At 41.7% G+C, this 51,426-nt stretch overlaps 1 protein-coding gene across 1 annotated transcript; it reads right to left on the reverse strand.

Annotated features, from left to right (window-relative positions):
• Positions 1 to 3,232: 3,232 nt before the first annotated feature.
• On the reverse strand, positions 3,233 to 41,111 carry PSMA8 (proteasome 20S subunit alpha 8; the record flags this gene model as incomplete). The annotated part of the gene is made up of 7 exons (XM_080714760.1): positions 3,233 to 3,325; positions 8,651 to 8,713; positions 8,910 to 9,029; positions 16,591 to 16,713; positions 21,385 to 21,509; positions 34,707 to 34,833; positions 41,010 to 41,111. 7 exons carry the CDS (start codon positions 41,109 to 41,111, stop codon positions 3,233 to 3,235), a joined length of 753 nt encoding a protein of 250 aa, XP_080570886.1.
• Positions 41,112 to 51,426: the final 10,315 nt, after the last annotated feature.

Here is a 51,426-nt window from a genome sequence, read left to right on the forward strand (position 1 = left end):
GTGCATTAAGTTTATAAGTCATAGTCATAGTCATAGTCATAACCATAGGCATTAAGTCATAGTCATAACCATAGGCAAGTTGTGGAATCAAAGATGAAAAGACATGGATCCACCGGGCGTGGTGGCGCACGCTTGTAATCCCCGCGCTTGGGAGGCAGAGACAGGAGGATCGCGCAGGTTCGAAGCCAGCCCCGCGCTGGCTTAGGAGACCCTGTTTCCAAATAAAATGTAAAAATAGGTCTGGGAGTGTAGCCCAGAGGTAGAAGGGCTTCCAGGAACCCCAGTGCCACCAAAAAAAAGAGACATGGATTCCCCCCTGCTGATCCTAAACAGTTCCCTTTTAGAAGGGAAGACAGACACAAAAAGCTTCATAACATAATCCTGATTATAACGAAATACTTGGGTTAAACATCTTGTTTTCCTACTATAATAGTAATGAAGACAAAAATGGGGTCTATTTTTTTTAGCACTATCTCCTTGGCATCTGCAACATCTAAGTGTCACTGGAAGTAAGATATAATTAGTGATAAGAAAGAAGCGTAAGTACAAGACGCTAAGCCCCGTGTCCAGCACGCCAAGGCTTCACGATGGGCTCCTTGCATTTCAGGACAGTGAAAGTCCAGCCTTCTGCACGTACATGAGGAGACAGGTCTACGGTAGCAGCTGATTATTTACCTTTTTCTTTTCTCAAAGTGTTAAATTTTGCTTCGTAACACCATTGCTTCTGGAAAGTGAAGCAGTACAGGAAGGAATTAGAATACTGGTTCTAAGCTTTTAAGATGAGGAGTAGGGACTCAAAAACTTTCGTGGAGTCAATGAAACCAGAAAGGCAGCCAGGGCATAAACAAGAGTTAGGAATAGAAACTGCCCTATAATCTTTACATCTGAGGAACAGAGTCCAGTAACAGAAAGTGACAAGAATTTGGCCCGAGACCAACACCAGGGAGGCAGCCCTCACTGGTGAGGAAGGGCCTTATACCTTTAAAGATTCTGACTCTAGCCTTGGTTTTGCTCAGGATCCTGAGCCCTACAGCCAACAATGGCTGTTATGATTTGAATATAGAACGTGCTCTGGAAAGGCACGTGTATTGGCAATGAAAAATGTTCAAAGATGAAACAGTTAAGTCATGAGGGTTTTAACCTTATCAGGGAATTCAGCCATTGGTGGATTACTTCAAATGGATTTACTGGTGTAACTAAGCAAGTAGCTAGACCCCCAGTGGCTGGAGGAGGTAGGTCATGGAGGGAGGGTGGCCTTTGGGACTCTCTCTGTCCTTGGACCTTTTACTCACTGCTTCCGGGATGCCCCCAGCAGCTTTTCTTGTACACCCTGCCACCATGTTTCTGCCTCGGAGCCAGCTGACCATGGACTGAACCTCTGAAACTTGAGCCAAATAAACCTTTTCTACTCTGAATTATTTAGCCAGGTATTTTGGTGATGTAACAGAAAAACGAACTAACATGATGGCTTAGATCATCAGCTATCCCAGGCTGATTCTTGTCTTTCCCATCTCTACTGAACTTTTCACTCCCCTGCAAAAAACTGTCTTGTTTTCAAAAATAACACTAAAATACCTCACCAAGCTGGGCATGGTGGTTCGTGCTTGTAATCCCAGAAGTTGGGAGGCTGAGAGAGGAGGATCACAGGTTTGAGGACAGCCTCAGAAAGTAGTGAGATTCTCATCAACCTAGTAAGGCTCTGTTTCAAAATAAAAATAAAATGGGACTGAGATTGTAGCTTAGAGGTTGAATGCCCCTGGGTTCAATCCCCAGTACATACAAACACACACACACACACACACACACACACACACACACACACACACAAATACCACACAAACACACACAAAAATACCCCTAAGCCAAGTGCAGTAGTACACACCTATAATTCCAGTACTTGGAAGGCTGAGTCAGGAGGATCACAGGTTCAAAGCCAGCCTCAGCAATTTAGCAGTATCTTGTTTCCAAATTAAAAATAAAATAGGGTTGGGGTTTAGCTCAGAGGTGGAATGCCTCTGGGTTCAATCCCAAGGACTGAACACATACACACACACACACAACCACCAAAAACTCAAAAATAATAAGGCACATGGGCTTTTGTTTTTACGCTTGCTAGTATCTTTTCTCCCCAAAACATAAAATAAATCCTAACAGCCACTAGGCACTGCATTTTCAGGCCATTCAGACTTACTTTCTCGTACTTCTTCACTTCCTTTACTTCTCTTATTTCTCCCCACAAGCCTAGTACAAGGTCAAGTGTAACATAAGCTTTCCAGATATTTGAAGGAACATGAAACAAACATACTGGGTATACTTGGAATGAAATAAAGATCTAAACAAAACGCTGCCTGCACCACCTTCTTGTCTCCGGCCAGCACCCTGTTAGGATGCCCTTAACACCCTTATGGCTCGTTGGCTGCCTCGCGCGGCCCTTTCACAGGTGCTCCAGGAGCTCTGCGTGGTGCTCCACGCCTACGAGCTCAGCGTGGTGCTCCACGCCTACAATCCTCGTACGCGGGACAAAGGCAGGCTAGAGGACAGCCTCAGCAGCAGAGCAAGACGCTCAGCGGCCTAGCGACACCCTGTTTCCAAATAAAAAATAAGGATGGTTAGAGGTGTAATTTGAAAGCAAAATACCCCTGGGTTCAATCCCCAGTACTATAAAAAGAGGGGGGAAAAGTGTTCCATGAATATATTTCTATTGCATCTTATAAAATTAAAAAGGTAAAATACATAAGACAGAACATGTTAAAATGAAGTTTGACCAAAACTTGAAAATTCACAAACACATGGAAGATTTTATTGTCCACGAAGAAGTACAATTCAATATTCAATTTTTATTCAGTTAATTATTACAGAATACGTTAGCACTTTCACTGACAGTGAATCCTCAAACTTCAAGTTAATAGTTTTTTTAATTAGAATTTTTTTTCTTAATTAAACTTGCTTACACGAAGAAAAGCAATACACAGAACAAGTTATATCATACTGTCTTGGGTTTATGTGGAATTAGGAATCCTTTCCACAATTACTAGAATCTACTTTCAAAGAAAATATTAACATTACCCTCTATTTGACTATGCAATAAATAAAAAACATCACAACCTGCCATTCTCAAAGTAGCCTATGAGTACTAAAATACTGCGCACTAACACTTCGAACTCTAATAGTTCACCAAGTAATTCCAAGCAGTACAGCAAACATTAAATGCTCCCAGGGTTCATCCGAAAAATTAAGCAGTCTTCTTTGATTTTTTCTTCTCTGCTTCTTCTTTTTCCTTTTCTATTTCAGTTACTTGTAATTCAATTTCTTTAGCACTAAACATCTGAAAAGAGAAAAATTTTTAAAAAGCAAATCCAGGCTTAATCAATATTTACATATTTATAACTTAAAGAAATTCGATCTGTGTGTGTGTTATCTTTTTTTTTTTTTTTTTTTGCAGCACTAAGGATTGAACCCAGGAGCATTCTACCTCTGAACTATACCCCCCGCCCTATTTTATTTTTTATTTTGAAACAGGATCTCACTAAGTTGTGGAGGGCCTTACTAAGTAGCTGAAGCCTATCTCAACCTCCCAAATACTGGGATTACAGGCATGCTAGCTACCACTCTCAGATAAACTTATTTTTCTTAACTTTATATTTTATAACTTCAGGTATACAATGAAATGTTTCAAAAAGTTAAAAAGCAACATGCTTATGATAATTATAAACCAATCAGATTTCTGGCACTTCCCTATCATTGTATATTTCCACTGTAAAATAAAGCAAGCCTGTAAACTAGTACTTGGGAGGCTGAGTCAGGAGGATCATAGGTTTGCTGCCAGCCTCAGAAACCTGAGGCTCTGCAACTTAGTGAGACTTTGTTTCAAAATTAAAAAATAAAAATAGAGCTGGGGATGTAGCTCGAATGTAGAATTAGATTTTATTGGTGCACAGAGTCTCACATCAGTGTGTATCCTGTTGACAATGGCATATATTCACAGTTCTTGTGCCCTCCCCCCATCCGCTACCCCTTTTTCCTCCCTCCCAATACTGAGTATCCAGGTTAAAAATGTCATATTCACATGTATACAAAGATTTGAATGTAGTGTTTCCATGAAGGAACCTCAGCCTTCTTCCTCCCCTCCCCTTCCTTTCTGGCCTCGCTGAGGTTTCCCCTCCATTACCTGGAGTCCCTCTGGTATCCCTAATACCCCCTAGCTCGGGGAAGTCACTGCCTGTGCCTATATGCTGGAGTGTTGAGCCTATGCCTTCCTCTAATAGCTTCAGAGTCTCTGGTCTGATCGATTTTATTTCTTATTTGGAAATAGGGTCTCACTAATTTGTGGAGGGCCTCACTAAATTCCTAACGCTGGCTTTAAACTACTATGATCCTCCTGTCTCAGCCTCCAAAGAATTGGGATTGCAAGCGTGCACCACCATGCCTGTATGTATGTATGTATGTATGTATTGGTGGTGCTGGGGGTGGAACCCAGAGGCTTTCTACCTCTCGGCTATACTCCCAGACCTATTTTTATATTTTATTTGGAAATAGGGTCTCACTAAGTTGCTGAGAGCCTAAGTAGCGGAGGCTGGCTTTGAGCCTGTGCGATCCTCCTGTCTCAGCCTCCCAATCGCGAGGATTATAAGCCTGCGCCACCACGCCTGGCCTCCGGCTTTATTTTTTATTTTGAAACAAGGTCTCAATAAGTTTCTGAGGCTGGCTTCAAAGCTGTGGTTGTCCTGTCTCCCCCTCCTAAGAACTGGGATTACAGGCATGTGCCACAACGCCAGGCTTAAAATGTAATTTTGAAGCCCAGTGTGGTAGTGTATGCTTGTTTTTCCAGTACATTAAAGAAAAAGAAGACGACCTTGGAAGATGGAAAGATCTCCCTTGCTCATGGATAGGCAGAGTGATTATCATCAAAATGGCTATTCTGCCAAAAGTGATCTACAGATTCAATGCAATTTTTATCAAAATACCAACGACATTCTTCATAGACCTAGAAAAATCAGTCATGAACTTTATATGGAGAAAGACCCAGAATACCAAAGCAATTTTCAGCAATAAGAACCATACGGGAGGCATCACAATCCCTGATTTCAAATTATACTACAGAGCCAGGCATGGTGGCACATGCTTGTAATCCCAGCATTTGGGAGGCTGAGACAGGAGGATCCAGGTTTGCGACTAGCCTCAGCTACTCAGTGAGGCCCTTTGCAACTTAGTGAGACCCTGTTTCAAAATAAAAAATTAAAATTAGGGCTGGGGGTGTAGCTCGGAGTTACAATGCCCTTGGGTTCCATACCCAGTACCAAAAAGAAAAATTATACTACAGAGCAATAGTAGTAAAAAACAGCATGGCATTGGCACAACAATAGGCACAGACCAGTGGAACAGAATAGAAGATACAGAAACAAACCCACACATCTATAGTCAATTGATCTTTGACAAAGGGACCAAACTCATATGCTGGAGAAAAGACAGCTTTTTCAACAAATGGTGCTGGGAGAACTGGCTATCCATTTGTTCTCTCTAATATGCTCAAACTAGGGAGTATTAGGGATACCAAAGGGACTCCAGATAATGGGGAAAACTCAGATATATGTTACTTTAAATTTTTTAAAAAACTAACATTATGCTATGGATTAAAGATTTGTTTCCCTCCAAAATTTGTATGTAAAGTCTTACCCCAAAGTGTCATAAATACTAGGAGGTGAGGTTGCAGGGAGGTGACTAGGGGTGTGGGTCTCGCTCCCCATGTGCAGATATGATGGGAAGATGTCCTTTGCTGTGAGCCGGCAGGGCTCTCACTAGAACCTGACCATGCTGGCACCCGATCCTGGACTTTCCACTTTCAAAACTGTGAGAATTAGGTGTTTGTTGCTTAAACCACACAGCCTAGGGCATTCTTTTATGGCAACTCAAATGACTAAGACAAACTATTTAGTTTCTCCAAAGAAGAAACTTTCAAAGCCAGGCATGGTAGCATACGCTTATACTCCCAGCATTTGTGAGGCTGAGACAGGAGGATCATGGTTGACAGTGTCAGCTACTTAGTGACGCCCTTTGCAATTCAGTGAGACCCTATTTCAAAATAAAGAATAAGAAATAGGGCTAGGGGTGTATTTCAGAGGCAGAATTCCCCTCGGTTCTATCCCCAGTACCGAAAAAAAAAAAAAAAAAAGGAAAAGAAAAGAAATTTTCAATCTGCAAGTAAGGAGTAAATAATACATTTCAGAAACTGGGCTGGAAGGTATAACTGTTTAGTCATTTCTGGTCCCTGTAAAGGAAGCCGAGGCTCCTCCGGCTCCATGGGATGGGGAAAAAATCTGTCTTTTGTATAGATTTTTAGCTAGTTTTGTTTCCAACCTCTAACTTAAACTCTTACCCATTTTACCTTACCTCCAGTAGTTCCAGAAAATCTAAGTTGTCTTCTGGAATTTGCTTACGTCACTCACCCCTCTGTATGCACTGAGATTTCTTTTAAGTTTAATTGGCTGACATTTATTTTCTGCATGTTTCTTTAAATGTCGTTGACATTGCTCATAATCTTCTGTTTTTTCATGACCACACACTTTTTCCTGTATTTACTATCATTCCCTTTTCTGTCCTCCTCTTTCTGGTTTATACTTTTGCTTTGGTTTGCTACTGCCTTGTCTGCTCATTATGAAAGCTGGGCTGGTAGAAAGGACCCAGCTTTCAAGTGAAGGTTGGTCTTGATTCTTGGTATCACCCGTCCACTAAGCTGTGTGACTGCATGGGTCATACAGCCTCTCTGAGCTTCCGTATCCTCTGAATTGTGAGAAGTAAGACTCACTTCAATTTAACTGACTTGAACTTAAGTAGATCCAACAGTATTTATTTGTGTGTCTGCGTGTGTGTGTGTGTGTGTGTGTGTGGCTAAGTATCTAACCTGTGGCCTCCTGCATAGTAGGCAAGCACTCTGCATTCTATCACTAAGCCACATCCTCAGACCTCAGTAGCATTTACTTCTTAGCAAGGTATACAGATATATACATAGGTGGGGCTATGCGGGAGCAGAAAGCCACTGCCCTGTCCCCATTCCTCATATTTACTGAAATTTTGTTACTGTTAACCTCATGTTGTATCTGTTGGCTGATGCCCTGCAGAGCACTAATTTTTTCTTTTTCCTCCTTCTTCTTCTTCTTCTTCTTCTTCTTCTTCTTCTTCTTCTTCTTCTTCTTCTTCTTCTTCTTCTTCTTTTTCTTCTTCTTCTTCTTTTTTTTTTGAGGTACTGGGGATTGAACTCAGGGGCATTCTACCTCTGAGTTACATCCCAAACCCATTTTTAGTCTTTATTTTGAAACAGGATCTCATTAAGTTGCAGAAGGCTTCATGAGGCTGCCCTTGAACCTGCGATCCTCCTGTCTCAGCTTCCCAAGTATTGGGATTACAAGCGTGCACCATCACACTCAGAAAACAGCACTGATTTTAATACTATTTTTCCTTGAAATATTTTCCTTAAAACCAAAGGAGAGTACATATATGAATATATAAAACAATCCTGTAAGTATATATATATATATATATATTATTTTTATTATTATTATTTGCAGTACTGGGGATGGAACCCAGGGGTATTCTACCTCTGAGCTGTACTCTCAGTCCCATTTTTTAGTCTTTTGATTTTTTTTTGAAACAGGGTCTCACTGAGTTATAAAGGGCCTCACTAAGTAGCTGAAGCTGTTCCCAAACTGTGATCCTCTGGTCTCCACCTCCCAAATACTGGGATTACAAGCATGTGCCACCATCCCTGGCCTGTAAGTATATTTGTAATGTAATTTTCTATGCTTTGAGTGTTTTTGTATACTTTCAACTATGGAGAGGTAGTTGACTAACTAGATTGTATACAGTTCTACCTAATGAACAATGATGACCCATATTTCAAAGGCTGTTTAGTAAGTCCTCTATCACAGTATTCTGAAAAGCTTATTTTGTGGTCCAGCAGTTTCAATCCATAACGGCTGACAAGAGGCACATAAATATTGTTAGACTCACCACAAAGAAATATGAAAAATTTATCATGCTAGAGATTAACATTTAAGCCTGACAGAGGGTCAAGGCTCTCTCAAGCGAAAAGTAAAGAAAACAGAGGAAGAGCAGCAGCCAGGGCTGGGGATGTAGTTCAGTGTTGGAGCGTGTGCTTAACATGAGAGCCTGGGTTGGATCCCCGGTACTGCAAACAAAGAGCTCAGCAGATAATCAAAAGGCGGTGAAAGTTCCTTGACATAAGGAAGGATAACTTTATGTCAGAGACCTGGAAGGCCAACAATTACACTAAAACGATAGCTGAGTGATACTGGCTGGAAGCACACCTAGATTCAGGTCTAAAGGACGGGAGGAAGTGCTTTCCCTGTGAATTTACACAGGAATCAGCGCCAGAAGGAGTCCACACTTACAGGAACGACACAGACTGATTGGGGATCCTGTACAGAGATTCCAGTCCCTCTCCGAGTTTACACAGAGAAGTACTGGGTCTCAGCAGGCACAAGCCCATCAGTGGCTTCCAGACCACCAGCAGAGGTCACCACATGTCGATGGGTGCATTAGTCTTGCACTTGTAATGAAGATTCACAAGTATCAACATTTTAACTTTTGTTAGCATAAACTAGCAGATTTTTCTCCTCTTTGGTTAATAACTTACCTTCAAAGGTTGGTTTCTTCTTATTATAGCCAGTTCAATGTTCTTCCCACCAGACTGGACAACCTAAGGCAGAACAAATCCTTGTCAGAACTCCTTCAGCTGGCTCGGGTCTAGCTCCGCGAGAGGCTGGCTGCCCTGGGAAAGGCCCTAGGTTGGGTCCCCAGCACCTCCACACGCAAAAAGAGCTCTGGCCAAATAATAAACACAACGGATGAGAAAAAACCATGCTTTTCTGAATATGCTTTAGTAGGTCACTTACTTCCAGCAAAGCTCTTATTGCTAATTTGATAGCTTCATTGTCATTTGCGATTGCATCTTCTGTGTAATTCTTTTCTAGAAATTCTCGGACAGTTTTAGCACTTCGGCCAATTGCGTTTGCCTTGAAAAATAAAGATAAGAGTGTCATTGCAATATGAATGAATTTATCATTACTAAGAAAATTCAGAATTTTGGAGTTTGCTCCAATATTCCTTAATCCCTTAGGTCCCAAGTGTTCAATTCTGCAAATATAATATTTATTCCAACCCTATAATTCCAGTACTTGGGAGGCTGAGACAGGAGATTTTCCGCTTTGAAGCCAGTCTCAGCAGCATAGTGAGATTCTCAGCAACCAAATGAAAACCTGTTTCAAAACAAAAAAAAGAGATAGGGTGGGTAGAATATCCCCAAATTCAATCCCTAGTATATAACACACACACAAACACACACAAAAAAAAAACCCACAAATTATTTCAATGTTACCATAAGTGGTATAATTGTTGCTCAATTTAAGTTTTTATATAGAACAATGGGACAAAATGGGTTAATAGAACTACAAAGTGAAAAGTATAGACTTAAAAACTTACCAAACATTTTTGAAGCTCATATGATTATTATATGAATAATTTGTCATTGTGACATCACTTTCATTTTCAGAAATAACAATGCTTTGTCCTGGTCAATGCTTCCTATTAGTTTTTGGGGTTTTTTTCAGGTCTGGGGGTGGAACCCAGGGCATTCGACCTCCGAGCTACACCTCCTGCCCTATTTTTTTATTCTTTATTTTGAAACCGGGTCTCACTGAGTTGCAGAGGGCCTCACTAAGTAGCTGAGGCTGTCCGCGAACTCCGATCCTCCGGTCTCAACCTCCCGAATGATGGGATGACAAGCGTGTGCCACCACGCCCAGCCTTCCTATTAGTTCAATGGATCACAACTCTTTTATCAACAGAAAAAAAACTGGAAAAGTCGAAACACCCACATATGTGGACAAAAAGGAGGTATAAATTTGCGAAATCCTCAGCAAATTAGATTTTTTTTTTTTTTTTTTTTTGGCGGAACTAGGGATAGAACCCAATGGCATTCCAGCTCCTAGCTACACCCAAAGCCCTATTTTTTTATTCTTTATTTTTTGAAACAGGGTCTCACTAAGTTGCTGAGGGCTTCACTAAGTAGCTGAGGCTGGCTTTGAACCTGTATGATCCTCCTGTCTCAGCTTCTCAAGTACTGTGATTACAAGTGTACACTACCAAACCTGGCTAAATTAGATCCCCTTTTAAAATAAAATATAAAGAGCTCAGGGCATTTCTTGGAGGTAGAATGGTCCTGGGTTCAGTCCCCAGTAACCCCTCCCCCCCAAAAAAAAAGAAAGAAAAGAAAAGAAAAGGAGAGAGAGGGAAAAAGATGACCTTGAGGAGCTGGGCATGCTGGTGCACACTTGTAATCCAGCATTCGGGAGGCTGAGATCCTGGTTCCCCAACAGCCTCAGCTACTTAGTGAGACCCTGTTTCAAAATAAAGAATTAAAAATAGGGCTGGGGGTGTATTTTAGAGGTAGAATGCTCCTGGGTTCTATCCTCTGTACTGCAAAAAAAAAAAAAAAAAAGTCAGACTAAATATTCAGATCGGTACTAGTGATGATGATAATTCACCTTAACAGAACAATTATGTTCCAAGCATATGTTAAATGCGTTAAGTAGATTATCCCATTTAACCATCATGAAAATAATTACACAGGTACCATTATGAACCTCAATCCCTGAATGAAAGAAACGGAGGCTTGGAGAGGTTGAAATGGAATTTCCCGACCTCTGCAGTGCTAACATTGTGCCAGATAATTCTTTGTAGTGGGCTCTCCTGTGAATGGCAGGATATTTGACAGCCTCTACCAACTAGATCCCTGTAGCACCATCCACGCCATCTGTGACAACCAAACACATCTCCAGACACCGTTAAATGTCTCTCTGTGATCCCAGTTTATGAACAGCTGGCTCCTGTTCTCCTGCCCAAGATCATGTAGAGCTGGGCTTCAACACCAAGAGTTCTGAGTCAACAATCCAAGCGTCTGCCTCATGCCTTTCCTTCTGACAATCCAGACAGTGCAAAGGACCAGCAGAAAGGCCCGGCCCTCATGGGTGTTAAAAGGGGACCGTCTGCTGGGCGTGGTGGCGCACACTTGTAATCCCCACGCTTGGGAGGAGGAGACAGGAGGATCGCACAGGTTCGAAGCCAGCAGTGCTGGCTTAAGAGACCCTGTTTCCAAATAAAAAAGTATAAAAATAGGCTGGGAGTGTAGCCCAGAGGTAGAATGCCTCTGGGTTCAATCCCCAGTATCATGAAAAAAGAGGAAGAAATTGTTTAAAGATAATAGGTTTTAAATGTTCTCATTACAAAGAAATATCTGAGGTGATGGGTATGTTAATTAGGTTGGTTTAATTATTCTATAATGTAAGCCTACACCAAAACATCACATTAACACCATAAATAAATACCATTTCCTGGGTTCCATAGAACCCAGGAGCATTCTACCTCCAAGCTACACTCCCAGCCTGATTTTTTATTCTTTATTTTGAAACAGGGTCTCACAGAGTTGCAGATGGCCTCACTAAGTAGCTGAGGCTGGCAGTGAATCCAGATCCTCCTGTCTCAGCCTCCCATGTATTACAAGCATGTGCCACCATGCCTGGCTATTCATTTGTCAATTTTAAAACTTTTAAAAAGTATTTTCTGACAGGTGTGGTGGCACACCCGTGTAATCCCAGCATTTGGGAGGCTGAGACAGGAGGATCTCAGTTGGAGAACAGCCTCAGCTACTTAGTGAGGCCCTTTGCAACTCAGTGATACCCTGTTTCAAAATAAAGATAAAAAATAGGGCTGGTGGTGTAGCTTGGCGGTAAAATACCCCAGGGATCCATCCCCAGTACCGGGGGGAAAAAAAAAATTCTACCAGGCATGATGGCACAAGTTTATAATCCCAGTATTTGGGAGGCTGAGAAAGAAGGATCACAGGTTCAAGACAAGCCTAAGTAACTTAATGAGACCCTGTTTCAAAAAACAATAAATAACAAAAAATAAGGAGGATTGGGGGAGCTGGGCATGGTGGCGTATGCTTGTAATCCCAGCATTTGGGAGGCTGAGACTGGAGGATCGCAGTTCGCGGACAGCCTTAGCTACTTAGGCCCTTCACAATTCAACTAGACGCTGTTTCAAAAATAAAAAGACTAGCCAGGTGTGGTGGCACATGCCTGTGTTTGGGAGGCGGAGACAGGAGGATCCAGGAGGTTCAAAGCCAGCCTCGCTGGCTTAAGAGACCCTGTTTCCAAATAAAAATATAAAAAATAGGTCTGGGAGTATAGCCCGGAGGTAGAAGGGTTTCCAGGAACCCCAGTACCAATAAATAAATAAATAAATAAACTAAAAAATAGGGCTGGGGGCGTCACTCAGAGGTACAATGCCTGAGAGTTCCATCCCTAATACCGCAAAAAAAAAAAAAAAAAAAAAAAGAATTGAATTATAACAGTGCTAGAATGCCCTGGGTTCAATTTCTAGTACCAAAATAAAAAATAAAAATAAAGGTACTTAAGCTGGGCATGGTGCACAGGTTTATAATCCCAATACATGGGAGACTGAAACAGAAGGATCACAAGTTCATGGTCAGCCTCCGCAACTTAGCAAGGCTTTCAGCAACTAGTGAGACCTTGTTTTCAGATAAGAAATAAAATCAGGCTGAGTGTGTACCTCAGAGATAGTACACCCCCGGGTTCCAGCTTCAGGACCAAAGGAAACCAAACAAACAAACAAAATTTTTCAAATGTTTTGTTATAAATGATTATTATTATCATTATTATTTTTCTATACTGGGGATTGAACCCGGGGCATTCTACTTCCAAGCTACATCCCCAGCCCTAATTTTTTAATCTTTATTTTTAACAGTGTCTTAGTAAGTTGCAGAGGGCCTCACTAAGTCACTAAGGTTATCTGTGAGCCTGCTATCCTCCTGTCTCAGCCTCCCAAGTATTGGGAGTACAAGCCAGTGCCACCACGCCTGGCTGAGATGGATTTTTTTTAAAGTTGCATAATACTTTTCTTAACCAAAACCTCACAAGAAAGTATGTTTTTTGTTTGTTTGTTTGTTTTGTTTTTCAGTACTGGGACTGAAACTCAGGTGCATTCTACCTCTGAGCTACAACTCCCAGCCTTACTATTTTTAGTATTTTATTTTATTTTATTTTTTGCGGGTCTGGGGATGGAACCCAGGGGCATTCTACCTCCGAGCTACACCTCCTGCCCTATTTTTTATTCTTTATTTTGAAACCAGGTCTCACTGAGCTGCAGAGGGCCTCTGAGGCTGTCCGCGAACAGCGATCCTCTGGTCTCAGCCTCCCGAATGCTGGGATTACAAGCGTGCGCCACCATGCCCGGCAGGAAGTATGGTATTTTGTCAGCCATGGTGGTGCATGCTTGTAACCATAGTGACTTAAAAGGCTAACATAGAAGGATCGCAACTTAGTGAGACTGTCTCCAAACAAACACAGAACGGGCGGAGGCTGCAGCTCAGTGTGTACCCGCAGGGTCAGTCCCCAGTACTATAAAAACACACGAGCAAACAAAACAGTGTGCGCAGGGAGTAACGCAGCCGTGTGTGCAGACCACAGTCATTCACCCCATCTCTACACCACGACCTGGCCTGAGGACGCCACTGCATTTTCAGATCAAAATAATAGATGAAAATTCCAGCAATTAAAAAATTCTATAATCTCCCTGATGAGAAAACTGTTCTCAGAGAGCAACCAAATTAAAATGAAATATTATGTAAATTTATTTTTTTGTGTTTTTGTTTTGTTTTTGGTGGTATTGGGGGTGGAACCCAGAGCCTTTCTACCTCCGGGCTATACCCCCAGACCTTTTTTTATATTTTATTTGGAAACAGGGTCTCACTCAGTTGCTGAGAGCCTCACTAAGTAGCTGAGGCTGGCTTCGAACCGGTACGGTCCTCCTGTCTCAGCCTCCCAAGCGCGGGGATTACAAGCGTGCGCCACCACGCCTGGCTAAAATTATGTAAATTTAGAAACTGCCATTTTCTAATATTGAAATGCACAGTACTGGTGTAATGATAAATGTGGACAGAAGATGGCAGGCTTCAAAGAATTCAAAGGTAAGTATTTTGGTTAGGTCTTTGATTTCAGAGGGACAAGAAATGTATATGTAAAAGTTTGTTTTATTTTTCCCCCATACTGGGGATTGAACCCAGGGGCATTCTACCTCTGAGCTAGACTCCCAGCCTGATTTTTTATTCTTTATTTTGAAACAAAGTCTCACTAGGTTGCAGAGGGCCTCACTAGGTAGAGGAGGCTGGCATTGAACCATGAACATATCCTCTTGTCTCAGCCTCCTGAGTACTGGGAGTACAAGTGTGAGCCACCATGCTGGCAATGCAAAATGTTTCTCTCTCTTTCTTCCTTCCTTCCTTCCTTCCTTCCTTCCTTCCTTCCTTCCTTCCTTCCTTCCTTCCTTCCTTTCGGTGGTACTGGGGTTCCTAGAAACCCTTCTACCTCTGGGCTACACTCCCAGACACCTATTTTTTATATTTTTATTTGGAAACAGGGTCTCTTAAGCCAGAGAGGCTGGCTTTGAACCTATGCAATCCTCCTGTCTCTTTCTTTCTTTTCCTTTTTTTTTTTTTTTGGTGGTACTGGGGATGGAACCCAGGGGCATTCTACCTCTGAGCTAGATTCCCAGCCTGATTTTTTATTCTTTATTTTGAAACAGGGTCTCACTGAGTTTGCAAAGGGCCTCACTAAATAGCTGAGGCTGGCCACGAACTACGATCCTCTTGTCTCAGCCTCCCAAATGCTGGGATTACAAACGTGCGCCACCATGCCTAGCTCCAAAACATTTCTAATTGGCAGGAAAAAGTCTGATATTTGCAGCTGGTAAATTTATACCTTATGATTACCAATTAGATTACCAAGGCAGATAAAAAGATTCCAACTGACACACATATTCTGGTGTTTGTTGCAATTATAATTCACTGTTTTACTGGCCTGGTTAACTTGTTTATAATATAGTATTTAACAAGTGTGGTCAGCACAAATAAAATTCTTCACTTAACACAGGTGTACAGAACATGACAATATTTCCTTATTAATTTATTTGGCTCTTAGGAATAGCAAAATAATCCAGCATGAATTTATTTAGAGACTGTATACTTAAACTCTGTGTGTGTGTGTGTGTGTGTGTGTGTGTGTGTGTGTGTGTGTGGTGCTGGGGACTGAACTCAGTACAACCCAGGGCCTCACGCATGCTAGGCAAACATATACTATTGAGCCACATCCTCAAACCTGCTAAAATTGTTATTTCTGTATCAGTTATTCTTATAGAAAAGAATATATGAAAATTCATTTCTGGAAACTGCCACTAGTTTCTCTGGAATGTAGACTTTTGTAATGAATTGAGTATACCATTAAGCAAAATTGGTACTCTGGCACTGAAACAACAATAACAATTATCCAGGAAACAAATTATATTCCATGAATTATCTGGAGATCACTATGATATACTAACACCTAAGTATGTATCATAGTTTAGAGTACTTACTCTGACTCTCCTAGAATAAAGAAAACTTTAATTATTAGAGTATGGGGTTCAAATGTTCTTCTAGTTCTTTACTAAAGCAGGTGGGTCATGGTGGCACATGCCTGTAATCCCAGTACTTGAAAGGCTGAGACAGAAGGATTGAAGGTTGAGCCAGCCTCATCCACTTAGTGAGACCCTTCAGCAACTTAGTGAGACCTTGTTTCAAAATAAAATATAAAAATAGGGCTGGGATTGTAGCTCAAAGGTAGAATGCCCCTGGGTTCAATCCCAAGTACCAAAAAAAAAAAAAAAAGACATTTTCTACTTAAAGCAAAAAGCAGTATCTTTAAGTATCTATATGATAGACTATTAATTTGGAAGATAAATAATCAGTAAAAACTAAATAGTATTTCTCTTACTTGACCATTTATTGACACTTAGGTTTGTTACACCTTTTCAAAAGTAGAAAAAAAGTCTAGGGTTAATAAACAGAAGTGTTTCATTATCTAAAATCATAATTTATAATTAGCTAAATGACTATATTTCATGTTTTTAAGCTGAGTGTGGTGGTGCATGCTTGTAATCTCAGTACTTGGGAGGCTGAGACAGGAGGAGCTCAGGTTTGCAGCCAGCCTTGGCTACTTAGTGAGGCCCTCCACAACTTTCTGAAAACTTGTTTCAAAATAAAGAATAAAAAATAGGGCCGGAGGTGGAGCTCAGGGGCAGAATGCCCCTAGGTTCATTCTCCAGAACTGAAAATATAAAATAATAAAGTTTTTGCCACCATAAATACTTTATATAATTTTGTCATGTTCCTGAAATCAATAAATTACTTAAAAGCTAGGTGTGGTGGGCCACACTTGTAATCCCAGTGGGCTGAGACAGAAGGATCATAGGTTCACAGATAGCCTCAGCTATTTAGTGAGGACCTCTACAACTTAGTGAGACCCTGTTTCAAAATAAAAAATAAAATATAAAAATAGGGCTGGGAGTGTAGCTCTGAGGTAGAATGTCCCTAGGTTCAACCCCGAGTTTCACAAAAAAATTTCACTTAAAGAAAATACATTTATTCCATTTCTTAAAAAATATGCTAACAGTCATGACTCACTTTCCATGCATGGTAAGTACCAGAGGGATCTGTCTGATATAATCTTGGGATACCATCATCATCAAAACCTACGATCAAGGCAGAGATACCAAAAGGCCTTCGCCCATTGCTCTGGGTATATTTCTGAAAAATAAAATTTATTTTAATATTATTAATTAATTATCAAATAAAGACTCTAGCAATAGGTAAAAATGCTATCAAAATGACCTACTTTTCTAATTCTTTTTTTTTAGTACTAGGGATTGAACCCAGACGCATTCTACCTCTAAGATATATCCCCAGCCCTATTTTATTTTTATTTTGCTAATGAGAGTCTCACCACTTGCTGAGGCTGACCTTGAGCCTGTGATCCTCCCTTCTCAGCCTCTCAAGTACTGAGATTATAGGCAAGCGTCACCATGACCAGCTTAATTCTTTCTAAAAAGTACTTTAATTGGTACTATAATTATTACAGTCGCACGTCACAGCCTGCTTCACAGTGGCAGTGACACACGTGCTGGGCCTTGGTGGTCTCCCTCCCCTCCCCCACAGGGTCCTGAGGCTGGCCTTGGTGTTCTCACAAGTGTGAGTAATGTCAGTGCAAGTGCTTCCTCGTTAACTCTCCCTTTTTAGGAGGCTTTCTGGACTAATCTCAATTCATAATGATTTTTAAAATAAATTAATGTATATGGTCTGTAAAATAAAACCACAAATTTATTTATGTCTTAATTTTTCCCGTTGCCTATGTGCCTTTTGGTAGAATGACTAGACCGTCATTTCTTAATACAGTAGGTAGCTATGCACTCTTACTGCCCCACTTGCTTCTTGGCCAGGCTGATTCCAATGAACTGTGCTTTAGAAGCCCATTCATGTTTCACCTTGAGAGACACCGTAACTGTTACCATCATTATTATCAGGAATCCTTACTTGATACTATTACTATCAAGTATATCCTGTTCACTCAATAATGAGTTATTGTTACTTAAAAGTCCAAATGAGACATTTCTTTCAGCCTCAAGGGACCCTTTGTTTCTCTTGAAAAGAAAAAAGCAAGTTTTTTTTTTTTCTTACAGATAATGCAACACTGGAAAGCAATTATATTGCTTTTTAATGCTGAATCTGTGCTCTTAGGCAGATCCATACTAGGACTGGTGCCCCTAAACAGAGAGCAAAGAGGTAGACCTTTCAGACAGCTAAGAAGTAAAGACATGGCGGCTTCATACGACCATGTATGGCTGTGGCTGCAGAGTAAAGAGCTTGCTTCCTGATCTTATCTATGGATTGTATCTATTTTCACATTTTTCAATTTTATTATATTGACACAAGTCAAAAATTAAATGTAAGGTGGCCTATAGACATAACTAACCTCTTTAAAATTGTGTTTATGAAAACCTGAGTGTGGTGGGCATGTTTGTAATCCTAGTACCTGGGAGGCTAAGACAGGAGGACCCCAGGTTTGTGGCCAGCTTCACCTAATTAGTGAGGGCTTCTGCAACTTAGTGAGACCCTGTTTCAAAATAAAAATAAAAATAAAATAGGACTGGGAGTATAGCTTGGAGGAAGAATGCTCCTGCATTCAATCCCAAGTACTGCAAAATAAAATGTGTTTATGAGCTAGGTCCAGTACTTGGGAGGCTGAGACAGGAGGAGTGCAGGTTTGAGGACAGCCTCAGCAAGTAGTGAGACTCTCATCAACCCAAACAGACCATATTTCAAAATAAAAATAAAATAGGGCTGGTGATATAGCTCAGAAGTAGAATGCCCCTGGGTTCAAGTCCCAGTACCAAAAAAAGGAAAGAAAAGAAAGAAGAGAAGAAAGAAAAGGAGAAGAAAAGAAAAGAAGAAAAGGAAAGGAAAGGAAAGGGAAGGAAGGAAGGAAGGAAGGAAGGGAGGAAAGGAGGGAGGAAGGAAGGGAGGGAAGGAGGGAGGGAAGATAGAGAAAACTCTGCTCATACAGCTAGGTATATGGGTACACGCCTACAATCCCAGGACCTGGCAAGCTGAGACAGAAGGATCGCAGGTTCGTGGCCGGCCTCAGCCACGTAGCGAGGCCCTCTGCAACTTAGTGAGACCGTTTCAAACTAAAAAAGAGAATAGGGCTGAGGGTGAGGCTGAGGCAGAAGAGCCCTGGCCAGCGCCTGCGCCCCGAAGGCGTGATGCCTGAACCCCTCCGCCTTCCTAGTGCCCCCACTCCATGCCTAGGTAGAGAATGATGTACCTTGAGAGCCACTTTATGTTTTTAACCAACTTGGGTTTAATAAAAAAGAAATACATGCCTAATGGTAAAATAACTTCAAAATACAAAAGGAGAATGTGAGAGAGCTCCTGTCCCAGGGCCACAGTTTGCCTTCGAGTGGCAAACTCACTGCTACAAATTTACAACTGTATTTCCATAAATATTCTATTTATTCTTGGTATTTCTAGAAGAAATCCTAAAAAACAAAACTGAGAATCTTTACTATAACTGTCTGTCTCTTGGTTTTTCTTGGAGGTTTTTATTGGAGGTAGAAGGGTTTCCAGGAACCCCAGTACCACCAAAACAAACAAAAAAATCACCTAAAGTCTAATGTATTTCTTAGCACAGATTAAAAATATAATCCAAAAAGAACCACCAAATTACAGTAATATTAGGATTGCAGAGAAAATGGGTATATGAAAGAAACCAGAAACAATGTCAGTTTTCAAATATCATCTAGAAACAATATATTACAGTAAGAAAATAACTTTAAGGACTGTTACCATATAAGTACAAATAAAGCAAATGAAAAATAATAATTACATATATTATTGCATCTAACAGTAAACTTTGTATTTATGCAGGGGTTCAAAACAAGTATCTAAACCCGATCAGAAGTGTTTAGATTTATAGGTAAAATAATGGGTTTTTCTATGGAAAAAAATTATTTTTATTTTTTAATTAATTACTTAATATATTTACTTATTTATTTTGTGGTACTGGGGATGAACCCAGGGGCATTCTACCACTGAGCTACACCCCCAGCCCTATTTTTTATTCTTTATTTTGAAACAGGGTTTCATTGAGTTGCAAAGGGCTTCACTAAGTAGCTGAGGCTGTCCACGAACTGTGATCCTCTTGTCTCAGCCTCCCAAATGCTGGGATTACAAGCGTGCGCCACCACACCTGGCTTCTTTGGAAAATTTTAAAGAATGTTTTTAACTGTTATCTCTTGAAGTATAGAAATTCCCTTAAAAGATTAGACTTACTGAGCCGGCATGGTGGCACACATTTTTAATTCCAATACTTGGGAGGCTGAGACAGGAGGACCTCAGGTTTGTGGCCAGCCTCAGCAATTTAGTAAGGCCCTGTCTCAAAATAAAGAGTTAAAAATAGGGCTGGGATGTAAGTTGGAGGTAGAATGCCCCTGGGTTCAATCCCCGGTACCCAGAAAATTTTAGATTAGACTTAACTGGTTTCTTTTTTGTTGTTGTTTGATGCTGAAGATTGAACCCAAAGGCATTCTACCTCTGAACTACATCCCCATCCCTGATTTATTTTTATTTTTATTTTTTTGCAGTACTGGGGATGGAACCAAGGGGCATTTTACCTCCGAGCTATACCCCCAACCCTATTTTTTATTCTTTATTTTGAAACAGGGTCTCACTGAGTTGCAAAGGGCCTCACTAAGTAGTGGCTGAGGCTGGCCTCAAACCACAATCATCCGGTCTCAGCCTCCCAAATACTGGGATTACAAACATACGTCACCATGCCCAGCTTTTATTTTTAATATTGAAACAGGGTCTCACTAACTTGCTAAAGGCCTCCTTAAGTATCTGAGGGTGGCCATGAAATACTCCTGTTTTAGCCTCCCAAATACTGGGATTATAAGCATGTACCACCTTATTTATTTATTTATTTATTTTTATTTATTTATTTTTTGGTGGTACTGGTGATAGAACCCTTCTACCTCCGGGCTACACTCCCAGACCTATTTTATATTTTATTTGGAAACAGGGTCTCTCTTTTTTTTTTTATGGTACTGGGGTTCCTGGAAGCCTTTCTACCTCCGGGCTATACTCCCAGACCTATTTTTACATTTTTATTTGGAAACAGGGTCTCCTAAGCCAGCGCGCACGACTGGCTTCGAACCTGCGCGATCCTCCTGTCTCTGCCTCCCAAGCGCGGGGATTACAAGTGTGCACCACCATGCCCGGCTGAAACAGGGTCTCTTAAACTAGCAAGGCTGGTGTCAAACCTGCGCGATCTTCCTGTCTCCGCCTCCCAAGCACAGGGATTACAAGCATGCACTACCCCACCGGTCTAGTCCTTTTTAATTTATTTTGCAGTTTTGGGGATTGAACCCAGGGGCATTCTACCTCCAAGCTACATTGCCAGCCCTATTTTTTATTCTTTGTTTTGAAACAGGGCCTCATTAGGTAGCTGTGGCTGGCCACAAACCTGCGATCCTCCTGTGTCAGCCTCCCAGGCACTGGGATCACAGTCATGCACCACCACACCCGGTGTTTTAATTTTGAAGGAAGGTCTTGCTACAATGCTGAGGCTGGCCTCTAACTTGCAATCCTGTCTCAGCCTCCCAAGTACTGAGATTACAGTGTGTCACCAGGCCCAGTTTAGACTAACTGTTCTTTTACACTGTACATAATTCCCAGAATTGAAACTGAGATTCCTAGTGATTAAAATCCACCCAGTCTACCTGGATAAGAGTGTATTAAGGAACTGTGAGAAACAATAGGAATTTGCCAGACTGAACGGAATGGCTGGAGTGACTATAGTATTTTGTGATTAGACCTATAATGGAAAATGAGAAAATTTAGTGTGTTAGAATACTACCTTACCTGCTTTAAAGTTGCAATGAAGCGAGTTATGTATTCTACGGTGACTGGGTCCTCAACTGTTAGCTTATGGCTCTGGCACTCCACCCGGGCTCTGTTTATTACGACTCTAGCATCAGCAGTCAGTCCTAGAAAAATAGTCAAAACATTACAAAATGCGGGGTGTGTGTGTGTGTGTGTGTGTGTGTGTGTGTGTGTGTCACTAGGGATGGAACCCAGGAGCATTCTACCGCTGAGCTAGACCCCCAGCCCTATTTTTATTCTTTATTTTGAAACAGGGTCTCACTGAGTTGAAAGGGCCTAAGTAGCTGAGGCTGGCCACTGAGAGCCTCCTGAATGCTGGGATTACAAGCCTGTGTAACCATGCCTGGCTCCAAAATACATAATTTTTACAGGACATTTTTTTTCCTTATCAAAGTATTTTAGCCACCATCAAATCTTTTTTTTTTTTTTGTACTGAGGGTTAAACCTAGGGTGCTCTACCTCTCAGCCACACCACCAGCCCTATTTTAATCAGGCTCTCACTAAGTTGCTGGGGGTCTCACTAAATTGAAGCTGGCCTTGAATCTGTGATCCTCCTGTCTCAGCCTCCAAAGTGCTGGAATTATAGGAATACACCACCATGCCCAGCTCTTAACATCTTTGTGCATGTATGTGCTACTGGAGGCTGAACCCAGGGCCTTGCACATGAGGCAAAATGCTCTACGACTGAGCTACATCCTAATGGAACTAATTTTCTGTGTGTTTATTTGCCTATTTCATTTGTTATTTCTTTCTAAGCTTTCTTTCTTTCTTTCTTTCTTTCTTTCTTTCTTTCTTTCTTTCTTTCTTTCTTTCTTTCTTTCTTTCTTGGTACTGGGTATTGAACCCAGGGGTATTCTACCCTGAGCTATGCCCCCAGCCCTATTTTATTTACTTATTTACTTATTAATTAATTAATTAATTAATTTACACAGTACTGGGGATGCAATCCAGGGGCATTCTACCTCCGAGCTACACCCCCAGCCCTATTTTTTAATGATTTATTTTGAAACAGGGTCTCACTGAGTTGCAAAGGGCCTCACTAAGTAGCTGAGGCTGTCCACAAACTGCAATCCTCCTGTCTTAGCCTCCCAAATGTTGTTGGGATTACAAGCATGTGCCACCATGCCCAGCCTTGTTTTATTTTGAATCAGAGTCTCACTTAATTGCTGAGAAGGGCCTTGAACCTACAGTCCTCCTCTCAGCCTCCCAAGTACTGGGATTACAGGTGTGCACCACCACACCCGGCTTCTCATTACTTTTAAGTGTGTGTGTGTGTGTGTTTGTGTGTGTGTGTGTGTGTGTATGTGTGTGTGTGTGTATGTGTGTGTGTGTGTGAGTTTATGTGTGTGTACTCAACAGGGTTTTCTACATATAAGATCATGTCTATGAACAGAAATAATTTTAATAAATTCTTTAAAATTTGATGGCTTCTTTTTTCTTGCTTCATTACTATACTGAATAGCAGTGGCAAAAGTGGGCATTCCTGTTTTATTCCTGATTCCAAAGAAAAAACTTGAAGTCTTTCAGCAATGTTTCTCATAGAGGGCCTCAATTATGCTTCGGTAATTTCTAGTTTGTCAAGTGGCTTCACTAAGAAAGTGCTGAATTTTGTCAAATGCACTTTTCTGTATCAAATGGTATCATCATATAGTTTTTCTTTTGCTCTTTCTTTCCTGCTAAAATGATGATTTATATTTATTGGTTTTCATGTGCCAAATGATCTGTGGGCTCCAGGAATAAGTCCCCGTTGGTCAAGGTATATGATCTTAATATGCTGACTTTGATTTGCAACATTTTGTTGATATTACCAATGACTTTTTTTTTTTTGGTAGTACTGGGGTTCCTGGAAACCCTTCTACATCCGGGCTACACTCCGAGACCTATTTTTATACTTTTTTAAATTAAGGAAACAGGGTCTCTTAAGCCAGCGTGGCTGGCTTGGAACCTGCACGATCCTCCTGTCTCTGCCTCCCAAATGTGGGGATTACAAGCGTGCGCCACCATAGCCGGCTACCAATGACTTTTTACATCGCTGTTCATAAGGAATATTAACTGCTAGCTTTTCTTTTTGTGGTGTCTTTGGCATCACGGTAATGCTGGCCTCATAAAATGAGCTTGGAAGTATTCTTTCCTCTTTAATTTTTTGGAAAAATTTGAGTGGGACTGTAATTAATTCTTCTATAAAATGTTTGGTAAAGGGGTCCCAGGCAGGGGTCATGTGGGGCAGGCCAGCCGGGGCCAGGGTTGCGGGACTCTGGGACCCGGGCCGGACCGCACATAGCATGCCGGACCCCTGGAGAAACCGGGCCCAGTGCCCTGGGTCCCGGGCAGGGGTTGCACGGGGCACGCCAGCCAGGGCCTGGGTCGTGGGACTCTGGGCCCTGGGCCGGACCGCGTGCAGCATGCCAGACCCCTGGAGAAACCGGGCGCAGTGCCCTGGGTCCCGGGCAGGGGTCATGCGGGGCACGCCAGCCGGGGGCCCAGGTCGCGGGACTCTGGGCCCCACGCGGAGTAGTATGGAGCACACTGGACCCATGGGGAAACCAGGCCGGGTCACAGTGCTACCGAGTGCCTGATCCCACTACCTCTTCAAACCACACATACTGTCTTCTCTTATTGAGAAAAAAAGGAAAAGGAAAAGAAAAAGAAAAAAAGAAAAATATCGGAGAGGGGTTAAGAAGGCCGCTGCGGATGCCAGGATACTGGAGCTGCAGACAAAACGTATCCAAATGCACTGGAACTTATGGAAAAATTCCCCGTGAAGAAGGACTGCCGTTTCTCTATATTGTTAAGAATCTTGGATATCACCTGTAAGGAGAGAGTTTAGCGGAGACCAAGGAGAAAGGTGGTATTGAAAGCGGTCTCCGCGATGGCGGTGGAGACTTGTAATCAGGAGAAGCACAAATCAGATCCTACCAACCTTATTTTTTATGGAGAAATTACATCAAATGTCGAATGCTACCATGACGCATGCATAGGAACACTGGACAACATTCAGAGTGGAAAAAGAGCCTGGGAAGGATTTGAAATGGTGGAGGTAGTAGCAATGGCAGAGATCTGATGCACTACACCTGCAACCTTTGAAATAATAACCCCAGAGGCAGAATGCTACCACCATGCACCCTCGAGAACGTGGGACAATTGGTTGGGTAAAGACGGTGCTCAGATTGGAGCCTGCCGAGGGGTGAGGCTGGCGACGGACACAGGAAAGCTGGGACTGGAGTCTGCTGTGAGGCAAGGCCGGTGCTGGGGCCTCTGAGGCCGGGATCGGAGCCTGCCGAGGGGTTAGGCCAGTGCTGGGGCCAATGAGGCTGGGATCGAAGCCTGCCATGAGGTAAGACCGGTGCTGGGGCCTTCGAGGCCAGGATTGGAGCCTCCTGAGGGGTTAGGCCGGTGCTAGGGCCAGCAAGGCTGGGATCAGAGCTCACTGTGAGGCAAGGCTGGTGCTGGGGCCTCCGAGGCCGGGATAGGAGCCTGCCGAGGGGTTAGGCTGGTACCGGTGCCAATGGCCGACATTGGAGCCTTCCTTGAAGCAAGGCTGGTATTGAGGCCTCCGAGGCCAGGATTGGAGCCTGCCGAGGGGTTAGGCTGGTGCTGGGGCCAATGGCTGGCATCGGAGCCTTCTGTGAGGCAAGGCCGCTACTGAGGCCTCCAAGGCCGGGATCGGAGCCTGTCGAGGGGTTAGGCCATTTCCAGGGCCAGCAAGGCCAGGATCGAAGCTCACCATGAGGCAAGGCCGGTGCTGGGGCCTCCGTGGCTGGGATTGGAGCCTGCTGAGGGGTTAGGCCTATGCCGGGGCCAACAGCCGGTATCGGAGCCTGACAGGAGGCAAGGCCACTACTGGGACCTCTGAGGTTGGGATTGGAGCCTGCTGAGGGGTTAGGCCGATGCTGGGGCCAGCGAGGCCGGGATCGGAGCCTGCCGTGAGGCTAGGCCGGTGCTGGGGCCTCCGAGGCCGGGATTGGAGCCTAAGGAGGGGTTAGGCCAGTGCCGGGGCCAATGGCTGGCATCGGAGCCTGCCGTGAGGCAAGGCTGCTACTGGGGCCTCCGAGGCCGGGATTGGAGCCAGTCGAGGGGTTAGGCTGGTGTTGGCGCCAGCGAGACCAGAATCGGGGCCTCCCATGAAGCAAGGCCGCTGGTTGAGCCAGCGAGGTCTGGATCAGTCCACCAGGTAGCCAGGCCACTACTGGGGCCGTCAAGAGTGGGATCGGTACTTGCAACGCGGCATGCACAGAGAAATATCGCAGAAAATATGAATCAGATGCTTCCCCTAAGCAGCAATAACTAGGAGGAAAAGGGCAACAGGAAGAGGTTGAGCTATAGAAAGGGCCCTATAGTGAAGTAACTAAGGTGACCAATCAGAGGGTATGGAATAGGGGAGGATGGAGCCTCTTTAAAAAGCAGGAGATACATAAACAAATGTATCAAAGTTAATCACCAAACAATCATGGGATCGAGGGAGGGGGAGGGAATGGGATGGGGGTTGGATGAGGGCTAGTTGGATGATGTGTGCTTGTATATCCTCTCAAGTCTTGTATTCCAATGTGATATATGATTACAATTCACCAATTCAAAAAGTAAAAAATTTTTAAAAATGTTTGGTAAAATTTAGTGAAGCCTGCTGAGATTTTCTGTGTCTTACTGAGTAACTTCAGGTAATCTGTGTGTTTCAGGGGATTCCATACACATACAATCATGCACAGTACTTTCCTAAAATCTTTTGTATTTCCATAAAATTGGCAGTAATATGCCCTTTTTCATTTCTCATTTTAACTGGATAGTTTTTTCTTACCCAATAATGCTGAATTTGACAATTTTGTTTACCCTTTGAAAGAACCAACTTTAAGTTTTGTTAATTTTCCAATTCTCTTTTTTATTTATCTCTGCACTTATCTTTATTACCTCCTTTGTTAGCTCTGGAATTAGTTGGTTCTTCCAGTTTTAACATATGAGGCTGGATTGAGATCCTTCTCTTTTAACCTAAGTGCTTACACTTATTAATTTCCTTCTTAACATGTCTTAACTATAGCCCATACATTTTGATATGTTGTACGTTTCGCTTTTACTTCTCTTAAGATGACTGCTATTTTCCCTTGTGATTTTCTTCATTGACCCACAGGTAGTTTAGAAGTACACCGTTTCATTTCCACATATTTGTAGATTTTAAGGTTTTCCTTCTGATACTGATTTCTAGTTTCATTTCACTTTGGTCAGAAAAGATGCTTTGCATGATTTCAACCACTTAAACATATTAAAACTTATTTTGTAATAATTCCAAAAGGTAGTGTAATAAAAGCTATTTTTTGCTGAGTAAGATTTCTAAACTTAAAATTCAAGTTTAATAGCCAGGTATAGTAGTGCATGCTGGGAGGCTGAGACAGGAGGATCACAGGTTCAAAGCCAGCCTCAGCAACTTGGCAAGGCTTCAGTAATCTATAAAGACCTGTTTCCATATAAGAAATAAAATTGGGATGGGGTGTAGCTTGGAAGTAGAATGCCCCTAGGTTCGATCCCCAGTACCAAAAAGTACAATAAAAAATTAAAATTTCAGTTTAAAAAAACACAGCTAGTAGGCTGGGCGTGGATCCCTGCGCTTGGGAGACTGAGACAGGAGGATCGCACAGGTTCTAAGCCAGCCTCAGCTACTTAGTGAGGCTCTCAGCAACTTAGTGAGACCCTGTTTCCAAATAAAGTATAAAATAGGTCTGGAGGGCGGGGAGAATGTAGCCCAGAGGTAGGAGGTCACTGGGTTCCATCCCCAGTACCACAGAATGACAAAACAAAACGCAATTAGAGAAAAGGGCGTGGGGCACATGCTTGTAATCCTAGTACTTGGGAGGCTGAGACAGGAGAACCACAAGTTCAAAGACAGCCTCAGCACGCAGAGACTTTCACCCACCTAGCAAGACTCTGTTTCAAAATAAAAATAAAATCGGGCAGGCAGGGGGCGTAGCTCAGAGGTAGAATGTCCCGGGGCTCTATCCTCAGTACCACACACACAAAAACTACACAATTAGGAAATGAGCAAAAAACAAATGATAACACATTTCATATTCACTATACAGAGGCAAATAAAGACATGAAAATATGTTGAGCCTCATGAGCCAAGAAAATGCAGATTAGACCTCAACTGGGTATCACCATGTACTTTATAAGAATGTCTAGAGAAGACGGTGACAAGACCAAGCAATGCTGAGAATGTAGAGAAAATAATCACTCACACAATGCTAGGAGAAATGTAAAATAGTAGTCACTCTGGAATACAATTTGGCAGTGCTTTATGAAACTAAGCATTCCTTATAATACACTCCAGCAACTGTACTCATAAATGTTTATTCCAGAGAAGTGAAAACCTCTATTTCAATAAAAATTGTACACAAAGATTCATAGATACTTTATTTTTAATAGGCAGAAACTAGAAACATGCCTAATGTCCTTCAATGGGTGAGCTGTTAACAGATTAGTACATTTATACCATGGAATACTATTCAGCAACGAAAAAGAAATGGATTATTGATACATACAACAACTTAAATGAATTGTAAGAGAATTACTCTGACTATAAAAAGACCATCTGAGAAGGTTCTATATCATATACTTTTATCCAAATAACATTTTGAAAATGATAAAATTATAAAAATGAAGAAAAGACTAGTTATTGCCAGAAGTTATGCATGGGGAGAAGAAATAGAAAGAGATAGATTTATTTTATTTTATTTTTAGCAGTACTGGGGATGGAACCCAGGGGTATTCTACCTCTGAGATACACCCCCAGCCCAATTTTTTATTCTTCATTTCTGAAACTGGGTCTCACTGAGTTACAAGGGGCCTCACTAAGTCACTGAGGCTGTTCGCAAACAGTGATACTCTAGTTTCTGCCTCTCAAATGATGGGATTACAGCATCACCACCATGCCTGGCAAGAGGTAGCTTTAAAATGACAGAAGAGTCTGCTTCTCGATTGTAGTTGGGACTACATGAATCTACATATATGATTAAGTGCACTAAAACCACACACATGCACACAGCATGCAAATGAGTGTGTATAAAACTTGTGAAGCCAGGTGTGGTGGCACACGCTTGTAATCCCGGTACTTGGGAGGCTGAGACAGGAAGAACTCAGGTTCATGGCCAGCCTCAGTGAGGCCCTCTGCAATGTAGTGACCCTGTTTCAAATAAAGAATTAAACTTAGGCTAGGGGTATAGCTCAAAGGTAGAATCCCCTTGGGTTCAATCTGCAGTACCACACACACACCCACAAAAAAAAAAAAAAAAAACTTGTAAAAAGGCTCTTTGGATTGTACAAATACTAACATACTGGTTTTTTTTTTAATTTTTTTTTATTGGTGCATTATATTCATACAACTTATTGGGGTAAAAAACTTGTGTGTACAAACATGTACTCATCGCTGATTTAACCCCTACCCAAATCCCACCCCATTCCCTCACCGTCCCTCCCTCCCTTGCTTGGCTTAGTGATTGACTTCAATATGTTTAAGTACATTGTGAGCTTTAGAGATTTTCCTATTCCCCCCTCATTTATCCTCCTTTAGGTTGTCTTGTTTGCTCCTCTTTTCTCCCTAACTCTCACATATTAGGGAAAGCATCTGATTTCTTATTTTTTGTGCCTGACTAATCTCACTTAGCATAATGTCCTCCAGTTCCATCCATTTCCCTGAAAATAATGTAATTGAGTTTTGATGGCTGAGTAAAATTCCATTGTGTACATATCCCACAGTTTTGTAATCCATTCATCTGTTGATGGACATCTTGGCTGGTTCCATAGTTTGGCTATGGTGAATTGTGCAGCTATGAACATAGATACACATGCATTAGTTTGGTAGTTTGGTTTCTTTTCTTTTGGGTAGATACCCAACAGTGGTATTGCTGGATCAAATGGTAGGTTTGTTCCCATTCTTCTGAGGATTCTCCATACTGTTTTCCAAAGTGGTTGCACTAATTTGCAATCCCACCAGCATTGTCTTAGAGTTCCCACTTCTCCACATCCTCGCCAGCATCTGTTGTTGTGTTTTGAATGATGGCCATTCTAGTTGGAGTTAGGTGAAATCTCAGGGTAGTTTTGATTTGCATCTCTCTGATTGCCAGTGATGTTGAGCATTTTTTCATGCATTTATTGGCCATTTGAATTTCTTCTTTTGTGAAGTGTCTATTTAGTTCATTTGCCCATTTTGTTATTGGATGCTTTGTTTTCTTAGTGTTGAGTTTCTTGAGTTCTCTGTATATTCTAGATATTAGTCCTCTATCAGTGGTGTAGGTGGCAAAAATCTTCTCCCATTCTGTTGGCTCTCGATTGAGATTCTTGATAGTTTCCTTTGCTGAACAGAAGCTCTTCAGTTTCATGCAATCCCCTGTATTGATTCTCCTTTTAATCTGTTGTGCCTTTGGGGTCTTGTTGAGGAAATGTTTGTCTGTGCCTATGTGTTGTAGTGTTGGACCCTCTTCAAGGAGCTTCAAAGTCTCTGGTATAATTTCCAAGTCTTTGATCCATCGTGAGTTGACTTTTGTACAGGGTGAAAAAGTGGGATTAACATCCAATTTTCTGCATATGGTTAACCAGTTTTGCCAACACCATTTGTTGAAGAGGCTATCTTTTTTCCAGTGTATATTTTTGGCCTCTTTGTCAAAAATCAATTGGCTGAAAGTGTGTGGACTTGTTTCTGGGTCTTCTATTCTGCTCCATTGGTCTATATATCTGTTCTTTTGCCAGTACCATGCTGTTTTTATTACAATGGCTTTGTAGTATAGTTTAAAGTCAGGTATAGTGATTCCTCCTGCGTGGTTTTTGTTGCTGAGAACTATCTTGGCTATTCTGGGCTTTTTGTTATTCCAGATAAATTTAAGGACTGATTTTTCTATGTCTGTGAGGAATGATCTTGGTAGTTTAATGGGCATTGCATTAAATCTGTAGATCACTTTTGGGAGGATGGCCAATTTAATGATATTTATTCTGCCAATCCATGAACATGGAAGATCTTTCCATCTTCTAAGATCTTCTTTGATTTCTTTTTTCAGTGTTTTATAATTTTCTTTGTAGAGATCTTTTACCTCCTTGGTCAAGTTTATTCCTAGGTATTTTATTTTTTTGTGGGAGATCCTGAGTGGAAGTGTTTTCTGAATTTCTTTTTCAGTGGATTTATGGTTGGTGTACAGGAAAGCTTCTTCTGACTTTTTAAGATTGATTTTGTATCCAGATACATTGCTGAATTTGTTGATCAGTTCTATAAGCCTTTTGGTTGAGTTTGTTGGGTTTTCTAAGTATAGTATCATGTCATCTGCAAATAGTGAAAGCTTAAGTTCTTCTTTTCCTATTTGTACTCCTTTGATTTCCTTTTCTTGCCTTATTGCTCTGGCTAGATTCTCTAGTACTATATTGAAGAGAAGTGGTGATAATGGACATCCTTGTCTCGTTCCAGTTTTTAGGGGGAATTCTTGAAGTTTTTCCCCATTTAATATGATGTTGGCAGTGGGCTTATTGTAGATTGCCTTAATAATGTTGAGATATTTTCCCTCTATTCCAATTCTCTGCAGTGTTTTTATCATAAATGGATGTTGAATTTTATCAAATGCTTTTTTAGCATCTATTGAGATGATCATGTGGTTTTTGTCTTTGATTCTGTTTATATGATGAATTACATGGATTGATTTTCGTATATTGAACCAGCCTTGCATCCCTGGGATGAACCCTACCTGGTCATGGTGAATGATTTTCTTGATGTGGTTTTGTTTTTGTTTTTTTTTGGTGGTACTGGGGTTCCTGGAAGCCCTTCTACCTCCAGGCTACACTCCCAGACCTATTTTTACATTTTTTAAATTTGGAAACAGGGTCTCCTAAGCCAGCGCGCGCGACTGGCTTCGAACCTGCGCGATCCTCCTGTCTCTGCCTCCCAAGCGCGGGGATTACAAGCATGCGCCACCACGCCCGGCCTTGATGTGGTTTTGAATGCGTGTTGCTAGTATTTTGTTTAATAGTTTTGCATCCAAGTTCATCAGAGATATAGGCCTGTAGTTTTCCTTCCTTGAACTGTATTCAGTTTGGGTATTAGTGTGATATTGGCTTCATAAAATGTATTTGGGAGAGTCCCGGTTTTTTCTATTTCCCGAAATAGTTTGAGTAGTATTGGGATTAGTTCTCCTATAAAGGTTTTATAGAATTCACTTGGGAAACCATCTGGTCCTGGGTTTTTCTTTGATGGTAAACTCTTTATTGCTATTTCAATCTCTTTGATTGTTATTGGTTGGTTTAAGTGTTCTATATCTTCTTGACTCAGTTTAGGAAGGTTGTATTTATCTAGGAAGTTGTCGATTTCCTCCAGATTTTCCATTTTGTTGGAGTATAGTTTTTCAAAGTAGTTTCTGATAATCCTCTGGATTTCTACGCTGTCAGTAGTAATGTCTCCTTTTTCATCCCTTATCTTCATAATTTGGGTTGATTCTCTCTTCTTTTTAGTTAGGTTGGCTAGTGGTTTATTAATCTTGTTAATTTTTTCAAGAAACCAGCTTTTGGTTTTGTTGATTTTCTGTATTGTTTTTTTATTCTCTATTTCGTTAATTTCTGCTCTAATTTTAATAATTTCCCGTCTTCTGCTGGCTTTGGGGTTCAATTGTTCCTGCTTTTCAAGGGCTTTGAGGTGTGTCGTAAGGCTATTTATTTGAGGATTTTCTGTTTTTCTTATGTGAGCACTCAGTGCTATAAATTTTCCTCTTAATACTGCCTTCAAAGTGTCCCAGAGGTTTTGATATGTTGTTTCTGTATTTTCATTTGTTTCTAGAAATTTCTTGATTTCACCTCTTACATCTTCTATGACCCATTCTTCATTCAGAAGTGTGGTGTTCAGTCTCCACATGTTTATGTTGTTTCTCTGGGTCTTCTTATAGTTGATTTCTAGTTTCATTCCATTATGGTCTGAAATGACACAGGGAAGTATGTAACATTTTTTAAATTTGCTAGTGCTCATTTTGTGTCCCAGGATGTGATCTTTTTTGGAGAAGGTTCCATGAGCAGCTGAGAAAAATGTAAACTCTGCTCTAGTTGGATGAAATATTCTATATGTGTCCAACAGGTCCATTTGGTTAATGGTGTTCTTTAGTTCTGAGACATCTTTACTGACCCTTTGTCTGGAAGATCGGTCTAGTATTGTGAGAGGTGTGTTGAAGTCTCCCAGTATTATTGTGTTGGGATTTATGTGTGACTTCATGTCACAAAGAGTTTGATTTATGAAAGTAGCTGCCCCTATGTTTGGGGCATAGATGTTGATTATTGTTATTTCCTCTTGTTGGACTATTCCTTTTACCAGTAAAATGTGACCTTCTTTGTCTCTTCTAATAAGCTTGGGTTTGAAGTCTAACTTGTCTGATATCATAGTTGCTACTCCTGCTTGTCTTCGAGTACCATTAGCATGGATTACCTTGCTCCAGCCCTTTACCTTGAGTTTGTTCCTATCTTTACTTGTAAGGTATATTTCTTGTAAGCAGCAGATGGATGGATTCTGGCTTTTAATCCATTTTGCCACTTTATGTCTTTTTATTGGGGAGTTGAGGCTGTTTACATTCAGTGTGATTATAGAGAGATAATTTTTAATTCCCAACATGTTAAGATCTTATTTCTGTTTGAGATACTGTTTATTCTTCTTTGCTTAGTTGTCTGCTGGATGGGAATTCTTGTTTCTTTGGTTCTGGCGTGTATTACCCATTTCCTCTTTGCAGTTAATCTCCTTGAGTATTTTCTCTAGCGCTGGTTTTGAAGACATAAATTCCTTCACTTGCTGTTTGTCATGGAAGCTTCTTATTTCCCCATCTAATTTGATGGATAGTTTTGCTGGGTAGGAAATTTTTGGCTGGAAGTTGTTTTCTTTCAGAGTTTGGAATATGTTACTCCAAGCCCTTCTGGCTCTCATAACTTGGTTTGGGAAGTCTGGAGTGATTCTAATTGGTTTGCCTCTGTATGTCACGTGGCCTTTTGTTTTTGTTGCCTTTAAGATTCTGGCCTTTAAGATTGTTGCCTTTAAGGCTCTGGCTGCTCCGGCTGTTCTGGCCTCTCCGCTCGGCTGCTCAGGCTGCTCCGCTCCGCGGCTCCCCCCAATCCGCGCTGCGGCTCTGGCCGCTCCGGCTTCTCCGGGCGCGGCACTTCGGGCTGGTTTTTTTCCGGTGTCTTGTTTTTCCAGCCCTTTTTCTCTGTTCCTTGTATTTACCGTTTTTATTTCTTTTCTGGTGGTGTTTTCTGGCTCTGAAAGGCGCTGGTTTTGTGGTAGTAAAGTTGGATTGTTAGCGGGATTTGTAAGTGCCGCTTTCCTCCATAGCCATCTTCCCGGAAGTCCTCTAACTTACTGGTTTTTGAAGGTGTTGCCATGAGAGAAACTTGGAAAAGTAAACTGAACTTTTCTGTATTTTTTGTAAAATCTTATGACTCTATAGGTATCTTAAAATAAAAAGTTTATGGTTGAGGGTATAGCTCAGTATTAAAGTACTTATCTAGCATGCACAAGGCCCTAAATTTGATACCTAGCACTGCAAAAACCAAACATGCATGCACGCACATGCAGAGCTTATGAAAAAAATGGCTACCTAAAGTTTTAAGGTAATATAATAAATTTTTAAAAATATTTCTACTTTATTAGCAAAGCTCATTCTCAGAAATCATTGTCAGTATACAGAGTTGTGTTTGTGTGTGTGTGCGTGCCTGCGTGCGTGTTTGTGTGGTACCAGGGATGAAATCCAGGGACATTCTACCTCTGAGCTACACCCCCAGCCTTATTTTTTATTCTTTATTTTGAAACAGGGCCTCACTAAAGCTGAGGCTGGCAGTGAACCTGCAATCCTCCTGTCTCAGCTTCCCAAGTACTAGGATTACAAACACGGGCCACTGTGCCTGGCTTGTGTTTTTATTTTATCATTATTATTATTATTATTATTATTATTATTATTATTATTATTTTGGTGGTACTGGGGTTCCTGGAAGCCCTTCTACCTCCGGGCTACACTCCCAGACCTATTTTTACATTTTTATTTGGAAACAGGGTCTCCTAAGCCAGTGCGCGCAGCTGGCTTCGAACCTGCGTGATCCTCCTGTCTCTGCCTCCCAAGCGCGGGGATTACAAGCGTGCGCCACCACGCCCGGCTTGTGTTTTTCTTTTAAAAAATAGGTGATGGTGTTTTTTTTTTTTAATAAGAAATGGGATATAACTACATATGCTGCATAAAAATCGCAAAACTGCAGTAGTCGTGCTAATTGTATGGTCCCACTCCACTAAAATGCTATTTATTATTATTGTAGCTTCAAAGTACCTGCAAAAGCCATGCAGACATGGTCATCAAGGGCACAAATTTTCCTCACAGTTCGTTCATCTTGAAGTTTGGCAACAGATTTTTTCTCTACCCCGAGCACAACTATATTGGTACCTCGAATTCCAACCTGTCAAGTCATTTAAAAAAAAAAACCACAATTAACTTTATATTTAAACTTACAATGATAGCCGTGCATGGTGGCACACACTTATAATCCCAGCATTTGGGAGGCAGAGACTGAAGGATCATGGTTCGTGGACAGCCTCAGTTCCTTAGTGAGGCCCTTCACAACTCAGTGAGACCTTGTTTCAAAATATAAAGAAGAAAAAATAGGGCTGGGGGTGTAGCTCAGGGATCAGATGCCCTTGGGTTCTATCCCCGGTACTGCAAAAAAAAAAAAAAAAAATTTACAATTAAGTTACTGTAACAGAAGACTTAGAGGCAAAGGCTTTCCCTTAAACACTGAATAAAAAAGAGAAAAGTAGACTTCTAGAAAAACAGCTGCGTAGGTCCTGGCTTATGTAAACTCAAAGCAAAGAAGACAGTAGGAAGAGATTTCAAAGACAATACCACCAATGACAAGACTCGAGCGCGCTAATCTCAGACAGTATGTGTGATACAGTATGAGTTTAACCAAAGTACAAGAAGATGCTGGCAATCCGTGTGAATTCCTTTTAGTGCAGCCATACCACTGCTGGAAAGGACGCAGAGACAGTCAATAAATCTCACTGGGTGGAGGACAGGAACTGGGGCTGCAACAGCCTGAATGTAGATCCCTCTCCAAATGTATTCTGAAATGCTAAGCCTAAAATGATATCATTAGGAGGTAGGGCCTTTGGGAGGCGAAAGGTCCTAAGAGTGGAGCCCACCTGAACTGGATTAGTGTTCTTATAAGAGGCCCAAGAAGCCCATGTGCCTCATCCTCCCATTGAGGACGCCAGAAGTATTATCTGTGCACCAGGAAGCGGCTCTCATTTCCTGGCTTTGACCTTACATTTTTCAGCTTCTATATCTGTGGGAAATAAATTTCGCCCTATAAGCCTCCCAGCAACGATACTTAGTTATAGCAGTTATGTCCTTATCCTTGGCTATGGTTGGCTGTGTGTGTGTGTGTGTGTGTGTGTGTGTGTGTGTGTGTGTGTGTATGTGTGTGTGTTACTGGGGAGTAAACCCAAAGGCATTCTATCACCAATCCAAACTCCCAGCCCTATTTTTTTTTTATTCTTTATTTTCAAACAGTGTCTCAGTAACTTGCAGAGGGCCTCACTAAGTAGCTGAGGCTGGCTTTGAACCTGCAATCCTGTCTCAGCCTCCCAAGTACTGGGATTACAAGCGTGTGCCATCATGCCCAGCTTTTTTTTTTCTTCTTTTTTTGATACTGATTGAACCCAGAGATATTGTGCCTCTGAGCTATAGCCCAACCCTTCTTATTGTTCTGAAACAGGGTCTTCCTAACTTACTGAGACTGGCCTTGAACCTGTGATCCTCCAGTCTCAGCTTCCCAAGTACTGGGATTGCAGGCTTGTGCCACTGTGCCCCACTGGTACAATTTGAGCATGTCCCCTAAGGGTTCATGTGAAGACGGTATGATCTTCAATGTGACAGTGTTTAAGTGGAAAAAACATTAAGAGAAGGAGCCTAGTGGGAAATCCATAGACGACTTTATATCTTTGTGTATTTAAAATACTCTGCAATAAAGCCAAGTGCAGTGATGCACACCTGTAATCCTAGTATTTGAGAAGCTGAGACAGGAGGGTTGCAGGTTCAAGGACAGGCTCAGTAGTGTAGCAAGACTCTGAGGAACCTACCGAGATCTGTTTCAAAAACAAAAACAAAAAAAGGGCTGGGGATGTAGCTCAGAAGTAGAATATCCCTAAGCGCAATCCCCAACACCACACACACACAAAATAATATTCTATAATACAAAACTAAAAGTAAACAGACATAAACACAAGTAAAACTCAACTTTTTCTACTGGGTCTTGAGTTCTAAACACACGTGCTCAGCTGCCTCATGGCCTCTATAGGTCAGGAGTCGGCACTGCTTAGCTGTGCTGTCTGGTTCCAGTCTCCCAGGCTGCAATACACTTGTGCTCTGGTTCCACGATGATCTATCTCATGGCTTATTAGGGACAAACACTTCCAAGTCACTCACATCATTGTTGACCAGATTCTGTCTCTTAGATTATTGGTCTATGGATCTGGTACCACACTGGGCTTTTGTTTTGTTTTGTTTTGGTACTGGAGATTGAATCCAGGGGCATTCTACCTCTGAGCTACATCCCAGCCCTAGTTTAGTCTTTATTTTGAAACAAGGTCTCACTAAGCTGTGGAGGGCCTCACTAAGCAGCAGAGGCTGGCCACAAACCTGAGATTCACTTGCATCAGCCTCCCAAGTACTGGGGTTACAGGCATGCACCACCACACCCAGTCCATGCTACTTTTTATACTACTAAATAATAACACATGTAATCCCAGTACTTGGGAGGCCAAGGCAGGAGGATCACAGGTTTGTAGCCAGCCTCAGCAATTTAGGCCCTCCACAATTTTGTAAGAATCTGTTTCAAAATAAAACATAAAATAGGGCTGGGGGTGTAGCGCAAAGGTAGGGTTCCCCTGGGATCAATCCTCAGTACTACACACACATACATATACTAGCCCAAACTGGCCAATCTAGTTAATTTATAATTAACCCTATCAATGGCCACTTATAGGCAGACCATTTTACAACCAACTTTAATAAACAAGTGCCAGTATAAGCTTTACCCGATGTAAAAGGTCACAGCGCCTTCAAGGAAACATAATGAATATGCAAATACAAATATGCAAATTAAGATTTCAGAATCCTGAAACAAAAATCTCATCTTTCCAATGTATCATTAAAAATACCCACTATAGGTATTTTTATATCCTTATCCTTTTACAGTTCATTACAAAGGAACTGTCAATCAGTTCTACAACGTTCTCAAAACATTTCAGTGAACCAATGTGGTTTCGTATTACACCCCAGTTCTCTCCCATCACTCCTTTTATTTTAGGCTCTAATCTTAGGCATTATTTTCTAACCATATGCTACATACCATGCTGGGGATTCTATAACTTTCATTTTTATCAAAATGGTACCCTTTTGGTTTGAGCTACATCAGGCTTTTCCTAAATTTACAATTCTAAAAAAAATTACTTATAAAACAGAAGCTAAACTAGTGGGTCCAATTAGATAGAAAAATAATTTAAGAATGATTCTTCTTTCTAGTGTTATTATTTCTTGCTCCTTTATGTTTGGTAGATTTATAGTGAAAGTGAATTATTTCCTTCCATTATCAAGTTGGTATGGAAAGCGAGAGAAAATAGAGACACTTGTAGACTTAGAAATAGTCTGTGTATCCTCATAGCGCCATCTCGATTTCCAAAATACACAACAAATATGCTCATGAAATCTTAAAAAAAAATCAGATCCTAGCCAGGCATGGTGGTGCATGCTTGTAATCCCTGCGCTTGGGAGGCTGAGACAGGAGGATCGCACAGGTTCGAAGCTAGCCTCAGTTGGCTTAAGAGACCCTGTTTCCAAATAAAATATAAAATAGGTCTGGAAGTGTAGCCCAGAGTAGAAGGCCCCTGGGTTCCATCCCCAGTACCAAAAAAAAAAAAAAAAAAAAAGATCCTTTTGAATTCATAGGCCAAGACTTTGAAGGTTCAGAGTAATAGAACTTTGGTTACCAGGGGATTTTTGCCCTTTTGAAATGTATATAAATCACTAAAATTATTAAATGCTGTAAAATTAGCACTATTCCAGCTACCCCAAGTATTTAAAAGTTTTTCAGTAATGTGGGTTTATAAGTCTAATGTAAGGTATAATCGCTCATGAAACTTCAAGTATTACTTTAAAATAACAAAAAGACTGCTGAAGAGGGGAGATTCTTGAGGTTTTAGTCCTTTAAAAGGCTGCCAAATATTGAGGTGGAAATTTTGAGATTTTTGTTGTTGTTTTTTTTTGCAGTATTGGGGATGAAACCCAGGAGTATTCCACTTCCAACTACACCTCCAGATCTTTTCTTTTCTTTCTTTCTTTCCTTCTTTCTCTTTCTTTCTTTCTTTCTTTCTTTCTTTCTTTCTTTCTTTCTTTCTTTCTTTCTTTCTTTCAGTACTGGGGCTGGAATACGGGGACACTGTACCTCAGAGCTACACCCCCAGCCGTATTTTTAGTCTTTTCGCCTTTGAAACAGGGTTTCAATGAGTTGCAAATGGCCTCCTTAAGTAGCTGAGGCTGTCAGCAAACCTGGATCCTCCTGTCTCAGGCTCCCAAGGACTGGGATTACAAGTGCGTGCCACCATGCCAGGCTTAATGAGTGTATTTGGAGTGTGTGTGTGTGTGTCTGTGTGTGTGTGTGTGTGGTACTGGGGATTGAACCCTGGGACATTTTACTTCTGAGCTATACCCCAGCCCTATTTTTATTATGAAATAGATCTCCCTAGGTTGATGAGTTTCATTACTTGCTGAGGCTGTCCTTGAACCCATGATCTTCTGTCTCAGCCTCCCCCAAACTGGAATTACAGCTATTTCACCACTCTCAGGTAGATCAGCATTTTAAAGCGTTTCCTCCTTAACAAGGGCTTACTACTAAATTGATTTGGTCTATATTACATTGATTTGGTCTGTATTTTGAGGTCAAGCCTGGACAATCTCTAATTCTGTGTGTGTGTGTGTGTGTGTGTGTGTGTGTGTGTGCGTGTTGTACTAGGGATTGAACCCAGGGACATTCAAACTCCAAGCTACACCCCTAGCCCTACTTTTTTTTTTTATTTTGAAAAAGAGTCTCACTAAGTTGCTGAGGGCTTCACTAAAGTAGATGAGGGTGGCAGAGAACCTGTGATCCTCCTCTCTAAGCCTCCCAAATACTGAGATTACAGGTGAGCCACCATGCTCAGCTCCAGTCTTTAATATTATCATAAATATTAAACAATGATTCCAAATTAAGGGACCATATGAACTTTACCATGGGTCTGCGAAATCTTGAGGAAAGAGGAAATGGGCCATGAACATTCAGGTTGGCTATTCTAGATGTATTTTCTTTTCTTATTGTCAGAACTTGCATCAATATATCTTTGAGTCAAGGCTGTTACCACACACACAGACACAAAATCCAAGTTTGCATCTATAGCTATCCTAACAGAAACCGCTAAGATCTACTGTGTGTGAGGGACATATATTGCGGATTAAACCCATAGACGGTCCACCTCTAAACCATAACCCCAACTCTATTTTATTTTGAAATTAAATTGCTGAAGCTGGCCTCGAACTTAAAATCCTTCTGTCTCTGCCTTCCAAGTACTAGGATGACAGGTGTGCACCACAAATTTACTCCACCACTTCCAGCCTAAATGTATTTATTTATTTATTTATTTTTATTTTATTTTTTGCGGGTCTGGGGATGGAACCCAGGGCATTCAACCTCCGAGCTACACCCCCTGCCCTATTGTTTATTCTTTATTTTGAAACCGGGTCTCACTGAGTTGCAGAGGGCCGCACTAAGTAGCTGAGGCTGTCCGCGAACTGCGATCCTCTGGTCTCAGCCTCCTGAATGCTGGGATTACAAGCGTGCGCCACCACGCCAAACTCAGCCTAAATTCAAAGAGCAGTATCTCCTTCCATAAAAAAGACAAAGCAATCCAGGCGTGGTGCACGCCTGTAATCCCAGTACTTGGGGAGGCTAAGACTGGAAGATATCAGGTTCAAAGGCAGCCTCAGGAATTTAGTGATGTTTTAACTCAGTGAGACCCTGTCTCCAAATAAAAAATAATTAGGGCTGGGGATGTAGCTCAGAGATACAATCTCTCCGGGTTCCACCAACACGTACCAAGAAGAAAGAAAAAAAAAAAAAAAAAAAAAAAGAAAGAAAGAAACACACACCAAGAAAAAGAGCCGGGCGTGGTGGCACACGCTTGTAATCCCCGCGCTTGGGAGGCTGAGACAGGAGGATCGCATGGGTTCGAAGCCAGCCTCCCTCAGCTACTTAGTGAGGCTTAGTGAGACCCTATTTCCAAATAAAATATACATTAAAAAAAAAAAAAAAAGGTCTGTGAGTATATCCCGGAGGTAGAAAGCCTCTGGGTTCCACCCCCTAGTACCACCAAGAAGAAAAAAAAAAGAAAAGAAAAGAAAAAAAGAAAAAGAAAAAAACAAGAGGGTGGGGGACAAAGTACTTTTCAGAAGCAGGGGCGCTCGCCTCCCTTGACCCCAACACCGGAGCAGTAAACTGGGGCAGGGGTTAAGGAGGCCCGACATGGCCCAGGGCTGGCGGCTCACCGCTGTGGATCCTTTCTTCACTGCTTCCTGGGCATATTCCACTTGGAAAAGGTGTCCGTCTGGGGAGAAGACAGTGATTGCCCGGTCATACCGAGACGCCATCGCACACGACTACAAAGATTCCTGGATATTACACTACTCGGCAAAGGCAGGTAGAAACCGCTAAGTGCCACCACGTGCTGGCCCGGAAGTGCTCACGCACGCGCATCAGCCGCCTCCCAGAAGCCCTTGCGCCACTCCCCCTGTCTCCCGGAAGTCCTGGGACCCTCCCTTCCTGGTCTCCCAGAAGTCCTCATGCCCTCCGCTTTCTGACCCCCCACAGTGCCTTGGGAGGCTGAGCCAGGAGGATCGCAGGTTTGATAGCCTTAGCAATTTAACGGGGTCCCTCAGCAATTTAGCAAAACCCTGCTTAACATTTAAAATACAAAAACAGGGCTGCAGGTGCATCTTGGAGGTAAAATGCCTTTGGGTTTAACTCCCACTACCAAAAAAAATTTTTTTATATGCACCTGTTACGCAAAAGAATAAGTACAATTTCAGTTATTTCCCATTTCAGCCACCAGCCCTGGTTTCAGATTCTAAAATTTCTTTTTTCTTTCTCTTTTTCTTTTTAATTGTTCTCTTTCGCAGAATGTCTTTTGTCATTTGAACCTAAGGAAAGAAATACTAATTTCAAAATAGTGTTTTTTCCATTTTTTTTTCTGCCTTGCAAGCAAGATAGAGCCTATGATTGAGAGTTTCCATTAACTAAAGCAAACTAATGGTAACGATGTGTTCTAGTTTGGGGGACCTGTTCCCTGGGACCTTTGTTAGGCTCCTGGAAACTGTTTCCGTTGCTGCGGGTCCTTGCCCTGAACTAGGATAGCTATAACACTAGTCCAAACTCTTCCTGAAAACTTAAACGAGTTTATTATTACAAAGATAGAAACACAGACAGTTAACAGTCTTATACTCTCCCAGGATAGTGTAGGGAGATGGCCTGAAACGAAGTCACCGACAATTCCCGGATACAGTATTTTATAACCAGTCTTCTGACCCAACTAGATTTGCCCTCTCTGGGGCCAGTCTTTTGATGTGGGGGATTCCTTCCTGTAGGTCTGTCCTGGCTCTGGTACAGACCCCAAGCCTTTTGTTATACCCCAAAATGTGTTAATTGATCATCTGATTCTGATATCTCTTGAAGGCTTATGGCATCCTCCCATGATTATCAAAGTCTGGGATCTCCTGAAGGTTTATGGCATCCTTCCACATCCTTGGGAAATCTTTTCTTTGAAGCTCCTGGCTTTCTTTTCTTTTTTCTTTTCTTTTTTTTTTTTTTTTTTTTTTTTTTTGGTGGTACTGGAGGTGGAACCCAGAGGCTTTCTACCTCCGGGCTATACTCCCAGACCTATTTTTTATATTTTATTTGGAAACAGGGTCTCACTAAGTTGCTGAGAGCCTCACTAAGTAGCTGAGGCTGGCTTCGAACCTGTGCGATCCTCCTGTCTCAGCCTCCCAAGCGCGGGGATTACAAGTGTGCACCACCACGCCTGGCTTTTTCTTTTTTCTTTCTTTTTTTTTTTTTTTTTTACTACTGAAGATATATTTTGAAAATGAAAATATTTTCCAATACTAGTACATTAATACATTTTGATGCCTCTTCCCAATACTAGTACATTGTTTCTTCCATTTTTTTCTGCCTTGCAAGCAAGATAGAGCCTATGATCGAGAGTTTCCATTAGCTAAAGCAAACTAATGGTAATGACAGGAATTAAAATACATATGTGTGACTGGAAATTGAACCCATGCACATTCTATCTCAGATCTACACCCCCATTGTTTTTAATAATGGGGATTGAACCCAGAGGCATTCTAATTCCAATTTACACCCCAAGCCCTATTTTTCTATTCCTCTTTATTTTGAAACAGGGTCTCACTAAGTTGCAGAGGGCCTCACTAAGTGCTGAGGCTGGCCATGAACCTGGATCCTGCTGTCTCAGCCTCCCAAGTACTGGGATTACAAAGGCGTGCCACCACATCCGACTTCTACTGTTCTTATTGAAGGATGTGTGTGTGTGGGAGGGGGGTATCGGGTATTGAACCCAAGAGCATTCTACCCCAGAGCTACACCCCAGACTGACTGACTGACTGACTTATTTATTTATTTATTTATTTATTTATTGTAGTACTGGAGATTGAACCCGGAGGAATTCTATTTCTGAGTTACACCACCAGCACTGTTTTATTTTAATATGGAAATAGGGACTCACTAAGTTGTAGAGGGACTCACTAAATTGCTGAGACTAGCTGTGAAACAGCTATCCTCCTATCTCAGCTGTACCAGTATTGGGAAAAGGTTTCAAAATGTATTCATGTACCAGTATTGGGAAAGATTTCCAATTTAAAAAATATATCTTTGATAGTAAAGAAATCCAGGAATGTCAGGAAAAAGGGCCTTTTTACATTTCTAAAGAGAAGTAAAGAAAGCCAGGAGCACCAGGGAAAAGGGCTTCTTTACATTTCTAAAGAGAGAGAAACTGGCCGGGCGTGGTGGTGGCGCATGCTTGTAATCCCTGTGCTTGGGAGGCAGAGACAGGAGTATCACACAGGTTCGAAGCCAGCTGTACGCGCTGGCTTAGGAGACCCTGTTTCCAAATAAAAATATAAAATAGGTCTGAGAGTGTAGCCTGGAGGTAGAAGGGCTTCCAGGAACCCCAGTACCACCAAAAGAGAGAGAGAGAGAGAGAGAGAGAGAGAGAGAGAGAGAGAGAAGAAGAAGAAGAAGAAGAAGAAGAAGAAGAAGAAGAAGAAGAAGAAGAAGAAGAAGAAGAAGAAGAAGAAGAAGGAGAAGAGAAGAGAAGAGAAGAGAAACGAGAGAGAAACTGCCTTAAGGATGGGAGGAAATCCCAGATCCAGGATAAGCAACTTAACACATTTTGGGAGTATAACAAAAGGTGTGGGGTCTGTGCTGGAGACAGAAATAACCCCCTGCCTCAGAGCAGGTACCTGGGCTAGGGCAGCATATCTACATATCAAAGGACCTGTCACAGACTTTATCGGGATAAGAACACTCAGCATGAAGGGATTATTGGTGAATTCGCTCAAAACACCCCCCCCTGCGCCATTTCTGAATGGCATGGGGTTTTACTTGTCTTCTGTATTTTTATCTTTTTAATAAACTTCTTTAAATCTTCAGCAAGTGTTTGAGCTATATATACTTATCCTTAGCTCAGGACAAGAACCTGCGCTTTTTATCTTTGTGTGGTTTTGTTGGGGGAATTATTTCTCTCCCCACACATACCAAACATATTTCACCGTAACATTAGCCTCCCAAGTACTGGGATCACAAGCATGGACCACCATGCCCTACTAATTGAAGGAGTGTGTGTGTGTGTGTGTGTGTTGGGGTTGAACCCAGAGGCTCTAAACTATACCCCCTGCCCTACTTTCTCTCTCTCTCTCTCTCTCTCTCTCTCTCTCTCTCTCTCTCTCTCCCCCCCCCCCCCGGTACTGGGGATTGAACCTTCTACTTCTGAGCTACACCCCCAAACCCTATGTTTTATTCTTTATTTTGAAATAGGGTCTCACTAAGTTGTGGAAGGCCTCACTAAGTAGCGTGGCCACAAACCTGCAGTCCTCCTGTCTCAGCCTCCCAAGTGCTAGATTACCAGTATGTGCCAACACTCTCAGCTTTTACTCCTGTTTTTAGTGTGTCACTAGGTTGACGTGAATCTCACTACTTGATGACACTGTCCTTGAACATGTGATCCTCCTGTCTCAGTCTCTCAAATACTGGGATTACAGGAGTGTGCCACCAGTTCCAGCTGAAGGCTGTGTGTGTGTGTGTGTGTGTGTGTGTGTGTGTGTGTGTGTGTGTTACTGGAGATTGAACCCAGTATCATTCTACCTCTAAGACCTACACCCCCTAGTTCTATTTTTATTTTTATTTTTATTCAATTTTTTAATTTTTTGCAGTACTGGGGATGGAACCTAGGGGCACTCTACCTCTAAGCTATACCCCCAGCCCTATTTTTTATTCTTTAGTTTGAAACAGTCTCAAGGCGGGCATTGTGGTGCACGCTTATAATCCCAACATTTGGGAGGCTGAGTCAGGAGGATCACGGTTCGCAGACAGCCTCTGCTACTTAGGCCCTTTGCAACTCAGTGAGACCTTGTTTCAAAATAAAGAGTAAAAAATAGGACTGGGGGCATAGCTTGGAGGTAAAACGCCCCTGGGTTCCACCCCCAGTTCTGCAAAAAAAGAGAGAAAAGTCTCACTGAGTTGCAAAGGGCCTCACTAAGTGGCTGAGACTGTCTGCAAACTGTGATCCTCCTGTTTCAGCCTCCCAAATGCTGGGATTACAAGCATGCATCACCACGCCTGGCTCATATTTTTATTTTGAAACACGGTCTCACTAGATTGATGGGAGGCTCTCTACTTGAACCTGTAATCCTCCTGTCTCAGCCTTGCAAGTACTGGCATTAAAATCGTGTGCCACTACAACTAGCTGAAGGGGTTTTGTTTTTGTTTTTGTAGTGCTGAGGATAAAACCCAGGGGCATATTACCTCTGAGCTACATCCCTAACCTGATTTTCTTCTTTATTTTGAAACAGGGTCTCACTAAGTTGCAGAGGGCCTCAGTAAGTAACCTTGAACCCGCATCCTCCTGTGGCTGCCTCCCAAGTACTAGGTTACAAGCATGCACCACCATGCCCGGCTTGAGGGAATTTTTTTAAAATCAAAAGGTATGACTTAAAAAAATGTTTGGAGCCTTGTGTGGTAGCTTATGCTTGTAATCCCAGTACTTGGGAGGTCCAGTACTCCTCATCAATAACATGGTGATATAAAATCTTCAGCAAGCCGGGCGTGGTGGCACACGCTTGTAATCCCCGTGCTTGGGAGGCAGAGACAGGAGGATCGCGCAGGTTCGAAGCCAGCCATGCGCGCTGGCTTAGGAGCCCCTGTTTCCAAATAAAAATGTAAAAATAGGTCTGGGAGTATAGCCCGGAGGTAGAAGGGCTTCCAGGAACCCCAGTACCACCAAAAAAAAAAAAAAAAATCTTCAGCAATGTTGAAGCTAAAATGTCTTTACAGGCATAACTTAAAAATGTGCCAGGTAGCTGGGTATGATGGCAGATATCTTTAATCCCAGGACTTGGGAGGCTAAGACAGGAGGATCACAGGTTCAAGTTCAGCCTCAGCAACTTAGTGAGGTCCTCAGCAACTCAGTGAGACTCTGTTTCCAAATAAAAAATAAAATAGAAACCAAGTGTGGTGGCACAAGCTTATAATTGCAGTGCTTGGGAAGCTGAGACAAAGGTATCCAGGTTTGTGGCCAGCCTCTACTACTTAGTGTGATCCTCCACAACTTAGTGAGACCTTGTTTCAAAATAACAGCCTGAGCAAGTAGTGAGACTCTCATCAAGCTAGCGAGACCATGTTTCTAAATAAAATAGGGCTGGGAGGTATATCTCAGAGGTAGACTGCTCCTGGATTCAATCCCAAGCGCATGCGCGCGCACACACATACAACACACACACACACACACACACACACACACAGTAGGGCTGGCGGTGTAGCTCAGAGGTAGAATGTCTCTGGGTTCAATCCCCAGTGCCACAATAAATAAATAAAAATAAGTAAATAAAAACAGGACTGGGGGTTTATCTCAGAGGTAGAACACCCTGGATTCAATACCCAGTACCATAAAAAATAGTGCCAGGTGAGTATTAATAGCCAGGTAAATTTAGCTATAATTTTTTCCATATATTGTTTAATGGATGCTATTTTCTACTGGCCACAGGTTTATTTTTTGAGGGAGGTGGGATACTGTAGATTGAACTGAAAGTCATTCTACCTTTGAGCCCTGCTTTCAGCCCTTTTTTAAAATTTATTATTTATTATTTTATTTTATTTTTTGTGGTACTGGGAATGGACACCAGAGGCATTCTACCTTTGAGCAATCCCCCAGCCCTATTTTTTATTCTTTTCTTAGAGGTACTGGGGGTGAAACCCAGGGGCATTTGACCTCTAAGCTTTACCCCCAGCCTTGTTGTTGTTGTTGTTATTATTATTATTATTATTATTATTATTATTATTATTGCAGTACTGAGGCTGGAACCCAGGGCATTCTACCTGCAAGCTATACCCCCAGCCCTATTTTTTTTGGTGGTATGGGGGTTCCTGGAAACCCTTCTACCTCTGGGCTACACTCCCAGCCTATTTTTATACTTTTTTATTTGGAAACAGGGTCTCTTAAGCCAAGGCAGCTGGCTTTGAACCTGCGCGATCCTCTTGTCTCCGCCTCCCAAGCGCAGGGATTATAAGTGTGTGCCACCACGCCCAGCCCCAGCCCTATTTTTTATTCTTTATTTTGAAACAAGGTCTCTCTGAGTTGCAAAGGGCCTCACTGAGTATCTGAGGCTGTCCTTGAACCAGATCATCCTGTCTCAGCCTCTCAAATGCTGGGATTACAAGTGTGTGCCACCACACCCAGCTTATTATTTTTGTTTTTGAAACAGGGTCTCACTAGGTTGCTGAGAATCTTCCTAGGTTGCTAAAGCTGGCCTTGATCCTGCAATCCTCCTGCCTCAGGCTCTAAGTACTGGGATTATAGGATACACAACTGTTGACGGATGCTTGTTCCCCACCACTTGGTCCCAAGGGATAAAGGAATACTGTGACTAGAGTTGAAAAAGCATCTACTTTATTCACCAGTGAAAGCTCAGAAAACAAAAGCTTTAGATCTGACCTCGAATACCAAAATTACAAGTTATTTTTAAACATTTGGTCACTTAATTGTGGAGAGGAGGGAGGGGTAAATAAGAGATTTATTACAACTAGTATAAGCAAGATACAAAAGCAGAATAGCTATCTCTCTCTCTCTCTCTCTCTCTCTCCCCCTCTCTCTCTCTCTCTCTCTCTCTCTCTCTCTCTCTCTCAGTCTATCTCTACCTCTCTTGTGTCTTATCTCACAGATGGCCTAGGGAGACTCTGCCTTGTTTATATTGGTGGGGGGAGGCTGCTACTAGGTTATACCTCTCCAGCAGTCTAGAGAGGCCCAGCCTGTTGTGTGTTTTCTCTGTCTGCTTGTTAATATCTGAGAAGGGGTGGGGGGTGGTGAAGAAGCCTTATTTTTTTATTTTAATCTTTAAGCTTCTAGTCAAAAGTTGCTCAAAGGACTCAAGTGGGCCTACCTCACTACCACACCAAGTTGGTCAGGATCTTAAAGTCAATTAAGTCAACATTAAGCTAGGAGGAGAAGGGAGGAGGAGAGGAGAAGGGAGAGAGGGAGGATGGGAAAAGGAAAAGGAGGAGAAGGAACTAAGTGAGACCCTGTTTCAAAATAAATAAAATAGTCTGGGAGTATAGCTTAGAGGTAGAATGGCCCTGAGTCCTGGGTTCAACCTCCAGTTACACACACACACACGATTAAAAAGAAGTTTAGGAAACTGGGTGTGGTGACATATGCTTGTAATACCAGTACCTGGGAAACTGAGTCAGGAGGATCATGGGTTCGATGACATCCTATCAACCTAGCAAGACCCTTTAAAAAAAAGTAAAAAGTAGGGCTGGGTGTATAGCTCAGAGGTAGAATGCCCCTGTGTTCAATCTCCAGTACCACCAAAGAAAAAAAATTATATGTTGTATCTAAAGAGCTAACAAGAATGAGGATTTGTGGTGCTAAAATTGAGAAGAGAAGGAAGATCTATAGGGATAAGCTTAGCATTTTCCCTTGAGGCATTTATCTATTCTAAATATCTTGTTGAGAAGTTAAAGTAAACCTTTAATAGGCAAAAATTGGAGTTCAAAGCCTGTTGAGGTGTTACAGTAAGCATCTAGGCTTTTATTGGGCCCTGAAATCCCACAACCTGTAACGTTGAAATTGAGTTGAGGGTCGCAAAGAAAGCAAGAACCCGTCAAGTTATTAAAGGACAAAAGAGGCACTTTTGGGTAAAGTCTGCCGATCATCGGAGAAGGAACTGATGATCGAGCAGCAGAGTCACGCAGTCAGCAGAGTCATGCGGCAGAGAGGAAGTCAGAATATTTATCTTGGGGTGGAGCAGCAGTGTGGGAAGGCGTGTTCTCTGATGACATCTGGAGTCTCTCTCGATCTCTGGAGTCTGCCCCGCGATGTCAGGAGTCTTGTGGCATCTCCGCTCTGGCTTCCGGGGTTCTGCCTCCTGTCCCCACTGTCATCTGTGGGGAAGCGAGGGAACTGCCCTATTATTATACAACCTACAAGTAAGTGTGAAGTAAAAATACACCTATTATTCTACATTCTGCTTTGGCTGGCACAGAGACCAGACTCTGCTCCCTCATATACCTTGTTCTGCTCCCAACACAACTAAGCCTGACAAACTCTGTATGACTGAGATTGAGAAATTCAGTAAGTCAGAATTGAAGAACCCAAAAAGACAAGCTAAAGGTCCACTGTTTTCAAAAGAAATGACTGAACAGATGCAAGCAAACAAATTGCATTGAGGCCCACGCTGGCAATATGTACTGTATGTTCCCCAAGCATTGACTTCTTTTAGCTGTTTAACTTTGTAAAATGCAGAGGTTGGATCAACTCTAATGGCCTGTGCTTCTCCTTTCACACCAGAAAATCAAGACATTGACAACAGAAGTTAAAAGCCTGCCTCTTTCTCCTGCCCATTTAGCTGGTGGGGAAGGAAAATAATTTGAATCTTGATGTAGAAAGAAGTGGAGTAGAATGACATTAAAATCTAGAATAAAAATCAAACTGGTTCAAGGTGTTCTGAAGGCCACAAAATATAGTTTAATTAAAATTCCTGTCTTTTATTTGTTTGCTTTTGTTCAAATATTTTAATTACTGGAATGAACTGCTTTTAAACTATGTAAATAAAAGTTATTAAGCTGGGTGTGGTGGTGCACATATGTAATCCCAGTTCTTGGGAGATTGAGACAGGAGGCTCTTAGGTTCAAAGACCTCTTATTGAGACTCCCTGCAATTTAGTTAAATTCCTCATTTCCAAATTAAGAATAAGCTAGGTGTGGTGGCCAACACTTGTAATCCCAGCATTTGGGAGTCTGAGACAGGAGGATCATGGTTTGCAGAAAGCCTCAGCTACTTAGTGAGGCCCTTTGCAACTCAATGAGAACTTGTTTCAAAATAAAGAATGAAAAATTGGGCTAGAGGTGTCACTTGGAGGTAGAATGCTCCTGGGTTCCATCCCCAGTACCTAAGAAGGAAAAAAAAAAAGAAAATAAAAAGAAAAAAAGAATAAATAGGGCTGGGGGTTTAGCTTGGAGGTATAATACCCCTGGGTTCAATCCCCCAGTTGGTGTGACAAGTGTGTGTGAGTGTGTGTGTGTGTGTGTGTGTGTGTGTGTGTGGTACTGGGGATTGAATCTAGGAGCATTCTATCTTCTAGCTATAACCCCAGCCCTATTTTTTTTTTTGAAACAGGGTCTCACAAAGTTGCATAGTCCTCACTAAGTTGCTGATGTTGACCTTATACCTGCAATCCTCCTGTCTCAGCCTCCCAAGTATTGGGATTACAGACATGTGCCACCATACCCAGCTAACACCAAGTTTTATTTTTTTTTTTTTTTTTAATTTTATTTTATTGGTGCACTGTATTCATACATCATAGTGGGATACAAACTTTTGTAGACATACATGCACACATCGCCCAGTCAGCCCCCACCCGATCCCCACCCCATTCTCTCCCCATCCCTCCTTCCCATGCTTGGCTTAGTGGTTGACATCTAGTATTATAGCAATTTATCCACAATTAAAAATGATAATCTCACATAACAGTTTCATTTGTCTGATACCAAGCTTTTGATGACTTAAAGATAAAATTTCAATATTTCTTTTTGCTTTCTTTCTTACCAGAGAATATTTTTTCTTTTTTTTAGGTGAAACTATCATATATTTATTTTTCAGAAAAAAATCTATCCTGATATGGAATATGGACTCTAGATACCCAAAACAATCTCGAAGCAAAAACAAAGCTAGAAGATGCATATTTTCTGATTTCAAACCATATAAAGCTACAATAATTGAAACAGTGTAGTACTGTTCTAAAGGCAGATATATAGACCATTGGAGTTAAATACAAGCCTAGAGCTAAATTCTTCCCTATATTGTCAAGTTATTTTTGACAAGGTTTCCACGAACATTTGGTGGTGGAAATAATACTCTTTTAACTAAATATTGTTGAAAAATAATAATTACATGGAAAAGAATAAAATTGGACCCTTACCTAATCCCATATACAAGTATTAACTCAAAATAGATAAAAGACCTAAATATAAATCTTAAGACTATAAACTTTTAGGAGAAAATCTGGGTCATAAAACCTCACAACATTGAAATTGGCAGTGATTTCTTGGATATGATTTCAATGGCACAGGCAACAGAAGAATATACAAACTCCCTAAAAAATAAAAGAAAATATTGTATAT

The sequence above is a fragment of the Muscardinus avellanarius genome, assembly GCF_963383645.1.
Source record: "Muscardinus avellanarius genome assembly, chromosome: 17".
In the NCBI taxonomy this organism is placed as follows: Eukaryota; Metazoa; Chordata; class Mammalia; order Rodentia; family Gliridae; genus Muscardinus; species Muscardinus avellanarius.